The following is a 72089-nucleotide window of genomic DNA, read 5'->3' as shown; positions in this document are numbered from 1 at the left end:
AAAAGTGAGATGCTCCGACTGATACTGCTGCTAAGGGGTGCTTAGGTATTACATACATTCGCTTAAAGAATATTTCGATTTAAATTTTTTACAGAGATATTTCCTTTTACTGATCTTTTATTTGACATTTTACAGAAATCAAATAGTATTGCATTTTGTATAAGACAAATTGATGACTTTATTAATACGATAATTAAAAAAACGAGAGCAGTTTAAAAATATTTGGGATAAAACTGAACATATGGAGTTTGAACATGAAAGAAAAATAATGAAGATTGATAATTTAGGAGACAGAGAAAACAGAGGAAATAAAGAGACCTTTTGATAATATTCTACAACAAATGAATTCTAGCTTTCAAAATTTTAACGATTTAAAATTTGTAGAATTATATATAATCTTAATATTTCTAATTATAATCCATCAAAATTTCCCACAGAGGAATTTATGTCATTACGATTAAATAATGAAAATTTTTTGATATGCCAGCTTTGCATTCTCAGTTAAGTATCATTTATGAAACAACTGACATGAATGATAAAGAAATACCCAGAAATCTGGGATTTCTTTATAACTACTGGTTTAAACAAGTCGCTGTGTGAAGTGGTCAAGTTGTGTGAATTAGTACTACTAACTATCCCAGCCACAAGTGCATAAGTTGAACGAAGTTTTGCAGTATTAAGATGCATTAAATGTTTCAAATTAAAAGTTTAAAAGAAATTCAACAAGCGAAGACAGACTTTGAAAGTTAGCCCTATTATCCACTGAAAAAGACTGCATTCAACAGTTATCAGAAGTTGATATGAGAATAGACCTCGAGTATAAATAAGTGTCATTTTAGTGAAAGTTGTGTGTTGTGGAAAATGCCTCGGAGTATATTTTTTTTAAATATTTTTCTTCTTTAGAAAACCAAGCCCGGCGCGAGGACTCAAGGCCCGAGCTAGCAATACAGATAAATGATAGGTCACAAGTCACTAGAAATAGCGGGAATAGAGTGCCTCACGCATTCACGCATCACAGGTTTAGTGTGTGAGTCCTTGTAAGCAGGACGTCTCACATAATTATGTAATTTGCTGATAGAGAGCCCCTGCGCATCAGAGTGTTATCAGGTGGAAAGTTGCTCCACCCTCGACCCTTAAGAAAATATTTTTATATTCTTATTGAATCGCTTCCCCTTTCGAAAAAGTCACCGCACGCCACTGTACCACATCATATTAACTTAAACATACCGCTTCACATAATATACAGAAACGAGTTTTTTAAACACAACTCAATAATTTCTTACAGATAATTTCTTCAATACTAAGAAATGCATTAATGGTTACATTTTAATTTTCTTATCCTAAAGTTTTTGTTTTTTAAATTGAAAACTACAAATATTTTGCAGTATAAGAAATATATGTTAAGTTAATCCATATTTATATTTGTGAACCAGAAATTTTCTTGCAATCAAATAAATATTTTAAACCACAAGAAATAATTCTTCAGAAATACCCTCTGGAGTAACTGTGGTTATTAAATAAAATCTTTAATATTAACGGCGAAATAAAGAGATTTTCTTCCACAAAAGAATTTCGCAGTAACCATTATTCACTATTTCTGATTTATTCTCAGCGTTTGACATGATGGCGTGGCTTTAATTCATTTTCATAGATGGATTTTGGATTTGTTGGTATTCTGTAAAATCTAAGGGATAGTTTGAAGGTACGTACATGTACATAGGTATTAAATAAAACTAAATTGATTAATTTAAGATATAATAATAATATTGTTGCATATCCGAATATATAGTTCTAAAAGAAACATAATAGTATCTTTATATGCATTTTAGATATCTATACTGATGAACAACTCTGAAAGAAAGGATCTTATTCTAACTGGAAAATAAGCCACAATTTAACTTAAAAAAATATTTTATTGAAGTTTCGACTTCCACCTCGGAGAGAATAATATATCTAATATAAAGCTTCAGAACAATATTGAAAGGAGCTATTAACCAACTAGGGGCTTCCATAAATGGTAGAAGTGTATACAGGTAAGTTCCATTATAAAAATTTGTATACTTATGTATAAATTATAATGTTTCTTGAATGTATCGTCTTCCATATACAATCCTACAATTCAACGTTATATCAAACATGGCGTGTGCTTTATTTGTCATAAAGAAATAGTATTTAGTCTAACAGAAACATCTTAACGATTAAGAATTTTATTGCCGAAAACTGAATAAATTAATAGGTATAAAATAACTTTAGATGTAAACTAATAATACTTTCCTGTAATAAAATTTCTTAATGATTAGGTTTGCTGTCTCTTTTAGATTATAAATAAATAAAATTAAAATATATGTCTGCTTCAATGTTTTACATTGGTTGTAATTTTCTTCTTATTTTAGCTAAACAATGTCTATTGTGTAATATTATACAGATAAATTATTAATATTTCATACACAAAAAGAAAAAAATTAATATAGATGGTAGGATAAATAAAGCCATGTTTGAACTAACCATGATTGATTATTATTTGTTGAAATGCCAAGAAATGTTTTTGGATTGCAGACTGTTTTACTGATACCTACCGTTCTTATACCAAAAAATTAATAGTTTTTATGTGGGCCCGTGTATTTGTTTTTTTTTGTATTTCCTTTTGTCAAAATAAGTATGTACTTATATTCTTATATCCTTATAAAATTTTTTTTATTAAAATAAATTTACTCTTTCTCTATAACGGTTTTGTTTTAGGTAATTGCTGATATACAAAGTGCTATTAACAAAAAGGAGGAAAAATTAAGAAAGTTGGATTTGCCTCTCCATCCTTTTATTATTGTATAGAAGCCAGTGGTTTAAGAGTGGAGAAATTATTTGCATGTATTAATATCTAACGTTTTATATCCTCTTTTTATTATCTAATAAAGAATAATTTTACCTTAACAGAATGATTTATTTCGCCGTATGTAATAACACTTTATTTTTAAGAAATGTAACTTAATTATAAATATACAAATATATCTGCGAAATATGTTTCGCATTAAATTAATTAATTAATAATGCTAAGATAACAATATTCCTTACTAAGAAATATTATTGCTTAGAAAGAAGAGTTTTGTAATGCCAAGACAATATATTCTTATGACAAATATAATTTCTTTCTGACAAATGGGTTTGCAGTTTGCAAGAAAGTGATAGTTCAATCATGTTTAAGATATATTTCTTTGGGTATATTAAAATTTATTTAAAATATTTTAGAAAATTATATCTTACATACAAAGATATATTTCTTAGGCAATACGCCAAGTCGATCTTTCTTAAATATTAATAAAGTTTCTTTATGTCAAGAATTTTTTTCTCTCAGTGTACATCACTCAAAAAGGTTGAGAACCTCTGTTGTAAACAGTATCAGCTATGGCTAGAATGATATGAAGATGGATGCTTCTGTGTATTTATGTATGCAATGATTATGTGTGTTATGTGATTATATGTTGGAAATTGTTCGTAATAATGAGTTTGTGGGGTAAATCTAATTTTACAGCTTGTTTGTAGTGTGTGATGGAGATATACGCTTCACGGTTCCCAGTCCTCTATTATTGGTGTTTTTGTAATTCACTCCTTTAAGTAATGGCAACCAAAGTCTGCTGCATTAAACTGATGTATTCGCTACACATTTTTCTTCATTTAGTAGAAAGGAGCTTTTCTTTGATTTTTCTCTTTTTCATGTCTGTTGCCTTCATGATTATTGATGCATCTTTACACTGTGGTGTGTGTTAATTGTCCCAGAGATGCTTGCATATCTGTGATTTATTGAAATCCCTTTTGTTGATATATATGTTTCATGATCATTAATCCTGACACTTCTGCAGTTTTTCCCACGTAGAAATTTTTGCATTCACAGAGTATTTAGTAGGTACAATTCTTTTACATCTCCGGTATGTTATTCGGTTTGGTTTTGGATAGGATAGATCTGAGTGTGTTGGTTGTTTTAAATGTTGTTGTTATGTTGCACTTATTCCCCATCCTTTTTAATTTTTCTGAAAGGCCCTTTAGATAATACAGTAGAACCCCGGTCAACCGAAATCGGGTTAACCGGAACCCAGGTCAACCGGAACGTAAATTACTGACTTCTGTATTAAGTAATGTACAATGCTGTAGTAACTTAAGTTATTCAGTTTATATCGTACATACTCTAGTAGCCTACTATGTATTTACCAATCCATTATTGTATTTTAAATATTTTGTATAGCTGTAATAAAATACTGTATATATACAGTATATATTGTACATTGTTTGTAAATTCATTTTCCCTATACTTCGTGTTATTAGGCTATTTTTAGCATATGACGGCTAAACCGAAAAATTAGTTATCCGAAACGGCTCTGCCCCCTTTACTTCGGTTAACCGGCGTTCTACTGTATGGTATTTTTGTCAAACTATCCCTTTTTTAGGTGTAGCTGGAATGTCAGTGTTGTTTTGTTGTTTCTTTTCCCGGAAAGGAAACAACAAAATCGAATTCCTTGTTTATAAATGACATTGGATAGTCATTTTTTTTTAATTTGTTAACAGGCTCGATAACTAAACGGTTTATAAATTTTAAACGCTCGATAACTAACTATACATGAGTTTGAAAAGTATTGACAAGTAATCTGATGAGGATTTAGTGAGATTGAAAAATCATACAGTCTTATAGGAAATGGACTTGATCATGCTTATGAGACCTATAACTTAAAAATTCAAATTTTCCCAGAAATGAGATGTATCCACCGTTAGACGCGTCTAAAGTCCTCCTACAAACGCTAGATTATTTTCAAAAGTTTCAAACTTCAATGTTAAATAGGCAGATTGTTTATATTTCTTTTCAGATTTGTGACTGCATAGCTTCACTGAGGGGGCATGAGGATGCTGAAATAGCTATATGGAGATGGTGGTCTAACTCTGAATCGAATATAAACAAAACCTTCCTTTATCTTTTTCATTTTTACTCAGTTCTGAGTATTTAGAAACTGTCTTTCGGTCCTTTTCCTAGACGAAGAGAAGGTAAGTGCGTGGCCTGAGTGTCCTCTATTTGCTTTCTCGTATTTTCGTCGTCTCTGTGATTATATATTGTAAAATCCGGAGATACGGGATGCAGCCAGAAAGCAGTTTATTAACGAAAAGTCTTGGATTTAAAATATTGTTTATTATGTTTGTTTTCAACTATTCTAATTGTTTAAAAAGTAGTAAACTTTGTATCTAGGGCTTTTCGGTGTTTTCCTCGTAGTACGAGAGATGTCGCTAAATTGCGTCTCAAAAGGTGGAAACATTGCATCGTGATGGTTTACCTTAAATAGGCAGATTGTTTATATTTCTTTTCAGATTTGTGACTGCATAGCTTCACTGAGGAGGCATGAGGATGCTGAAATAGCTATATGGAGATGGTGGTCCCACTCTGAATCGAATATAAACAAAACCTGCCTTTATATTTTCAATGTTTCAATTTTTTTGCTGTATAGAACCGTGTGCATGTCCGATCCGGGCCACTTAGGTACCATTTGAGAGATGAACTCAAGCGCTATTGATTTGGTGTGTTCTGGGTTTTCCTGTATCTTCTGAACCTAAAATACATTCACCCAAAAAAATGTCCTGTAGTACTTACCCAGTCCTATGGCTGGCTTATTGGTGGTCCAAAGCGACAAACTGCACCGGTTATGATTCGACCATGACCCCCTCTTAAAAGATAGAAAAAAGATTTGGATCGTTGTAACTTTTCCACACACATATATGTTCATACAAACATTTTCCCCGCTATAGAAATTGAGTCAAATTTCTGAGCTCGGTAACTTTTGCATGGTGTAACCGATGTTCAAAATTAGACATGTGTTGGAAAGGTAATGATTAATATGTACTATCAGATGCAGTAGCGGTCGGACTTCAGTTTTCGAAATTTTTATGACGAGAACGAAAAACATACCCCAAATGGGGAGGGCTCGGCCCAAAATGGATAGTTGACATGTGGAATGTCGGGTCTTTTCCTAAACCTATTTAGACCATTTTTCAATTGAGTCAGTTTGACGTAATCAAAAATGTCGCATATACAGGTTGTTCAGAAACCCATAAACTCTCCTGACAAACAGAGACCGGAGATTCCTCAGATAATTTTAAGGCAATTTAATTGTCGTAATTCCCTCCAACTCTCCTAGTTTAAAAATGCTTCCTAAGGGAGCTAAGCTCTTTGAAGATGGCGTTTTGTAATTAGATTTTTTTTAAATATCTCCAGAACGCTTTTATTTAGAACAGTAAAAACCGGTACGCCTATTTATCTATTAGAGAGAAATCGATTTCATCAATTATTGCCAATTTCTTTCAACGTTTTTGTCTTTAACTTTGAAGCATTTTTGGCACTGGATTAATAATTTCTGGGGTATTCTAGTACTAAAAGCTACTCTTGCTTTAATTCGGTAGGATACACCGTTTTCTAGAAAAACCAATTTAAAATATTTTTAATATTTTGAATTTGAAAAAAAAATAAAAAAAAAACTATTTCGAAAAACGAAAACTGGTACATTTATTTCTCTTCCAGAGGTGAATCGACATCAATGGCAAATTTCTAGTACCGGTCATAGACTCCCTTTTTTGGGTAGGTCAACGGTTATTTTATCGCATACCTGTTTTGTCTTTCATTTTTATAAGGTATTGTTGTACTAAAAGTTACTCTTGGTTTATGTCGGTAAAATACACCGTTTTTAAATTATTTTTTATTTTTTTTTTCAGATTCCAAAACGAAAAATTTTCAAGTCGGTTGTTTTGGATAACGGTGCATCTTTCCGACTCAAAGACAGAGTACGTTTTAATACTAGAGTATTGTTTGTCCGCTATAACTTTTCCCATGCGTCACGATTCATTTTCAAATAAATTAAGTCAAAACATAAAGTGAAACCTACGCCTATGTGTGTGGTATATAGTATACAACAGTATACAAATTGTATATACACATCGACGTTCGTTTTACTTTGTTTTGACTTAATTTGTTTGAAAATGAATCGTGACGCATGGGAAAAGTTATAGCGGAAAAAGAATACCTCACAGTTTAATAATCCAATATGAAAAATGCTTAAAAGTTAAAGACCAAAAAAGTTATGCGATAAAATAACCGTTGTCCTACCCAAAACGAAAATTGATGTAATCAGATGAAATGGGCGTACTAGTTTTCGTTTTTCTAAATAGAAGCGTTCTGGATATGTTAAAAAAAACTAATTACAAGAAACCATCTTTAACGAACTCTTGCTCCCTTAGGAAGCATTTTCGGACAAGGTGAGTTGGTGTTAATTGTCTTAAAATTATCTGAGGAATGTCCGAGTTTCGTTTGTCTGAACAGTTTCTGGATACCCTGTGTACAGTGTCGCATATAGGGGGGTGCGTGAAATTTTAAATAAAATACTAAATAAATTAAGTTAAAGTTATTAATAAATTAGAAAATTTTATCATTACACATGATTACTTTTCCTATTAACTTTCGGATGACCAAGGGGGGTAAATTTTGACCCCAATATATGCTTTTATTTAATAAATTCAGAAATATTTTCAATTTTAAACTCATTATTTTTTTATTTGACTTTAATATCATTCTAGATACCCTCATATTTTGTAATGAAAAATTTTTCTATATTTTACGAAAAAACAAAATATTTTCTGAATTTGGAGTCAAAGACGAATTCCCTTGATCTTCCATGTTCCTATTTTATATTAAGTAAATACAGTCTATTATGTGGAATTGTTTGTAAGAAACATTCTAATATTAAAAAAAAATGTTTGTTAAACCTGTGGCGACGGAAATTAGTATATATTTTAAAATTTCTTTAGTTCTATGGTCAGAATAATGATTCATGTTTTTGTTCAGTTGTAAATAAAATATGTTTTACTAATGTTTATTTATCATTTATTGATAGAATACTAACATTAAAATTACGAATACATTATTTTATTTCTTAAAACAACTTAATTTTTTTGTCAATTGTCATTTTTGACCCCCGTTGGTCATCCGTGTAACAAAAAAAATGGTCATCGGAAGGTTAAGGGTTTGAGTTGACATTCTTCAATTTTATTTTTTATTAACTAAGCATATCTTTGGTTTCAGTTTAAATTATTGAGACTTTTGCAATACGCCGGTCTTAGGATTGCTTTTACGTAATTTATTTCTAGCCCATCTTTCCTCTTTTTATATTATAAATCTTTATTTTTTCTAGGTACGTAAACTTCATACTAAAATGGAAAACCTATGAGTACAAGGTAAGCCTGATTTTCTTTTAACGTTCTTGTTAAAACATTATAACATATTAGTCAGGACCTTTGCACCTACTTGATAGTCTATAACAGAGCTTTCGATTGTGAAACAAGATAAACTGATGAAAATTCTCAGAAAAAAAATTTGGGAACTAGATAAATAATCAACATTATTCTAAGACAATATGGATAATATAGTATATAGTCACGGACAAAAATATTGCATATTTTGAAATTTTTAAATATGTGAAGTGAAATTTTTTGTGCTGCCATCCATAGAATCCCAGTGTTATAGGAATCTGATTGCTTTTTCTAATGCGATGTTTTAAAGTGTCATACAAATGCTCGATCGGATTTAAATCTGAGCTATATAGTGGGCAATATAATTTTTAAATTAAATCTCGTCAAGGTAAGTATTCTCTTTTCTGATCGTGCGCTATCGTGCTATCGTGCAGCAGCACGAATCTGTCATATTCAATATGACTGGCAAATGGCAAGACTTGATCTTCTTCTTCTTCTTGTAGTACCTATCCGTTTCGGATGTTGGCGACCATCATGGCAATCTGTACTTTGCACACTGCTGCTCTGAAAAGATTTGTAGTGGTTGTGCTGAACCACATACGTAGATTTTTCAGCTAAGAAATCCTTCACCTTCCTGGTCCACGCTTTCCCTCTACTTTTCCCTGTAAGACCAGTTGCAGCATTCCATATCTTTTACTGTTCCCCATGATGTGACCGAGGTATTCGATTTTGGCTGTTTTTATTTTGATTAACAGCTCTTTTTCTTTTTGCATTCTCAGCAAAACACCCTCATTAGTAATGTGGTCGGTATAAGATATCTTTAGGATTCGACGATAAAGCCACATCTCAAAAGCCTCAATTTCCTTGCAGGTGGCGTCTGTGAGAGTCCACGACTCAACTCCGTACAACAGTATAGGAAAGATATAACATCGTAGTAATCTGACTTTTATGGATATCGACAAATCATGACATTTGAACAACTTTGCCATTTTTTGAAATGCAGATCTTGCTTTCTCTATCCTACATTTGATTTCTATAGAATGGTCCCAATTTTCATTGACGTTCGTACCAAGGTAGGTATATGTTTTTACTCTTTCGATTTGTTGACAATTCACACTGATTCGTCGAAATTTCTGTTTGTTCTTAGAGATAATCATACATTTTGTTTTCTTAGTGTTTAGTGAAAGTCCGTATCTCTGACTGACTTCTGCGATTCTGTTCATTAACTCCTGTAGGGCTTCAGAACTGTCAGCAATACCACAGTGTCGTCTGCGTATCTTATGTTATTGATACATTCTCCGTTAATTCGAATTCCGGCTTCAACATCATCCACTGCTTCTTGAAAGATTTCCTCAGAGTAGATGTTAAACAGAAGTGGGGATAGTATACATCCCCGATGGCCCCACGTTTGATTTTGATATCGTCGGATTCTCCTGCCTCTGTCCGGGTAGAGGATGTTTGATTCCAGTACAGATTGCTGATAATCCTTAAATCACAGGTGTTAATTCCAATATTGGTTAATATCTCCATCAGCTTGTCGTGCTTTACTGTATCGAACGCTTTATGGTAATCAATGAAACATGCATAGATATCGCAATTTACGTCTCAACATCGTTGAAATAGCACTTGTATACTAAACAAGAATAAAAAACCGCTAAACGCCGTAAAAATGAGTGGCGCATAAAATGTTCCAGCTACAAAAGATTTGATATGAATATTACGTGGCGCGAAAATGGATTTTCATTTGATGCAAAACAAAATTCTAGTTTTATTTTAAAAGATTTTTCCATAATATTTTCTAAATTTGAAATAAACGCGCCACAAAAGAGTAACTTTGATACAGTTTGCATTTTAAAACTCTTTTGTGGCGCGTTTATTTCAAATTTAGCAAATATTATGGAAAAATCTTTTAAAATAAAACTAGAATTTTGTTTTGCATCAAATGAAAATCCATTTTCGCGCCACGTAATATTCATATCAAATCTTTTGTAGCTGGAATATTTTATGCGCCACTCATTTTTACGGCGTTTAGCGGTTTTTTATTCTTGTATCAGGAGTTTTTCAAAGTTATTTATAAATTAAATGTATGAAGTTGAATGCAATGTTCCCCTATTACTAGTGTTGAATTACGAAGTCGTGTCCCGCTGTCCCGGGCAAGGCTTCCGGGCCATCCGAATTTTCAACGTTTTGGTAAAATTTTATTTTGAAATTTTGAATACGTTATTCTTTTAAGAATTCACATTAAATTGAATTGGTGGGACGCAAGAAAGTCGACAATGTCTGGAATGTAATATGTACTAAATTTTTTTCTTCTACGACGCTACAGCCCAAATTGAGCCTTGGCCTCCTTTATTTTTTGCCTCCACCCTTGTTGTTTGTATGTGGCTGCTCTTCTCCATACACGGACTCCTAAAAGTGCTTGTGCGTCGCTGTTTACTGTGTCTTTCCAGCCCTTTCTTGGCTTTCCAACCGGTCTTTTTTCCAGCATTCTAGCGTTCAGTGCTCTTTGTAATACTAGTACAACATAAAAAATTTCCTTTTTTAAGAACGATTTCCGGATTGGGAGTCGAAACGTCAAAAACTAAGAAAAATGTAGTTATAATTACAATCAATTGTTGCTTAATCCCAACAAAAATATCATTGTCAACATAAAAATGTTAAATTATCAATAAAATTATGATATTAAAGTTCTATATTTTAAAAACATAACCCGATTTTCATTGAAAAGTCCCGGATTTTAAGTATTTTTTTCAGCTTTGTCCCGAGTTCGACTGAATTGGAGTTGGTCACACTACCTATTACACGTCAAGCTTTATAAATGGTCACCTTTGTTGCATTATATCCCAAATAATCTAGTATCTATCGAATGTACACTAGATTTTTTTCTATTCGAAATATATTGAAACAAAAATATTGAGATGGCCGGTAAATGAAATCGGATTGCCCGTTGCCAGATCAAATTTAGCGTCGTAACCACTACAACTACATAAACCATTTCGGGAATAATCGTTAATTGGATTATACTTTTATAGCTTAATAACTTCTAAACGGCTTAACCGATTTTGATCAGTAAACATGAGTTTGAAACGTATTGACCAGTAGTATCTGATGGATCTAAGGTCAAGTATGATAACTGAAGCCATTACAGGAATTATTGATCTTAAGAAACCGTTTTTCCCACAGGAAATAGATTTTATCATACTTATGAAGCCTATAACCTAAAAATTCGAACTTTCCCGGATATAAGGTATACACCGTTAGATTCGTCTTGAGTCCTTCTACAAACGCTAAGTTATTGGCGCAATTCGTAGGTTGAAATGTTGAGTAATTGTCGAAAAACCAAAATTTTCAAAGTTTAGTTTTTCAGTTTTTCGGCGATACTGAGCCGTGCGTATGTCTGATCCTGACAGCTTAGACACCATTTAAAAGCTTAACTCAACTCTATGGATTTGGTGTATTTGCGGTTTTCCTGTCTCTTCTTGAACCTAAGATATATACCCCAAAAAAATATGCTGTTTTGTACCTACCAAATCCTATAGCTGACTTATGAGTAGTCAAAAGTCACAAACTACACCGGTTCTAAATCGGCCCTGACCCCCTCTTCAAACACAGAGAAAAAATATCAAATGGGTTTAACTTTTAAACACACATACATACATATCCACAAACATTTTCTCTTTTTTAAATAAAAATTGAGTCACATTTCTAAGCTCTATAACTTTTGAATGGTATAACCGATTTTCAAAATTAGACATGCGTTGGAAAGGTAATGATCAGTTCTATTAGAAGCCGCAAAGGTTGGACTTAATTTTTAAAATTTTTGGAAATTTAAAAACGAAAACCAAAAACAGACCCTAAATAGGAAGGGCCGTAAAATCTACACCCTTGGACCAAAATCGATGATTGACATATAAATCGGTGAGTCTTTTTCTGAACTTTAAGATGGGAGTTGGCCCAATTTTCAATTCAGTCAGATTTAGAAACTCGAAAATTTCGTGTATAATATAGTGTCGCGTGTAGGGGGGTGTGGGTGTGCGCCACTGGCGAGAACTGCCGTTCTCTGGTAATGTTCAAAATTAGACATGAGTTGGAAAGGTAATGATCAGTATTGTTAGAAGCCGCAAAGGTCGGACTTAAATTTTCGAAGTTTTTGGGAGTTTTGGGGACCAAAACGAAAAACAGACCCTCAATAGGAAGGGCCGTAAAATCGACACCCTTGGAATAAAATGGATGGTTGACATATGAATGGGTGAGTCTTTTTCTTAACTTGAAGATGGTAGTTGGCACAATTTTCAATTAAGTCAGATTTAGAAAATTGAAAATTTCGTGCATATAATAGTGTCGCGTGTAGGGGGGTGAATTTCTGAGCCACTGGCGGGAACTGCCGGTCTCTGGTAATTTATTCGATATAAAACTAACAGCTTCGATAACCACTAAATCGAAAACTATTAATTTTATGAAAAAAATGTATAGTGAACATTTTTTGCTTATAATTAATATTTTTACCAGCATTTGCGGTCAAAATATAATAAAAAATTTCCACCCTCGAGATGAGGTGACAACCACCCCATGGTAAAAGCGTATTTCTGCATCATATAGATTTTGATCCTTGGACTATCCACTACTTATTGTCAAATTTTCAAACAAATCTATCCATTCTGTAAAAATTGCTAAGTGAAAAATTACAGTTCCTGGACTAATTATACATTTAGAGCTCTATAACTTCTGAACGGCTTACCTGATGTTGATCACCAAACATGAATTTGAAACGTATTGACAAGTAGTATCTGATGCATCCAAGATGCTGTGTGATAACTGAACGTATTACTGGAATTATTGAGCTTGAAAACCCGTTTTTCCCATAAGAAATAGATTTGATCATACTTATGAAGTCTATAACTTAAAAATTAGAATTTTCCCAGATATGAGGTATACACCGTTAGACGCGTCCTGAGTCCTTCTACAAACGCTCAGTTATTGGCGCGCAATTCGTAGGTTGAAATTTTGAGTAATTGTCGAAAAACCAAAATTTTCAAAGTTTAATTTTTCAGTTTTTTGGCTATGGTGAGCAGTGTGTATGTCTCAGCTTGATCGCTTATGCGCCATTTAAAAGCTTAACTCAACCCTATTGATTTGGTGTATTTGCGGTTTTCCTGTCTTTCGTTAAACCTAAGATATATACGCCCAAAAAATATGCTATTTTGTATCTACCTAGCCCTCTAGCTGGCTTAAGGGTAGTCAGAAGTCAAAAATTAGACCGGTTATGAATCGGCCCTCACACATTCTTGAAACACAGAAAAAATTATTCAGATCGGTGTAACTTTTCCACACACATACATACATACATACATACATACATACATACATACATACATACATATCCACAAACATTTTCCATTTTTTAAATAAAAATTGAGTCATATTTCTGAGCTCGATAACTTTTGAATGGTATAACCGATTTTCAAAATTTAACATGCGTTGGAAAGGTAATTATCTGTGCTATCAGAAGCCGCAAAGGTCGGGCTTAAATTTTTGAAATTTTTGGGAGTTTTGGGGACGAGAACGAAAAACAGGCATTAAATGGGAAGGGCCGTAAAATCCACACCCTTGGACCAAAATTGATAGTTGACATATGAATGGACGAGTCTTTTCCTAAACTTTAAGATGGGGTTTGGCCCAAGTTTAAATTCAGTCAGGTTTAGAAAATCGAAAATTTCGTGTATATATAGTGTCGCATGTAGGGGTGTTGTGCGCCACTGGTGAGAACTGCCGTTCTCTGTGGATAGAGCCTCCCTTGTACCCACTGCATTTCGAAAACCAAACTGTGTTCGGCTGATTTTTTCTTCGGACATTCTATATATCCTTTGATGTTTAATTTTTAGAAATAGTTTTAAAATACGGCTCATTAAGCTGATGGTTCGGAAATCACTGCAGGATACGGACTTTGTTTTCTTTGGTAAAGCAACAAACGTCGACTTCAACCATGTTTTTGGTATTACTCCGCTTAAATATATGTCGTTAAATATTTTGGTTAGGCGTTGAGTACCGTCGGTGTTAAATAGTTTTATGAGTTCAGCATATGCATTTTCAGGTCCAGGAACTTTGCCATCTTTTAGTTGTGATATTGCTCTTTCCACTTCATCTGATGTGATTGGTAAGTGGTCATCACATATGTAGGATGGAGGTTGTTCGGATCTAGTATCATCAAAGAGTTCCTCTATGTATTTTGTCCATATGCAGATTTCTTGATTTCTGTCTGTGATGATATTCCCCTGTTGGTCTCGCAATTTGCTAGCTGTGTTGGATTTCTGAAGACCAGCTGCTTGTTTCACACTGTGATTTTAACCAATTTTCTTTGGCCTTTCTTATTTCAGTTCTTATTTGTCTCTGAATCGTGTTGTACATTATTTTGTTGTTTTTTGATTTTCTTCTTTCTTCCATAAGTTGTAGTATATTGTCGTTCATCCAACTTTTTCTCATCTCTTTCTTTTCTATTAAATGTTCTTCTCTGATGCTGTTAAAGGTTTCACATAAATTTTGGAGTGATTCTTCGGCATTATATGTTTGCTCCATATTAATTAGCTTCTCTGAAAGAATCTGTGCGACTGTCTCTTTTGTTTTCTTATCTTTTAGTATTCTCATATCGCACTTTTTGTTGCTGTTCTTTTTTGCAACCTTCTTGTATCTAAACCTGAATTTACCAACAACAGGAACATGATCTGATGATACGTCAGCACAGGGGTAACCCTTAACCGATAGGCATCCATTACGGAATCTCTTGTTCACCATTATGTAGTCAATTTGATTCCGTATTACGTTTCCTGGTTGATGTTGCGGGGAGACCCAGGTGTACAAGCGTCTTGGTGGTAGTTTGAAGAGTGTGTTTAGTATTGAAAATTCTTCTTCTTCTACAAACATTCTTAATCTGTCTCTCCTTTCATTTCTCCGTCCTAGACCAAAATCACCTATGAATTCACCGCTTCTCCCTTTACCAATTTTCGCATTGAAGTCACCCATAATAATAGTTATATTTTCTTTTTAAGTCGTTTAAGTGACTTTATCAACAACTCATAGAATTGTTCTAGATATTCTTCTGGTTTATCGCTGGTGGGGGCATACACTTGTAATATATTTAATTTGACGGGGCTAGTATTCAGTTGGATTATTATTAATCTTTCAGAAATAGGTATAACATTTGTAACATATTGACGTAATTAGGCAGACACGATTATTCCAACCACATGTATATGTTGACCATCGTCATTTCCTGAGTGGTATATCATATGGTTGTCAACAATACAAGCACCACTATTTGGCCACTTCATTTCGCCTATGCCCATTATACCGATTCCGAGTCTGGTCATTTCTTGAATGGTATTATGAATTTTTCCAGCCTTATACATTGTCTTCACATTCCAGGTACATATTTTAATAATCAACTCTGCTGTTCTTAGAGACACTTTTCCAGTTCTGTCACAGGGGTTTCGCTGGTTATGACCTGGGAGGCCGTGTGGTCTAAAGGTGGATCACCGCCCCTGCCGAATCTTGGCTTCCGTATTCCATGATTAGTAACTATTTTCACTTTAGTTGGATTTGCCATGATAGCTTTACTAGAGATGTCATCAGGGACCTTTAATGCAGTGGTTACTCGTTGCCTTCTGCATTCTGATGCCGTTGACCACTTTCTTGGTTCTTCCGCCTTTGAGACCAGTTTCCCAGTCTCAGGACAACAGAGTGCCCTTCCATTTACCAGCTCGTCCGCCCGAAGTCGTTGGCCAGTAAATGGTGGTTTGCTTATCCCGGCAAACACTCGGTCGTCAGAGCCTCGTTAGTTATGTAGCAGGATGTGCAAGATGACCATGATCTAGATCAGCATACGAGCAAGTGAGGTTGACATTTGAACAGGAGAGGCTATATCTTACGCATCACTACCCCTTAACATCCCTTGGTGATCTTCTAAACTGTTATAAATGTACATGTCAGCTGTCATTCACCCAATAACTTCACAAGTTTGGTATGTCCTTTCTAAGAAATACCACTCCATAGCACTCTGCCGCCACCACCAAAATGAACGCTTTTTACTAGAATACAGTAGTTGTGTATGTATATTGTTAAGTATATTGTTTTTCCGTGCGTGTCCGGGAACGATTAACTTAAATTAAAATAAGTGTAAAAACAACAACTTGTCAATAATATATTTATTTGTGTCGGTAAAATAGCGTGGATATTGCTCGAAAGAGGGTTTGTTATTCTTTGCGAGTGTGGTGGTGTGTCCGCTCCGGGTGGTTGCTCTGACTATACTGAAAAAACACATGTCTGTGGTTTTACGTTAAAGACTAACTTATCGATATAAAGAGGCTTTCGAATGCATTCAAAAAGTGATTCATTGTCATAAGGTCTGATAAGGTTTACTATTTAATGGGGAATTTTTAAACTGAGACTGAACAGGCCATTACCATCTGGTTTCGTATAGAAAGAATTGTGAATTTTAAATGACCCATATTACTTTCGTTTAAAAAGAATGTTAATATTTAAGGTGATGCAGTAGCGATCAAGAGGTAGCAAAAACGCGTTCCAAGATTGCGGCTGTAATTTTGAATATTTTCTCGATATATTTGGCACACGTATCCGTAATATAATAAAGAATGGCGGTACAGAGCCCAATTTGAAAAATATATTAATATGTGGAAATTACTCTGTAATTAATTACAATATTAAAAAAACGAGCCTGTACCGCCATTAAGAAGAACAAAAAAATACATTTTCTTCAAATAAACTTTTTTATCCGATGCCTAGATTTTGTGTCATTTTGGAACTACAGTCGAACCCGCTTATTAGAATACCGGTTAAAGGAATATCCCGGTTTAAGGAATAGAAATTTGAGCTCATAAAACGTTTTTACTGGGCACATATGATCGGTTATTAGAATATCCCTGTTATAGGAATACTTTTGCTTGGCACGAAGACTATTCCAATAAGCGGGTTCGACTGTACTAAAATTTTTTATTTCATTAGTAGTTCCAAAATGACACAAAATCTAGGCATCGGATAAAAAAGTTTATTTTAAGAAAGTGTATTTTTTTGTTCTTTTTAATGGCGGTACAGGCTCGTTTTTTTAATAATATATTTAATTACAGAGTAATTTTCACATATTAATATATTTTTCAAATTGGGCTCTGTACCGCCATTCTTTATTATATTATGAATACGTGTGCCAAATATCTCGAAAAAATATTCAAAATTACAGCCGCAATCTTGGAACGCGTTTTCGCTACCTGTTGAACGCTACTGTTTCCTCTTAAAATTATGATTTAAAAAATAATAAATGAAGCTTGTCGCTATATTTTTAATGTCAAGATATGTATCTTAAAACATATTTGTTTTAACTGTTAATATTAGGCAAATTTTACAAATTCCGCAAGCTTTGTAATTTATCAACGATATTTAGCTCTAATTTTCACACTGAGCTTGATATCATTAAAAGTTACCGAGACATTTGGGTGCACTATTTCTTTATTATGTGTATAATAAGCAAATAACGAGACCGCATTGGATTTTGGTGCAGTAACTCCCTCGGTTATGAATCTCATTAGTACGGGACTCAATTTGCTCTTTATTATATTCTTCAAGACTGCTTTTTGCGGTTGAGTTCATCCGAGAAGCAATACGATGCTTTTTCTCATAAAGGAACAAAATTCGGTACATATTTTATAATCATTTGTTGAAATTTGAGAAATAAACACAAATCAACCCATTATTTTACCTTTCTAAAGAGAGTAACAAAAATAAATATGAAATGTATCTACACTCACCGGCACAAAATACGAGCACCCCTTGAATTTTTGATAAATTGTTTTGTATATAAATTTTGATGAATTTTGATAAATTTTGATAAATTTTGATAAATTTTGATAAATGTTGATAAATTTTGATAAATTTTGATAAATTTTGATAAATTTTGTAAATTATAACTTCAAGTACACTTTGTATACTATTTTTCATCTTATCTCTTGTTGTTGGAGGCGTTTTATAACCTTCATTCTTAAAGTAACCCTAAAAAATCGATCCAGTCTATTAAATTCTGGTATTAGACGGAGAGGCAGCGCTGAAAAATCTCTTTGAATTTACTAAAGCTAAATTTTTCACAGTTGAATACTGTGATTGTGTAGAGAAACATACTGCGGTCAGTCAAGCGAAATGGAGAACAGGGGTTACTGAGAGGGTATCAAAGTTGCTTTCCTACGAAGGTAATTAAATACATTTACTAAGGCTGAAAATCAGTACACACATTCTAAATTGAATATAAAGAAAAGTTATTATATTCGGTCAGCTGTATGACCGGACAGAGCCGGTCGGTCGGCCCCAATGAATGTACACGGTTATTCACTATATTTTGACCCCCTAGTAAACTGCTTTATTTACAGAATTAGAAAAAAATGTAAAATACAAAAGTTATTCGATTTTTTAATTATGATTTTTTGACATAGTATATATCGTACTAGTGACGTCATCCATCTGGGCGTAATGAGGTAATCGACTATTTATTTAAATGAGAACAGGGGTCGGCTAGCTCATTTGAAAGGTTATCCAATTCTCTATACAGTACTGTAAACATTATGATCATTATTTATACAGGGTGTCCAATTTTTCTTTTAGAATTAATAATTAAACAATTAATTTAATTAAAAAAATTTTTTTGGACACCCTGTATAATTAATAATGTTAATGTTTATATTTAGTTAAAAGAAATAAGGAAAAAAAATATCATGTTGGTGACACATCCCCCTCCAGGCCGAAACCAAATTTTTTGAGTAGCAGGGACATCTATAATAATAACCTTTATGTTTCCTGCAGCCGATTTTGATGATATACATAGTTATAAACAAATGAAGATCAAGAAACCCTAAATTTTCGCTTTTTTCGTCTATAACCAAAAAGTTAAGTACTTTAAACAAATTTGAGAGTGAGAAACTAATATATCGTATAAAAAACTTCAATATGGCGTTCGCTAAATATGTCTATCCTTATTGGTTGCTTAGAAAATTGCAAAATAAATCATAAATTTTGAGTTTTTATAAATATTCATAACTTATGTAAAAATTAACTTAGTCCGTTCTTATTACACGAATTGCTGAGACTTGTGGTGCTTAAATTATATTTTAAATTTCAAAGCAATTGGTCAAATAGTTTAAAAGTTATTTAATTTGTTTATCCCAAATTAATTTTTTTTGCAACGCTATCAGTCAGAAAATGGTGAAGTTACACTAATACTTTGGATAGTTTATGAAAGAAGAAGATTTATACTATTAATTTAATTAAAAAAAATGACAAAAAATAATTCTAAATACCGCAAAATTATTTTGCAAAAACATGTGAATTAAAAAAAGGGGGGGGGGGGCTAACTTCGTCCCTAATTGTCCTAGGACAATTATTTTTCTTTCTAAATGTGTATAAAAATTCAGTCTTTCCACACCTGAAAAAACAATTTTTCTGCGGGTAACAGTTAAAAAGTTATTCTAATTGTTTATAAGTAAGCAAAAAATCGACGTGTTTTTGCAAAATAATTTTACACTGTTTAAAATTACTTTTTGTCATTTTTTTTTAATTAAGTCAATAGCATAAATTTTCTTCTTCCATAAACTGTCAGAAGTCTTACTATAACCTCATAATTTTCTGACTTATAGTGTTGCAAAAAAAAATGAATTTGGGGTAAATAAATTAAATAACTTTTAAACTATTTGACCAATTGCTTTGAAATTTAAAATATAATTTAAGCACCACAAGTCTCAACAATTCGTTTAATAAAAAGGTTCTAAGTTAATTTTTACATAAGTTATGAATATTTATAAAAACTCAAAATTTATGATTTATTTTGCCATTTTCTAAGCAACCAATAAGGATAGACATAATCAGCGAACGCCATATTGAAATTTTTTAGACGATTTATTTATGAGTTTTTTACTCTTAGGTCTGGATCCCGCGTATGAAAAAAAAGTTGATTAATAGCAAGCTGAAAATTTGTTAATAGCTTAAGGGTGTCTAGTCGGATAAACTTTGATACATGGGAACACTGGAACAGGGGTAGTTTTAATTGTGGAACAGGTTAAAAATTTGGAACGGTCACACCACCAGAACGCCACATTTATTTTGTCCGACAGAACAGACTTAAACTCTCCGAACAGAGATTAAACTCTCATGCAAAAATCAGACTGCTATTTATCACCTGTCATAATTCCTGTCATTTGAAATATTCTACATGTTCCACTCATTAAAACGCCCATTTGGTGATAAATAGCAGTCTGATTTTTGCATGAGAATTTAATATCTGTTCGGAGAGTTTAAGTCTGTTCTGTCGGACAAAATAAATGTGCCGTTTTCGTGGTGTGACCGTTCCAAATTTTTAACCTGTTCCACAATTAAAACTGGCCCTGTTCCAGTGTTCCCATATATCAAAGTTTATCCGACTAGACACCCTTAAGCTATTAACAAATTTTCAGCTTGCTATTAATCAACTTTTTTTTCATACGCGGGATCCAGACCTATCTTAAATTTGTTTAAAATGCTTAACTTTTTGGTTATAGACGAAAAAAGCGAAAATTTACCGTTTTTTGATCTTCAGTTGTTTATAACTATGTAAATCATCAAAATCGGCTGCAGGAAACATAAAGGTTATTAATATAGATGTCCATACTACTCAAAAAATTTGGTTTTGGCCTGGAGGGGGATGTGTCACGAGAAAAATCTTATTTCTCTGGACTAATTACTGAATAGGGAATTGCATAACCTTTTAAATGAGCTAGCACTCGACCCCTATTCCTATTTAAAAAAATAGTCGATTACGTGATCACGCCCAAATAAATGACGTCACTAGTACGATATATATGTCAAAAAATCATAATTTAAAAATCGAATAACTTTTGTATTTTACATTTTTTTCTATTTCTGTAAATAAAGCAGTTTACAAGGGGGTCAACATATAATGAATAACCCTGTACCTTCACTGGGGCCGACCGACCGGCTCTGTCCAGTCATACAGCTGACCGACTATAATAACTTTTATTTATATTTAATTTAGAATGTGTGCACTGATTTTCAGCCTTAGTAAATGGATTTAATTACCTTCGTAGGAAAGCAAATTTGATGCCCTCTCAGTAACCCCTGCTCTACAGTTCGCTTGACCGACCGCAGTATGTTTCTCTACACAATCACAGTAATCAACTGTGAAAAATCTAGCTTTAGTAAATTCAAAGGGATTTTACAGCGCTGCCTCTTGGACTATAATATGGGTGGCCACGCTACTGGTGCCTGGAAAAATGAAAATATCTCAAAAACTAATAAATTTAGACATAGGGAATGTTGTATACAAATTATAGTACGGTAATGGTACTTTTGGATAGTGATAAAAATTACAGGGTTTTCCATTTAAAATGACTGAGAAAATAATGTACTTACCTGCTTTTTGACTCACCCTGTATTCAATATAAATAAAATTAGCAATAACAATAATTTATGAAAATTTTGACAATAAATAAAAATTATGGCATCAATAAACCATTGCCGTTGTGCTTATTTTTATTTATACAGGGAGTTGAACTTATTACGATTTTCATAGAAAATTGGTTATAACTTTGTAAATACCCTGTATTGTTATACTAAACCTTTATATTTTTGCAATGGAGAAGTTAAGAAGATTTCGAATATAAAATACAATATAGGGTGTTCGATTTAAAAAAACATAAGTTGGTTCTGCCACTATGTTATCTAACACCCTGTAATATTCTAACTAATTTTGTAATATGAAACTTAAAGTTGGCTACAATTTTTGTTATAAACTTTTATCGCCTATCTATTACTATAACGGATCTACGGAGCTTTACTCCCCTAATCAATCACCCTGTATTTATATGCTGTAATCGGATTAAGCCACAATATTGATTGTAATGAAAATTATCTTTTTAACCAACTAATGTTTAACGTTCAGATTTCCACTCCGGAAATCGTTTTCAAAAGGAATATTTTAAAAATTATCCGAGAAAATATATGAACTATAATATCCGGAGTGGAAATCGAAATGTCAAACATTAGTTTAAACATATAATTTTCATTACAATTAACTGTGGCTTAATCCCATGTAAACACAATATATAAATATAATACAGGCGTATTTTCGGTTCTCCATTTTTCTTAAAAGTTTCATTTCATCTAAATACATAGAAAATACACCTTAAACAAACAATTGGACTTCGTATGGCTTAGGTTTACACTTAGCGAGACCAGAAATAGAATCGGAAGTCAATGATGGAACTCGGAAGTCAATGATATTATTGAACTAATTTTGAGTCATTTTCGCCAAACTTACTGTCATCACTTTTTATCGTAGTCCATAGAAATATGATTTTTCTCGTGACACATCCCCCTCCAGGCCGAAACCAAATTTTTTGAGTAGTATGGACATCTATATTAATACTCTATATGTTTCCTGCAGACGATTTTGATGATATAGGTACATAGTTATAAACAAATGAAGATCAAAAACGGTAAATTTTCGCTTTTGTTCGTCTATTACCAAAATGTTAAGCATTTTAAATAAATCTGAGAGTAAGAAACTCATAAATCGTATAAAAAACTTCAATATATGGCGTTCGCTAAATATGACTATCCTTATTATTGGTTGCTTAGAAAATTGAAAATAAATGATAAATGTAAAATTTTTATAAATATTCATAACTTATGTAAAAATCAACTTGAACCTTCTTATTACACAGAATGCTAAGACTTCTGGTGCTTAAACCATACCCTAAATTTTAGAGCAATCGGTCAAATAGTTTAAAAGTTATTTATCTTGTTTATACCAAATTCATTTTTTTTTGCAATATTAAAAGTCAGAAAATTATGAGGTTACAGTAATACTTCAGAAAGTTTATAAAAGAAGAACATTTATACTATTAACTTAATTAAAAATAAATGACAAAAAGTAATTTTAAATAGTGTAAAATTATTTTGCAGACACATGTCGATTTTTTGCTTACGTATAAACAATTAGAATAACTTTTTAACCGTTACCAGTAGAAAAAATATTTTTCCACCTACCTCTACCGAAAGTATACTTTTCCGGACCTGATTGTAGGGAGCAAAGTTGTACTTTTCCTCCCTAGGGAGGAAAATATTTTTCCGCCCTAGGGAGGAAAAGTAAAAGTGACGTCATGGTATTTCATTCATGAAATATAACTTATTGACGCCCTCTCCAATAGCTTACATTTTTACGTAAGTATCTATACATTTTAACGTTTATTTATAAAACACTGTATTTTGCAGAATGGTAAAAAACAGTAAATTGTTATTTTGATTTAACAATGTTTACATTAATAATTTGACTTATATTTGACAGCTGACAGTTATATTCTACCTACTTGTTAGTTTTAGTTTTAATAAATTTTGTTGGTTAGTTACATAAATAAATTAAGTAAAAATGAAAAAATGACTTGTTATTTGAGGAAGGTGGAAAAATCATATGTATAACATGGGAGTAAAGTGCCTTTTCCTCCCTTGAATGATTACTGCCCTCCGCTACGCGTCGGGCAGTAAACTTCATTCTCGGGAGGAAAAGTAGCACTTTCCTCCCTTGTTATACAAATAGCTATTTCATATTTAGAAAGACTGAATTTTTATACATATTTAGAAAGAAAAACAATTGTCCTAGGACAATTAGGGACGAAGTTAGCTTCCCCCCTTTTTAATTGACATGTTCTTGCAAAATAATTTTGCAATATGTAGAATTATTTTTGTCATTTTTTTAATTAAATTATTATTGTAAATCTTCTTCTTTCATAAACTATCCAAAGTATGGATTACTGTAACTGTACTCTAAGTACTGTAAGTACTGTAACTTATACATCATTCTTATTATATATTATATTCTTATATTCTGACTTATAGTGTTGCAAAAAAAATTAATTTGGGATAAACAAATTAAATAACTTTTAAACTATTTGACCAATTACTGTGAAGTTAAGGGTATAATTTAAGCACCAGAAGTCTCAGCATTCCGTGTAATAAGAAGGTTCTAAGTTGATTTTTACATAAGTTATGAATATTTATAAAAACTAAAAATTTATGATTTATTTTGCAATTTTCTAAGCAACAAATAAGGATAGACATATTCAGCGAACGCCATATTGAAGTTTTTTATACGATTTATGAGTTTCTTACTCTCAAATTTGTTTGAATATTTAAGTTTTTGATAATAGACGAAAAAAGCGAAAATTTACCGTTTTTTTATCTTTATTTGTTTATAACTAAGTATATCATCAAAATCGGCTGCAGGTAACATATAGGCTATTATTATAGATGTCCATACTACTCAAAAAATTTGGTTTCAGCCTGGAGGCGGTTGTGTCACCAACAGGATATTTTTTCCCTATTTCTCTGAACTATCGGTAATGATATCAAAACCGGAACTAAGTATTCGTGCTCGACTGTTCAATACGCGTCGGTTGATAATATGTAATATTTCTGAGACTATAATGTTTCACTTCTACTTATAGAATTATGTGTTGAAAAATGTAGCAGGCTTTGGTAGCCAATACAAAAAGAAAAATCAACAACAAGAACATACCAATAATAGGGTAGTAAATAAACACTAATACAGTATACCACAACAAACACTAACACTTACACTAACATCCACACCAAGAATTAATACACAATCAAACAGACAAATTAAAAAAGATTAGATTAAAATATAGTATTATATGTTACCGGCCAAACCCGATTTCAGGACAAACTAGTTTGGCCTAGGCCAAACTAGTTTGTCCTAGGCCAAACTAGTTTGTCCTAAACGCGTTAGGATAAACTAGTATAGCCTAGGCCAAACTAGTTTGTCCTATCGCGCGTAGGCCAAACTAGTTTGTCCTATCGCGCTTAGGCCAAACTAGTTTATCCTGATATAAGGACGCACACTTCAGGCCAAACTAGTTTATCCTGAAGTGTATGTTTTTATATCAGGATAAACTAGTTTAGCCTAGTCCAAACCAATTTAATTTAGTCGAAATTAATTGAAAACAGATTGGTTGCTGATGTAAACGTAAGTTTAGAAGACACTATTAACAGTTGTAAGACATTTAGGATATAGGGTAATTATTTAGGGTAAATGATAAACCGAGATGGCACTTGTATGAAAGATATAGAAATAAAAGGCATAGTGCTGAATATTACCCTACAAGAGTGGAAGATTGGCCAGTGACAACAATAATACGAAATAAAATATGAACAGTTGAATTGGAGTTTATGAGAAAGTGTCTACAAATTACCAGGTTGGACAGAATAAGAACAGAGGAAATATAAAACAGAATAAAAGTAGAATGCTAAATTACAAAAAAGTTGTGGTAGTAAAAGTAGAGCCCTGAAATGGTACGGGCATGTACAAAGAATGCCAGAGCACAGGTGGCCGAAAAGATTACTATACTGGGACTTGCGGAGACGAAGATGGAGAGGAAGACCTGCTGTGAGATGGAAAACTCGCATAGGAAATGCTATGATAGATAGAGCAGAGATGACGACTGGGAGAATAGAGTGCTACTGAAGACGAAATAAATAAAATAAAATACTTTGTTCTTGGAAAAATAACCATTTTTATTAAAATTATAATTATTCGTAACAAAGTTATATTTCCGGTCGGACGGACAGACAGCCTAGGTCAAATTTCTCACCTTTAGTACCATCCTTGGTTTATAAGCTTTCATTTGACACCTCATTTGTCATTATACCTGGTGTAATGACGGAGGAGTTGAGTTCACGGACAGACATACAGACGGACGGACAGACGGACGTGGACAATTCAACGTTTTTACATTTTTTCACACTTGGTGAAAACAATTTTAATTCGTACTCGATTTTATTCGTAAGTGGATCATTTCTTTTAATTTTTGGAGAAAACCTCATCCTTTTATTTATTATTTTTTATATTATCTAATTATAAAAGAATGTATAGATTTGCAGCATGTATCAATATCTTCATTCGATGTATTAAAAAAAATCATATTATATTAAAAAAATCATATATCGATGTATAATTTTGTTTGCCATCCCTTTTGGGACGTGATTTGGGAATTCCCCGCATGTAAAAGTCGGTACATGTTCACTAAATTACTTTCGACTCGGCTAAATTCGTTTAGACTAGGCCCTACTAGCTTATCCTGAAGTGTGAGTCTTTATTATATCAGGATAAACTAGTTTGGCCTGAAGTGTGTGTATTTATATCAGGGTAAACTAGTTTCGCCTAGGAGAAACTAGTTTGGCGTACGCGCAATAGGACAAACTAGTTTGGCCTAGACCATACTAGTTTATCCTAACGCGCTCAGGACAAACTAGTTTGGCCTAGGCCAAACTAGTTTGTCTTGAAATCGGGTTTGGCCGGTTACATATATAGACCAGTAAGGATCTGCGAAGAAACGTCTATTTTTGGATGTGAGAGGTGGCATTCGGATTTTTGCAGATAAAGTTAGGTGACACCTTCAGTAATAATAATTGACTTATGCTCCTTCTCAAATATGCCCGGAACATTAATAAAAAAATTAAAATATTTAAAAATTTCGAAAAACATCGATTTTTTTCTGCTTTCTTTGCTTATAACTTTAAAACGATTCGTTTTGGAACAAAGTCGTAGAGAAATAAAATAAAGATAATTGAATTTACTATGATATACGACTAGTAAAAAATGTCTTAAGGTATTACCTTTTCTGCAATATAGCAATAAATACAAAATAAGGGGGCAAAATAAGTCTGTTGTTATTCAATATTTTTTAACCACTTTGGTGGCACTTAGACCTTAGTAATTAATTCGCTTAGGAAATTCTTTGTAACATACTTAAATCGTGTACCAAATTTCATTAAAATCGACCTAATAAATTTTGCATAATAAATTTGCAATCTAAATGTTTTTAAAAAAGTTCAAATTTTTTAAAATCTTTCTGAACAAAAAGTAGACCATTTAGAAGTTGGCTAATTTTTTTACATATAAAGAGGTGCTCTACCTATCTAATACACTTTAGAGAATTAAAATCGGATTATTTAAGGGGCCCCAGCAATGTTTTAAATTTATAAACAATTTTTTGGCTTATAAACAAATAGCTTTGTTCAAAAATAAAAAAATTAATTTTTAGCAAAGCAAATAATTAAAACCGGTATAATTTGACTTAAACTTTCAAATGCTGTCAGCAGAATTGCTATTTTATTTTTTAATCAAATATTATTCGCGTTCAAAAATTGCAACTTCTCGATTTCTTGAAAGTTCCACCGCGTTTATATCGAAAAGTATGCATCCTATGAAAAAACTTGTAAGAGTATTTTTGCTTAGAATTATCAAAGAAGTACAAAAAAAAGTTTTATTTTGCGAAAAATCGATTTTATATAATTCCTCAAGTTCTTTGTTTATAACAATCTTATCGATATCCAGATCAACTGTTAGCCAAAAATTCGTGTTCTACGGGTCAAAATACATAAAAAAAACTTGGGTAAGTCCATCTAAAACTAAATAAAGGAGCCCGTAGCACCCCCTCCTGTCCACAGCACTAATTTTTAAAAAATTGTTTATAAATCTAAAACATTGCTGAGGCTGCTTAAATAATCCGATTTCCATTCTTAAAGTGCATTAGATAGGTGGAGTACTTCTTTATATGTAAAAAAATTTACAAATATTTGTATGTTCTAGTTTTTGTTGTGCAAGATTTTAAAAATTTTTAATTTTTTAAAAAAGTTTAGATTGCAAAATTATTATGCAAAATCTAGTGAGTCAATTTTAATGAAATTTGGTGTACGGTTTTAGTATATTACAAAAAACAAAAATTTTCTAAGCGAATTAGGAAGGTTCCAAGTGTAACCTAAGCGATGGAAAATCATTGAATATAGACAGGCTTGTTTTGCCCCCTTATTTTATATTTATTGCTATTTTGAAGCAAGGGTGATAAATTAAGACATTTTTACCCAATCGCATCTGATAGAAAATTTAATTATCTTTGTTTTATTCCTGTGGGACTTTGTTCTAAAATGAATAGTTTTTAAGTTATAAGTAAAAAAAATAGAAAAAAAGAACGAAATTTTTTGAAATTTTTAAATATTTTATTTTTTTTTATTAATGTTCCGGGCATATTTGAGAAGGAGCATAAGTCAATTATTATTAACGAAGTTATTACCTAACTTTATCCGCAAAAATCTGAATGCCACCTCTCACATCCACCTAAAAACAGATCCTTACTTGTCTAATATATGTGTATAGTAAGTTAATAGTTTAAAATTGATAAAAATTTAAAACACATCAAACCACAAAATACTGTTACATTGAATGACTTTTAGTTGCACAACCATCACAATGTTGTAAAATTTTATAAATCTAAAAATTGACTAAAGTGTTCCCTATAGGAAACTCATAAAACATAGAAACTGCACAAGGTACTATCTGTCAAATGCCAATTGCTTTTTTAAAAAATATTCTGACTGGATAATTTTCCTATAATTTTTAATTTTAATAAAACGATTTTTCCTTGTAAATACACAATTGACAGTTTAGATGTAGTTATTTTACAACGTGATATAAATATGTTTGTGTTGTTTGTCTTTTTTCGTCTGTGCAGTCAAGTACCAACTTTGTTTTTTGTCATATATTTATTGTAATCTTTTTGGCATTGCACAAAAATTAACTGACTTTGGATCTCACACACATACACTTTAATAAGTGAGATACAATTTAGAACAGATTTCTATGCACGCAAGTTTAATTAAACTATCTAATATATACGACATACGGCTAAGAATACACAAGAACGTATAGCAAGGGGCATTGGATCGGACATGTTGCCTGATATAATCCCGAAAAATGGACACCGAGATTAACAAATTGGAGACCAAGAGAGAACAGGAGAGGAGTAGGCAGACCGCAGAAGAGGTGGGCAGATGATATCAAACAAGCCGCGGGCAAGCAATGGATGAGAAATGCCAAGAGTAAAAATCGATGGAAGCAAATGCAAGATGCCTATATCCAACAGTGGACGAACAGAGGCTGAAGAAGGAGAAGAAGAAGAAAAAGATATACTACTGGTTAATAATGTCCAAATTTCATTAAAATCGACTTAATAGATTTTGCATAATAATTTTGCAATAAAAATTTTCACAATAAAAACTAGTCCATTCAAAAGTTTTCAATTTTTTACGTATAAAAAGCGCTCCACCTAACTAATGTAGTTTTCAGAATTGAAATGGGATTTTTTAGGATCATCAATGTTTTAAAGTTATAAACAATTGTTTGGTTTATAAACAATTTGAATATTTCTGTAACTATTATATTAAATTAAATTTAAAAATCGGCACTTGAAAGAACTTGCCAAAGAAATGCTTTTTTTGAAAGAAAAAAAGTTGAATTGCGAGGAGTAGTTCCGTAGATACAACCGGTCAAAATGACCGGTATTTGCGACGAAGATATAAACAATAGGATGGCAAGACATTTATAACATATATATAGTCATAAAAACAATCGGTATTGTGCGATTATTTGGTATAAAAATACCAAAAAAAACTAGGTTAAAGAAAATTGAATTTCAAAGTTGAAAATCGGTACAATCGGTACCTATACTAAACAACTCTATTGATCATGAAAACAAAAAATAAATTTAGACTTGTTTAGTCCTGTTAAAATATTCTATATTGATATAAATTAATTTTAGTTCATACTAATTTAGTATTGTTATTGTATTTTAAATTAATATCTAACCGAACAACAAATTACATGACCAAATTAATAGCTACTATATACATAAATTATTTTGATTTATTTATTCATATTAATGTTTATAAATCAAATGTATCTACTGTCGTGTCAACATGTTTTTAATTTTATGAAATGTTGTAGAGGCAATAATGAAAAATCATAATAAATATTTTTAGTTTTCTTAAATAAATTAAATTATAAATTTTATTTAAACATAGATTTGGTAAGATATCAGTTCGGAAGTAAAAACTAAAAATTATGCTTAATATATACCTAGTATACAGGGTGATTCATTAAGAATGTCCAGTCTCTGAGTTATAGATTCTAGACCTCAAAATATTAATATTTAACCCAAATCACTTATATAAAATGTGCCTCGTTACTGACTTACAGGGTGTTCTATTTAAAAATTTAATAATCATTTTTACCCAGTACTTTAAAACTATTTGACATATCCTTGTCATACTTTGTAGAAAGTGTAGTTGCCGTACACCCTACTAAATTATGATAAACAAACGTTTCTGGCTACTACCAGAGACTTACGACAGGGGACAGTGCATGGTTTAACCTTCCCAAATTCTACGCCACTGGCGAAATTGCTATTTTAGCACAATATTTCGATTTTCCAATACTTTCTTTGTAAATAATATACTCTTCATCCGTAACGTTAAGGTCATTAGTTTTCGAGATATTTAAAGTTAAAAATGAAGGAGCACAATACATTAATCAAAATAGCTATGCCGTTTCATTTTCAACTTCAAATATCTCGAAAACTAATGACTTTAACGTTACGAATGAAGAGTATATTACTTACATAGAAAGTATTGGAAAATCAAAATATTGTGCTGAAATAGCAATTTCGCCAGTGGCGTAGAATTTGGAAAGGGTCAACCATTCACTTTCCCCTGTCGTACGCCTCTGGTAGTAGCCAGAAAAGTTTTTTTATCATAGTTTGGTAGGATCTAGAGTACCTATATTTTCTACCAAGTATGACAAGGATATGTCAAAAAGTTTTAAAGCCGTGGGTAAAAATATTTATTAAATTTTTAAATAAAACACCCTGTAACCCAGGACTTTTGAGGTCTAGAATCTACATCTCAAAGATTGGACATTCTTAATGAATCACCCTGTATAGCAAGACGCTAGAGTTAAACTTATGATAACCCTTAACTTCAGATGCGTAACACTAACACGCGGTACGTGATACCGCCAGGAAATTTTAAGGCACGTATACATATGCGTTCCGCTCGGTGTGCGAGCCGCTTGCGCGCAGCATGTTCGTCAGATTAGTACGTGTTTTTAAGTGGCGCACAAACGGCACGCACACGGCGCACCACGATCTAACTTCTGTCGGTTTTTCAACAAACGTTTTGATGATTCGCAATACGTATTTGGACGGGTTCGCGAGTGGTTTGTTGGTTTTGGCGCGCCTGGGTTGAATATTTGTTAGTAATGAAGTGGTCGCAACTCTCGGAAGGAAATATCAAACTTACTGATGTTTACCGTGGAAAACCATTACTGTGGGATCCTCAACAACGGACCTTTTAAAAAAACAACTTAAAGCCGATATCTAAAGGGACATAGAAGCTGAATAAAAAATATACATGCAGACCAATGTAAAAAAAGGTCATTTCATTGTTGTTTTCTTACCGGCGCGGCGTGAGAAATACAAAATAAGATTTACTATTTTATTTGGGCATAAGCCACAATTCGAGTTTAAAATCAAGTTTACTTGACGTTTCGACTTTCACTTCGGAAATCGATATCAATATCCAAAAAACATTCATAAGTTAAAAATTTTACTTTGTTTTTTTTTAATTAACACATTCACTCGCAAATAACTCGAAAAGTATTGACTTAGGGAAAAACTCTATACAACAAAAGTTGCTGAGAATTAGTAATTTTATCTAATTCCGGACTTATTTTGACTGTACATTTTTCACCCTCGAGAATTTTTATAAAATAATGAGGATGTAGAATTGTAAACTTTTTCTTATATAATAATAGACAATTTCAACTACCTATTCCCAAATTTTCATCCTTCCTTTATTTTTTTGGGTCAGATTATCCTTTGATCGGGCTATTTCTCCATACAAAATTCAAGATTTATCGTATTTCAGGGTTAATTTGAATATTATATTTTTTGTCATTTTAATAAGCCGCAGGTGGTTTGAAATGGGATAACGGCGAATAAAGAGCTACTCTGTTTGTTTTTACTTACATTTTGAAGATTATTTATGCATTTCAAATTTGTTTTTATGGCTCCATAAGGACAAAATAAAAAGATTTGTTTAAGAAACAATACTTATTTTTTAAACATGAACACAAACTGGATAAAATACACTAAATTATAAGCTTTGTCAAACATGCACTTTCCCGGTGAACGGATATATGTACTGTGCTTTCGGGGATTTGAAGTATTACTTCGATCATAATATCAATATTTACGTATAATATTATATTGTAGCTTCGTTAATGTAGAGATCTGTACATGTATCATTCAATGACCTTAGGCCTACGATTGCAATTTCGCCATCATCTCTATCTTTCTAGTTTACTACGCAAACTTATTTATAGTCATCCTATTATCCCATTTATATTTTATCTACTTATGTTCGACAGCTCTGAGGTTTGGTGTAGGGATGGGAAAAACCTACCGGTTTTAACCTAAAACCGTTTTTTTTTACTTCGCAATAACCGGTTTTACCGGTTGTTTTTGTCCCGGTTATAACCGGTTTTCTCTTTTTAAAGTAAAAACCGGTTATTCGGTTTTTACGGTGATTAGGATTAGGTTAGGTATTATTTTGGATTCCAATCAAAATTATTATTCTCAAGTAATTATTCCAAACAAAACCATAATTTAAATTTTATTTTATAAATACAGAAGCAAAATGAAAGTGCAAACTCACACCAGCCAGAAACAGTTTTATTATAATATTTCGTTGAAAAGGTATTTGTAATCATAATATTTACATAAGAAGTGATCTGGTTGAAGTTGACGCAAACATCATCTATTTTTCACACTTGACTCTTGATATTGAAAGTGGGTGAAGGACTTTTTCTGATTACCAAAAATAATGTTCTGACTATGAATATCGAATTACCGATTACGAATACGAATCTCCAAGGATTTCCCTACGTTTTCAAAACGATACAACCATACAGGAAGTATTAAACGAGTTACCTATTATACAAATATACAAACGTGTTAAAAGAAATACATGATAAATTTTTTTTGATGGTAGTAAAAATAAAAGATAAATTGCATTATCCAATTTATTTTTAAGTAAAATATTTATGTTGATATTATTTTTTTTTAAATCCCATTTAAGAGAGTCTGGGAAATTTTTTATTTTTGAAATTTTATTTTATAAGTTGAAATTGTTGGGTTAAATTGTATATTATTGCAATATGTATATGTATATTAATCTTACACTATATTATATTTAATAATAATCAATAAATATATAATAATAATAAAATAATAAATAAATATAATAATTAATAGAATAAAATGGTTTTATTAAAAATTGTGTTTTATTTATATTGATATTGATGTTCTTTCGATAGTACTAATTTTGATCATATTGATATCGAGTATCGAGTCGAGTGGAGTATCGCAAACTAAAGTGCATTGTAAATGTAACATTATATCCTATTGGATTAAAAAAACCGAAAACCGGTTTTTGGAAAAACCGTTTTTTTTTTGGCCGGTTATAACCGCCAGGTTAAACCGTAAGCAAAAAAATCGGTATAACCGAAAACCGGTGTTTTGTCAAAAACCGCCATACCTAGTTTGGTGTGACTAAACTTCTAAAATTCTATAAAACTACGAAGATTTCAAAAATTACATTTTTTGAGACATCATATCATTTGAATTAAATTTTTGAGATTTTTTTTGAATGAAACATCATTTAGTAAGATACTTGAAAGGTAAGTTTTGCAAAATTGAGAGTTTTTTAAGAAAAATTGTATTAGTTACACATTTTTAAATCATTTTGAAACAAAATTCATGTAAGGCTCATTTTCCGCCCCCACCGTTCTTATGCCCATAAATTTTATTTCTTTTTATTATAACCATAAGATAGCTTAATTATTCTTCTTTTAGGTTCAATTTGTAAAATTTCGTTTGATCCATTAGTTAAAGAATTACATTAAAATAACTCAACCGTGTACTTCGCCGTACGCTAGTTTACAGTGCGCCAATGTTTGTGAGAAGTGTGACTTTAGCATTATAAATAAAAAGTTATAGAAGATACAAATTTAATTTTAGAAAATTCTTTATATAAGTTTTTTTTTGTAAACTTTTCGGAATTTTTCAATGGCCAAGTCAGTTTTGTTCTAAAATTCATATTTTCGGAGTTATTTAAAAAAACATCAAACTTCGTAGTTCATTTGTTTAATAAAAAATGAAACACCCACTTTTCGAGTAGAACTTTTTTATATGTTGTTTATTAAACATTGCTTAATGAAATTACAAAAAGTTCTATCTTGTTTGATTTTTCCGAAGTGAAAATCTATATGCACTCCCCTACATATGATATTTATATCATAATAAGGGATTACTGTGAGATGTATGTTTTGCAATTTTAATAACTATTGAAAATCTTGAGTTTGATTGAGATACAACATTGAGATTAAACATGAGTATTCGTAGAAAAAGGTTGTAAGTCGCCTAACAACCATTTTACACTCTCTGTGTTAATTATTTTTCCCGTTTAACTATTAAAAGGTTGTATGTTTTGAGTTATTTGCAGTATAGCTAGGAGAAAATGAGTTTTTAAGGGATATTTAAACAAAATATTAACTAACAGTTTTCACAATTTTAATTGGAAATTATAAATTTTACAATAACAATAATATTCTATCACTATGAAAAAATCATGCTATAAAATATCTCAAATTTTTCGCATTTTTATTGCGTATCTGTAAATATTTAATTCTAGACCATTTTACTTGATTACTTTAGTTTTTCACTATTAATATCTACTTAAAAATTAACATGTGTGTCCTTAAATAGGTTAAAATTTAGAATTTGGTTCTGATTTAATTCAGTTACGGATTTAGGCTTGCCTGATGCTTTGGCATATCATATCATGGTTATCCATTGGTCTGGAGCATATACGAATTAATGTTTTTTCCTTTTTTCCATAAGGGCATGCATTGAATCACCCTCGTTTTGTTAATGTGCTATTTCGAAAAATATATGTGTAATGTTATTATTACACTGTTTCACTATATAAAGAGTATATAGAGTATATTTTAGAAGTATGTAGCAAAAACTATTCTACATTTATTTTGTCCACCGAAACTGTCAAAATGGAAAAAAATCTTTAAATCCTTTTTTTATTTTCATTTCGATAAATTGACTTATGAGATACACTATATGTTTAAATACTTAATAAATTAAACATACGTGCAACAAAGTTGTAACTCATTTAATAACCTTGTTAATCGTCAAGTATAAAGAAAATAAATATTTAACAGAGGGAGTATCCAGTGTTACTGCCTTTTTCACGCTAAAGTGGCACACGTAAGTTAAAATACAACTTTTTTCAATGTAGTATTAGCCCAACTATTGGAAATTAAACTATGTCGTTTATATTAACGTGTGCACAATTTTTTGCTGAATTCGCCTGTATTGAAATCTGAAAATAGATGTAACTTGAGTTACAACCTTGTTCGATAGGGGTGTCGTTATATAGGGTGTCGTATTATAAAACTGTCGGATAAAAAACGGTCGAATATCTCGCGAAATATACATCGAATCAAAAAACTAAAAAATACGTTTTCAATGTTTTTAAAAATATATCAAATGACACCAAATACGAAACTTCCCTCCAAACGAGCAATTCTTGGCATTTTACAAATTTATCAATCCTGATGCAAGTTGATCCTTGAATTGGACCTGTGTAGTGTGTATTGAGATTATCTTGTACTAAATTGGTAGTTGGTTTGGCTGAAGATGTTATGGATTTGAACTGATCGCTCGATTTAGATGTAGACTGTAGATGGTTGTAACCCCTTATCTGATGTTAAAGAATCCATACTTAATATTTATTCGTAACTAAAAATTTATATATCTCTATTTGTTGTGACTTTTTCCAAACGTACGGCTGTAGAAACAATTTTGTTCCTAACTCATGCGGAAAGTGTCTTTCCCACACTTGACTGTTTGCCCGAACTTTGCTTCAACGTCTTTCGGCTCAGCAACAATCACGTGCGGGAAAGTATCACTTTCCGCACTAGTTAGAAAATAGCTATTACCACCTACCTCTACCGAAAATATACTTTTCCTGACCTGATTTTAGGGAGCAAATTGGTACTTTTCCTCCCTAGGGAGTAAAAGTACTTTTCTACAATATTCTATTATCTGTACAATATTCTATTATCTATTACGTAAGTATCTATATATATACTTTAACGTTTATTTATAGAACACCTTGTATTTTGTAGAATGGTGAAAAATAGGAAATTTACATTAATAATTTGACTTATCCTTGACAGTTGACAGATATAATGTTCCTAATTGTTAGTTTTAGTTCTCTAATAAATTTTGCCAGTTAGTTACATAAATAAATTATTTAAAAATGAAAAATGACTTGTTATTAGAGGAAGGTGGAAAATCATATGTATAACATGGGAGTAAAGTGCCTTTTCCTCCCTTGAATGATTACTGTAAGCTTCATTCTCGGGAGGAAATGTAGCACTTTCTTCCCTTGTTAAACAAGTAGCTATTTTCATAACTAGTGCGGAAAGTGATACTTATGACGCGAACTCGGGCAAGCAATCGAGTGTAGAAAGACACTTTCCTCATGAGTTGTGAACAATATTTTTTCTCCGGCCGTACGTTTGGAAAAAAGCCACAACAAATAGTTGTATCAATTTTTGTTTACAAGTAAACACAACATACAACAATACGTAATACAAAAATTTATACAAATTTAATCATTTAGAAAAACAAGAATGTCCTTACTTATTGGTTGGTAATATTAAACGTAAACCAGCAATTCGTGGCATTTTGCAAATATATCACTGATGGAAGCTGATCCTTGAATAGGGCTTTTCATTCACAGTCATTTGTTTCGAGCTTCTGTCATAATCCTTGTATATTAATATAATACACAGATTATACAACATATGACCAAAGCTCGAAAGAAATGACTATCGATGAAAAGCCCTATTGTTCAATACGTTATCTAACAAGGTTGTCAAAATCAAATTTTTAATAAAATAAAATTGGTTTCCATGAGGACGATTCAAAACTATTGTTATTGTCTACCGATTTAGCTTTTGAATATTATGTCAAAATAATTATATTTCAACGAATTATCGCGTCTTTTTCAATAAAACATGAACACAAAACACAATAAGAACCCATCTTTTACTTTTCTATCTTTACTCAGATTTGAGTACTAGAAAGTTCCTCTTCTGTCCTTTTCCTAGACGAATGAAAACGGAATGTGATTGCAAGGAATCCTTTTTGTTTTCTATATTCGTCGTCTGCGGTCTTATAAATTGTAAAAGTCGCAGATTAAGGATGTACCAAGAAGAACTTTCAACACGAAAAGTCTCAGATTTAAATAACTGTTTACCATTTTAATATTATTATAATGGTGAATTCTGCATCTGAGACTCTTCAATTTGTCAAGAGGTGTCGCTGGATCGCGTCTCAATGGGAATTTGAATGATCTTTTAAATTCCCCTTAAATTGACGGTTGAGCTGTTTTTCGATTCAGAGGAGTGCACACTAGCGCTGTTGATAAAGCCTGAAATGGTGGAAACAGCTGTCCAGCGATTGTGCATCCCTCTGAATCAAAAACATGCAAAACCATCTTTTACAATAAGATAAATTTGAAAAAAAATAATAAATAATATCCAAATATTATTACACAAGAAAGGCGATAATCGAAAGTTGAAAAACTACAGACCCATTAGTCTACTGTCACACCTGTTTAAAATACTCACCAAAGTCATAACTACCCTACTAACAAGGAAATTAGATGAATACCAACCATATGAACAGGTTTTAAAGGAAAAGGCTATTCAACTCCCGATCACATGTTAACCACAATAATATTAATAGAAAAAAATGTAACGAATAAAAGTTTCCAGTTTTAATAGCATTTTTAGACTACGAAAAAGCTTTCGACACAATAGAACACACGGCCGTAATAAACGCAATGCAAAATTTTAGAATAAACAGCAGATATATTTGCTAAAATTTTTAAAACATTACATGAATTCATCGGACGAAGAGATCCCGGAAGCTGTCTTGATAGCCGCCGCGGAAGCAAATTCAAATTTGTTGTATGCCAAATCCAAAGAGAGATATCAAAAACAATTTGTCCATTTTGTGAACTGGTGCGAATGCATGAAAGTAAGGAGCTTTAAAGAGAAAGTATTTTTGGCATAATTTAGAGCTAAGCAAAGTGCTTAAATCAAACATACTTTGGTCACGCTATGGTATGATTAAAAGCTTAATGAAAATAAAGCACAATATTGATATAAGTAAGTTTTATAAACTAATAACTTTTTTGAAAAAACAAAATACTGGTTTTCTAAAATTTCGAAAAAAAAAATTTTTATTAAAGAAGATATAGCCAAATTTATGTTAGATGTACCAAACGAGATATATCTTATGATAAAAGTAGTTACCATTTTTGGTTTACCTGGGGCTTGTCTTAGAGCCGAACTTAGGAAAATCACTCTCGATGATATTGAAGACAAAGGGAACCTAATAATCGTCAAAATTACGAACTCGAAAAACAACTCTGCGAGATCATTTGTTGTTTCAGAAGAAATAAACAATGGAATGTTTTTGAAACTGTACAGAGAATATGTCAATTTACTATCTTTACCGCAACTCATCGGCGCGCGTTTATTTAAAAAATACCAGAAAGGAAAATGTACAGGTCAATGTGTAGGAATTAATACATTTGGAAATTCCCCACCGAAATTGCAGCCTTTTTGCATCTACACAATCCTGAACGTTACACAGGACACAGACACAGCTACAGACGCTCATCAGCAAACTTCCTAGACGATTCTGGAGAAACGATTATAATTATAAATATAAAACGTCTAGGAGGTTGGGAAAAAATTTACGTAGGCTAAGGTTACCTAGAAGACTCTGAAAAGAGAAAAAGATATGTGTGAAACAAAATTTTAATTATCGATTCTTTACAACTATCTACATCTACGTCGAGCGATCACAGCGAGCACAGGTCGAGAAAGAAAGCACATGCCCAATTCAAGATTAGCTTGCATCCGTTATAAATTTGCAGAATGCTGCGAATTGCTCATTTATCTTTTATATTACGAAGCAATAAATAGGCATGCTTGTTTTTCCACTAAATTTATTGTTGTATTTACTAGTAAATAAAAACTGATATAACTCTATTTGTTGTGAGTTTTTCCAAACATACGGCCGTAGAAAAAATATTGTTCCCGACTCACGCGTAAAGTATCTTTCTTGCACTCGACTGCTTGCCCGAACTCGCAGTCGCATGTGGGAAAGTATCACTTTCCGCACTAGTTAGGAAAATAACTATTTCGCACATGTCAAAAATACTTTTCCTTCTCGATTTATTAATTTATGGTAGTTTTATTAAAGTAAAATTTTATATTATATTCTTTAAAAAAATAATAGGTCTCCAACTTAAAATAAAACTAGCTATAGGTTTATTGAGTCAAATTTATATTTATTTAAAATAGTAAGTATGTAAGGTAGATTGCTCCGACTGCGTCTCATCTTTCACATATCCCGAGTAATCCTCTCACAATTGTCAAGACGAGAAGGAGAGCTTTAACTTGAACTGACACAATCCAATCCCGAGTGTTGTTGGAAGCATTTCACATATTCTTGAAAAAAAAAAGAATAAGCCGTACATCCTGCAGTAAATCAGCATTATGAATATATATCTTAAAACATATTTTATGACGGCGCGCGGCGTCTTGATAAAACACATTCTTTTGTGGGGTTTTTATTTAAAAATTTACGAATTTCTCAAGTCTCAAAAATAAATTTATAAACAGCAAAAAAGTCCTAAACCAGATAATTTCAATATATTGAAATTGACAAATTTGACAAAAATGGACGTTGCTTAATTAACAGTTTATACATCAACTTTATATATTTAACTACAACTTTTTACCAAGGTACAAAGCGATTTATAGGGGGACAAGAAGTATCAGCAAAGTATTTCGAAGAATTATTTAACGATAAAGGCCAAACAGAATTGGAAATTCAACAACAAACACAAGAAATAAAACAACAACAACTAACAAAAAAATCGACAGGAATGGAGATAATAGCAGAAATAAAAGACCTAAAGGAAAATAAAAGTACCCGAGAACGAAGAGTGTTAACATATATATTAAAGGTAGGAAGAAATATCATCATCATTATCCAGCCCTCTGCGTCCACCGCTGGACATAGGCCTCACTCATTTTTGTCCATTTTGCTCTATTTTGAGCACTTTGCATCCAATTTCTCGACATTTTCTTCAGATCCTCACCCAACGAGTAAGTGGTCTTTCTCTACTTCCTTTGTCTAATCCCGGCCTCCACTCAAGTAATCTCTTTGTCCACCTCCCATCACTGATTCGGGCGACGTGTCCGGCCCAGTTCCATTTCAGGGTGGCAATTCGGGAAATTACATCCGTAACTCCTGTTCTTTGTCTTAAGTCTTCATTTCTAACTCGGTTATGAAGCGATATACTCAGCATTGACTTTCGATTTTTCTCTGACCTATTTTCAGTATCTTAGAAGTTGTAGCTGTCAATGTCAAAGTTTCGGCACCATATAAGTCATCACAGGCAACACACATTGGTCAAATGTTTTACGTTTTAAGGAAACCTGTATATCGCTTTTAAAGATGTCTTTGAATTTTACATAAGCTGCCCATGCCAGGTTTATTCTTTTTTGTATTTCGCATGTTTGGTTGTCACTTGTGATCTTTATTTCGTGTCCAAGGTATATGTATTTTTCCACTAGCTTTACTTCGTTGTCTCCAATATTAATATTTCCGCTAGGTACTAGATATATCATGAATTTTATTTTGGAGATGTTTATTTTAAGACCTACACTGGCACATACTAACAGAAGTTCATGTAGCATTGTACATATCTCCTTGAGGTTGTCAGAGAATAAAAGTATGTCGTCTGCGAATTTCAAATTTCTTAATTTCTACCGTCAATATTCAGGCCTTGCTCTTCCCAGTTAAGTTTTTTACAAGCATATTCTAGTACTGTGGTAAACAGTTTAGGCGATAAGGTATCGCCCTGTCGGACTCCTCTGTCGATTGGGATATGATCCCTGTTTTTATGTAGTTTCACCGACATAGTTGCGTTCTTGTATATATTGTCAATTAACCTTTTGTATCGGTAGTCAATGCGACATGCCTTAAGCATATCCCACAAATAGTCTATAGGGTTAAGCTCAAAGGAGCAAGCAGTCCACTCCAAACAAGGGATACCTTCTGCTTCAGTGATGTATCTAGTCACTCTAATGGTATGTGAAATTAAGTTTTCTCCTGTTGCATCTCTCCAAAGTCTAACTAGAGGTTATCAACATACCTGTGAGCAGTTAAAGTTGATTAGATGAAAATTAAAGGAGTTTTTTTCGGACCACAATTCCTCTCCAGAAGATTATACTTTCCCTTGTATATATGTGAACAGATCGGACAGTTTTCGTTCTTGCTTGTCTTCTTCATCCCCTAAGTACACGATTTCGTAGGTCATCTCAAGCAAATAACCTATAACGGACCGAGCGGTACTATCTTTTCGTCTTATCGATTTGTTTATTTTCAATAAAAATCTTTATTCTTCGCAACAATAACAAGTTTTTTCAAAAGAAATAAATATTGCTTTGAAATACATGGTGATTCCTAGACTTAGGCAAATATGCAAATTGCATATTTTGCATATAATGCATAAAAAATGCAAAAATGTCAAATTTTGCATATTTTTATAAAAGTAAGCATAAAGTGCATATAATTTGAAAATTTGGTGTATTAACTATATATTTTTATATTCAAACTTACAGATAGCATGAAAATGCCAATATTTAATTTTGTTTTATAATCACTTGATATGTAGTAACTAATATAGTATAGTAACTAATAAAAGACAGCGGCTTATAGTTTTGTCCTGGAATTAAGGGTTTGTGTTTGCCAGTTTATGTCTCTAGGTAAAAATTTTTATTTTGACGGTCAGTTTCATTTGGTTTCACTTTTGTTGTAAAATTGGAGGCGTAAACAACGTGTATTTCTAATTGTGAATAATTATTGTGCTTTTAAAATGCCGAAAATAAGCAATGTTTCAACTTGGATAAAACCTTACAAAGAGCCAGCTATCTATGGATATGGATAAAGTTTATTGCTAATGTTGTGGCAAAACCGTGAGCACATACGTATTATTTTTTATTTTATTTTAAAAATTTACACGGTGGTACAAACAAAGATTTTAAAATTGTAGATTATGTTGAAGAAAAGTACTGACACAAGGCTAGTTCGCAATAAATCGATGTATTTTCTCTTTTTTCAAGCATTTTCTAAACTCCTTGCGATAAAAAATAGGATACCTATTTAAAATTCAAATCATTCAATAGTCTGCTGAAAGGTCGCTAACATTTTTTTTTCTAACAATAGCATAGTTTGCTTTAATTTTGCTAAAAACAAAAACATATCATATATTGGACTTAATTAATTAAGTGCTTTTAACTTATGCTCACAGTATTTTTTCTTTAAATATAAACAGAAAAGACCAATAGCCTCTTGTAAATATTTGGGGGTTCTTCTTTCTTGCACAGTCATTTCTTGACATTTTCAAGATTACTACACCGATTTTTATTTGATTTAATTTAAATTTAATTGTTATGCGAAACGGTTCATTTTTAGTTTATTTCTACAATCTTAGATTTTAAAAATGGGTTAAACTATAGAATATTTATATTCCTTTTTAGATTTCATCTGAAAAAAAAATTTCAAATAGATCAGCATGTCAGAACCGTGAAACATTTAGCTAAAAAAGTAAACACCACATCCGGTGAAAAATATCAACCTTCAGTGTCCAAGTGCTTTCAGTTAAGTTCCAAAAACAAACCGAACAAGAAACTTTTAACGAAGACTTGTGTCGTACATTAGTATCTTCTAATATACCGCTTTCAAAATTTTATCTAACGAAAACTTTAGTTCTTAAAAAAATAAGGAAACAAAACATTCCCAGTGAAAGAACTCTAAAGAGAAATAATGTCAATTTGTTATACTTCTCAGTTATCCACAACATAAAAGCTGAAATAGGTAATAATTACTTTTACATATGTGTGGACGAGACCACTGACTCGTCAGGAAGATACATTGTGCACTTATTGATTGGTGTACTTAGCGATGAAACCTTTCCAAAATCAGTTAGAGAGTACAGTTTTAATAAAAGGATTTGAGTCACTGTGTCAAAGCGTTAACGGTACTATTGGAGAGGAAATTTTTCAAAAATTTAAAGTAACCATGGGAAAAAAATAGTTGTTACCAGGTTTTTTCTGAAGTGGTTCAAGTACTAGCTGGGACATTTTCCGAACCGCTTAATTTAGAACCATCTATTATAGTAAATTTGAAAAATGCCCCAGTTACATATCAGTTGATGTCGAAAGAAGTTTTCTATTTACAAATATATGTATTCAGATAGAAGCCATAAATTTTTATTAGAAAATTTTGAAGATCATTTGATAATCTATTGTTACCACAATTCAAAATAATATTTATATGTTAAAATAAGTGTATATATTATGTATTTATAATATTATAAGTATTTTTGTAAATAAAGAAAATATTGTAAATATTGTTTATTACATGCATATTTTCCAGATAAATATGCATATTTTGCATAAAATACTGCATATTTTTGCATAAAATACTGCATATTTATGCGCATATTTTATACTTTTTTATCTGCATATTTGCCTAAGTCTAGTGATTCCATATAATGAAGTTTTGGTGTGTGTATAAGGTAGATTGCTCCGACTGCGTCTCATCTTTCACACATCCCGAGTAATTCTCTAACAATTATTGTCAAGGCGATAACGAGAGCTTTAACTTGAACAGACTCAATTCAATCCCGAGTGTTGTTGGAAGCAGTTCACATATTCTTGAAAAAAAAAAAGAGAATAAGCCGTACATCCTACAGTAAATCAGCATTATGAATATATCTTAAAACATAAATTTTAGGACGGCTACTTTATAAAGCACATTCTTGTGGGGTTTTTATTTCAAATTTGAGGAATTTCTAAAGTCGCAAAAATAAATTTATTAACTGCAAAAATGTCTCAACCAGATAATTTCAATATATTAGAATTGAAATATTTTACAAAAATGGACGTTGTTTAATTAACAGGTTATAAATTCTTCGTCTTCTTCTTCTTTTTTTTTGTATAGATATGCCTTTGTCTGTTTTTTCAACGTGCCTTAGTAAGTTGTCGTTCCATCGTTTTTGTGGTTTTCCCCGATCATCTTCTTATTGAGGAACCGTCTCTCGCCGTCCTTACTACTCTATTTGTTGTCATTTGTCTTATGTGGTCTTTCCATTCTACTCTTCTGTTTCTTACACAGTTACTACTGTTAGTTCTCCACCTTGCATCTCCGTCGTATATCTTTAATGTAGCTATGTTCAATAGTGTCTTACCATCGATGTTTTGAAGGGTTTTGATATCCTCTGTTTCAAGCAATGTTTTTATCCTCTCTGTGTCAGGTTGTGTTTCTGCCGTGTATGTTATTATTGGTCTGATTGATGGTTTTGTAAATTCTGACTTACATTTATTTTTCTGTTATTTTTATTTCTCCATATTTCTTCATATTTCATAGTTTATATCTTAACTTTAATATTTGGAAATAACATGTTTACCTAGGTATCAAGCAATTTATAGGATGACAACAGTACATCGATATATTCTGCATGAATTACTATTGTGTAATGATACTTAATGTCAATTAGTAGGTAATAGATATATATTGGGAAATAAATTTTTTATCTCATACAAAGTTTACCAATACAGTAATAATTTTAAGCAAGTTTATAATTTACAAGTAAAATATTTTAATAAATAAAAATAAATTTCGACCACGACTCAGTATAGTTCAGACCACGCAAAGAGGCTATGCAAGTAGACTGAATTGAATCATAACGAAACGAAGAAGAACTGCATATATTAAAATATTTGCAGCAGAGTGTGGTTAGACTATCCTCTAAAGGGGAATGACGAAATTTTACATTTACTCCCAATCCCAATATTTTCCCAATTGCGCCTAAAGCAATACCTATAACTTCAAAAATTCATTTATTCTAATAGTGAATTTTGCCTAAAATTATTGAAAAGAGCATAAACTAAAATATTTTAAAGAAAAGAAAATAATCGTTTTCGTTTTGATTTAATTCGAGTCTCTTGCCATCCTCTGACACCGTGTTTCGGGGTCTACCCCTTTTCAAAGAGGCTATGCAAGTAGACTGAATTGAATCATAACGAAACGAAGAAGAACTGCATATATTAAAATATTTGCAGCAGAGTGTGGTTAGACCAATTCAGTCTACTTGCATAGCCTCTTTGAAAAGGGGTAGACCCCGAGACACGGTGTCAGAGGATGGCAAGAGACTCGAATTGAATCAAAACGAAAACGATTATTTTCTTTTCTTTTTCATACCTTACTCGGTTTAGAGTACAAAATGACGACGTTTCGTTAAAGTAATCTGAGACGCATTGTTGGAGTGTTCTCCTAGCGGAGCCGCTTGGTACTATTGTATCTCGGTCAACAGAATACTGACTCGTGGTCGAAATTTATTTTTACTCATTTCGTCATTCCCCGTTAGAGGACAGTCTAACCACACTCTGCTGCAAATATTTTAATATATGCAGTTCTTCTTTGTTTCGTTATGATTCAAGTCAGTCTACTTGCATAGCCTCTTTGAAAAGGGGTAGACCCCGAAACACGGTGTCAGAGGATGGCAAGAGACTCGAATTGAATCAAAACGAAAACGATTTTCTTTCCTTTTTCATACCTTACTCGGTATAGAGTACAAAATGATCACGTTTCGTTAAAGTAATCTGAAACGCATTGTTGGAGTGTTCTCCTAGCGGCGCCGCTTGGTACTATTGTATCTCGGTCAACAGAATACTGACTCGTGGTCGAAATTTATTTTTACTCATTTCGTCATTCCCCGTTAGAGGATAGTCTAACCACACTCTGCTGCAAATATTTTAATATATGCAGTTCTTCTTCGTTTCGTTATGATTCAATTCAGTCTACTTGCATAGCCTCTTTGAAAAGGGGTAGACCCCGAAACACGGTGTCAGAGGATGGCAAGGGACTCGAATTGAATCAAAACGAAAACGATTATTTTCTTTTCTTTAAAATATTTTAGTTTATGCTCTTTTAAATAATTTTAGGCAAAATTCACTATTAGAATAAATTAATTTTTGAAGTTATAGGTATTGCTTTAAGCGCAATTGGGAAAATATTGGGATTGGGAGTAAATGTAAAATGCGCGCAAATTCATTAACATTTTTTTTAGTCCTACGCGCAGATGATTGACAGCGGATACGTTATACATTTGCTCTTATTGGGCATCCCAATAACCTGTTAAAAATTATTCAATATGGCGGCTGTAAGTAAACACATGTGTTTTAGTTTTTATTGTTGTGAGAACAGAGACAAACGTAAGTGTATATTAGTTGTAGTGACTTTTTAAATAGTTTTTAAAAGCAACAGGTACTTATCTGTAAATATTTAAGTATTGTAATAAAAATTATATACCTATTTAAAAAATGTAAAATTTAGTAGTGCTTCGATTTACACAATTTGATTTCCAACAAAATTTTTACCAATCTTTATCTAATATATTGTTTTCCTATTCCATATTTTGTTGTATTTTAATATTTTTGTTCCAGAAAAATAAAACTAATTTGATTAATTCAGACAATAAGTAACTATTATCAGCTGTCAAAAAGTTTAAAACATTCAGTTGGCGTGTCTAATTGGGTGCATTTTAACGTGCTTGATTCCACAACCTAATATACACGGGTTCGATTTCCAATGCAAATTTTAACTTTTTTAAATATCACAAGGAAAAAATTCCTGTACTGGCTGTATACCATAAATCACAAAAATTAAAAACCTTATCTTTTAAAAAATATATTCAAAATCCATAAAAAGGGCTGTATCACAACAAAACGTTTTCGGAATCAATATTCCATCATCAGTTTTATCACAGGTATACATGCTTTGGGCCACCAAAATGTACGGTTACAAACTCTTAAATTGATATTAAACAGTTGGGGTTATATTATATTATCTGATTTTAAAAGATGTTAAAAATATTTCCAGACTAACCTCTGGCATCACATGACATCAACCATATTGGTTGGGAAATTGTAGGTAGAACCTTACATGGTAGAATTTAGGTGACAACTCAGTTGTTTGACAACCCCACCTCTGTGGGGGGTTGTGTTTAGTGCCATTCGATAGATTTCTCAAAAATATTGAATAAGTGTATTTTACAGTTCTTCGATCTGATGTTCATTTCGCAAAATATTGCCTAATCCCTCTCCGTGGGAAGTCGTGTTTTGTATCATTCGATATATTTTGAAAAAATATTTAGGACAAATTTTTTAGTTTTTCGATCTGTCATTCATTTCGCGAAATATTTGCTTTTTTCTTGTGAAAATTTGGGAATCAGCCATTTCCTTACGCCCGGCTCAAATCGTCAGATTTTTGAAATATACACCCTTTTGCATGTACTTAGCGTACCTTATTTTAATCTGACAATTTTCAGTTTTGTTAAGGATAGATTTTTTTTCGGCCCCCCATTAACGAATTCCCCTGTGTTAAGAGCCAATATATGGTAGAGGTACATCTGCAGGGTACCAGGTTTCTCCCCATATGATAATCTGACGCGCTCGAGTAACTGCAAAAATCCCCGTTTGGGCTCCCCTACCATAGGAATAGGATTCGTTTTCCGAATGTGACGTTTTGAAGTATCATGTAAATGGTATAATCGGATTTAAATTTGATATGGGCTATATGGTGGCCAATGTAATTTTTAGATTGAATCTTATTAAGGTAAGTATTCACTATTCTACCGAGATAAAGACCTGCGTAATGGTGCATTAAGACAAATATTTGTTAACCAATATGGCTAGCAAATGGCAAAACGTGATCTTTTAAAATGTTTTATATGTTCATATCAGCTGTTATGCACTCAATCACCTCCACAAGTTCGGTATCTCCTTTCCAAGAAATACCACTCCATAGCACTGTATGAGGTTATTCTGGCATAGCGTTCATCATATATGAAAGCAAGATTTACAAAACTTCGTCTACAGAAGAGTTGGCGAACCATATTATGTCAGTTGTAACCTGATACAGAGCGTTAGTTTTGGTGATGGCGGCATAATGCTACGGAGCGGTATTGTTTCCAAAGGACCTACCGAACACGTGGGGGTGACATTGAAAACATTTACGGAGAGCATGTCTTGACGTTTGGAAGCCATATTGGATATTACATATTGGTGTCAATGCATTTCTTCATGTCGCTAGCATAGTGAAGACTTACCTTGATGAGATTCAAGTTAAAAATGATACTGGGCAGCAAAAAGCGCAGATCAGATTAAAATCCGACTATAGCATTTATATGATACTATTGTTGCAATTCTTGATGGGTTCAGGGATTAAGAGAATTGTTACTCTGTTTTAACAAGTTTATTAAAATTCCTAATAAACTAAAGTACAAAAATAAGTCCTCCAAAATTCAAACGTGACAAAAACAATTATTATGACAAAACTTCTAAATTGACAAATATATCTGTCAGATTCCTTATTAGCCTGACTTACTCCATCTACTTACACATGCTAGGTGATTTATAACACCGCCCCCTTCTTTCAAGCTGTTCGCCCCGAACAGTACCTAAATGGACCAGGTCGGTGGATTCTGCCCTTCATAAGGACACAGTCTCTCTAGGTGGACGACCTTCGGCTTACTTCGTGGCGTCAGTTGCACCCTATACACAAGGTCGTTTATCTTCTTAATGACCAGGTACGGTCCCTCCCAGGGCCGCTGCAACTTGGGACTTAGACCTTTCCTTCTCGTTGGTTGGTAGAGCCAAACTGCATCACCTTCCTTGAAACTAACAGGTGTGGATTTCTGATCGAACCTAACCTTCATCCGGTCACTGGTGAGTTGTAGCTTGTTTCTGGCGAAATCGTGGACCTTAACAAGTCGATCCTTTAGACCGCTGACATACTCGGGAAGTGTCTCTTGACCCGCCTCTCCGTCTGGTACATTACTATGTAGGAGATCGATGGGAAGCCTCATCTCTCGACCAGTTAACAGCATTGCTGGAGTGTAACCAGTTGCATCATGTTGGGAACTTCGGTATGCTAGCAGAAACAGAGGCACCAGTTTGTCCCAGTCTCTCTGGTTTTCGTCTACAAACAGGGACAGGTAGTTGTTGATGGTCCGGTTATGTCTTTCTACCATGCCGTCGGATTGAGGATGGAGCGGTGTTGTTCTGGTCTTCTTAATTCCTAACAAAGCCATCATGGTCTTCCAAACTGCCGATTCGAAGTTGCGCCCCTGGTCAGAATGAAGCAGAAGTGGAACACCATGTCGGGAAACGACATTCTCAAGCAGGGCTTCACCAACTGTGACTGCTTCTTGGTTGGGTAGTGCAACTACTTCAGGCCATTTGGAAAAATAATCCATAGCAACCATCAAATATTTGTTTCCCGATGCTGTCTCTGGAAATGGTCCCAAAATGTCTACAGCAACTCGTTCCCATGGAGTTCCAGTAATATATTGTTGGAGTTTTCCCCTAAGTCTTGTTTTGGGTCCCTTCTTGGATGCACACAGGTCACATCGTTTGCACCATTCTTCCACATCTTGCCGACAATGAACCCAATAATACCTCTCACGGACTCTGGCCAGAGTCCTATTGATTCCAAAATGCCCGCCGGAGCGACTATCGTGAAGTTCTGCAAGCACGTCCTTAACACATGACCTTGGGAGAACAACTTGGGGCACTGTTCTTGTTCCATCTGGACTCTCCCATTTACGAGTGATGATGTCTTCTCGTAGACACAGGGAGTCCCACTGAAGCCAATAGCCCTTAACTGCTTGCCCATATTTTGCAATCTCCTGCCACTGTGGTCTAGCTCCGTGGTCCAGCCACTCCCGAACTATTTTTAGATCTGTATCTTCCTTCTGTTCAGCCTGAAGGTTTTCTAGAGCTTCTTCGTCATTTCTATCCTCTATGGTTCTCAACTGTAGAATCTGGCCATCTCGTTCTTCTTGGCGGTCGCAGAATCGACAGTTCCTCCCGTTGCATGGTCTTCTCGAGAGACCGTCGGCATTCCCATGACTTCTTCCCGCTCTGTGACGAATTTCAAAATCATAAGTCTGTAGTTTCTCCAGCCACCGAGCTATCTGACCTTCAGGTGTCTTGAAATTGAGAAGCCATTGCAAGGCAGAATGATCGGTTCTTATCAAGAATTTTCTGCCATAGAGGAACGAATGGTAGTGTTCTACTGCTTTGACGACTGCCAATAACTCCTTTCTGGTGACACAGTAGTTTCTTTCTGCTTTTCCCAAAGTTTTGCTGAAGTATCCTATGACGCGTTCCTCGCCCTCTTGTACTTGGGAAAGCACCGCCCCGATACCATTTTGAGAAGCATCTGTATCAAGCACGAAAAGACCCTGTTCTTTCGGATATGCCAGGATTGGAGCCGTAGTCAATTTATGCTTGAGTGTGGTGAAGGCAAGCTGGCACTCTGGTGTCCAGTCAAATGACAGCTTTCTCTCAGTCAGATTATGGAGAGGTTTGGCAATCTTACCAAAATCTTTCACGAAGCGACGATAGTAACTGCAAAGACCAAGGAAGCTTCGGATATCGTGTTTGTTTCTTGGTGTGGGCCATTCCTGTACTGCTTTTATTTTCGCCTGATCTGCTGCAATTCCTGAGGATGAAATTACATGTCCAAGGAAACTAACTTTTTCTTGGAAGAGCTCACACTTTTTGGCATTTACTTGTAGGTGAGCGTTCCTTAGTCTGGTGAAAACTTCTTTCAAATTGGCAAGATGTTCGTCGAAATCTTTTCCGATGACCATAATGTCGTCGAGGTATACCAGACAGATTTTCCATGTAAGTCCTCTAAGTACTAGCTCCATTAAACGTTCAAACGTGGCAGGTGCATTACACAATCCGAATGGCATCACTTTGAATTGGTAGAGCCCATTTCCAGCAGAAAATGCGGTCTTCTCTCTGTCTTCAGGGTGTACTGCAACTTGCCAATAACCGCTTTTGAGGTCCACAGTGGAAAACCATTTCGACTCAGCCAAGGCACTAAGTGTATCATCAATACGGGGTAGTGGATAGCTGTCCTTCTTGGTAACGCTATTCAGCCTCCTGTAGTCGACACAGAACCGCGTTGAGCCATCTTTCTTGGTGACCAACACCACTGGAGAAGACCAGGGGCTACTCGACTCTTCGATGACATTCTCCTTTCGCATATCTTCAAGGATGGCAAAAGCTTCTTTTTGTTTTGCAAATGGAAGGCGTCTTGGTGCCTGTCTTATGGGGTTGGAGTTGTCAGTGTTAATCCGATGTTGGACTAAGTCAGTGCGGCCAGTTATTTCTCCTTTAAAGAATATGTCACTTTCGTTGTTGATGAACTCTTCTGCTTTTTGGTATTCATCTTCAGATAGATGTCCCCATGACTTCTTAAGATTTTCCAAAATTTCAGTGGAGAGTTGGTGTGTACTGCTAGCTGTTGGCACGTTTTCTTCTATTCTGGTCACTCTTACAACTGGCTCGCATATTCCAAGCACTTGGCCCTTTTTGAAAGTAATTTTATTGCCATTCGGGTTGGCCACCCTTACTGGAACGGTCTGCTTATCCCCATCTACCAAACATCTGGCCACAATGACGCCCTCATGAATCTGCTCGTCTGGTTCTAATAACATGGCTCCCAAGCCACCAGATGCATCAATTTGTGCAACCACGATCTTTTCACTGTTAGGAGGGATCTTCGTGTCTTCTGCTACTAACATCTTTAGCCCATTGTGCTGCTTTCTGGAGGATGACAGTAGAATTTCTTCATTGCCGACGACTAAGGTCCTGTGTCTGACATCTACAATAAACCCATGTTCGGACATAATGTCGACACCTAGGATGAACTCGTCTACGATGTCGGCTACTAGGACCACTACTTCTATCTCGATGTGTCCCAGCTCGATTTTTACGCAACTGTCCCCATAAACAGTAATGTTTTCGCCTGTCGCTGTCTCTAGTATGGGAGGTTTCGATATTATTCGTGTAGATGACTGGTCCAGTAAACGTTTACTCATAACTGACCTAGTTGCCCCAGTATCGATGGTAAAACTGCATCTGTCGCCATTGAGAAGTCCATCGGCAACTAAGCTGTCACTACTTCGTCTTATTGTGGATATTGAGAATCTGGGAGCTTGGGACAGGTCAGCCAACGTGCGCCCCTTGACGTTGACTTCTTTTAGTTTTCCGAATTGCGTTGATATTGTGGAGCTTGCCTACTGTCCTCTGATCTTGTACGTTGTCTGCAATCACGTTGAAGGTGGCCTATCAATCCACAAAAATAACACTTTGGGCGCCCCTGACGTTTTTGCTTCAAAGATTCAGCTATTGGGCCAAGATATTTCTCGAATTGGGCGGCCAACACCTGGGACAACGTATTTAGATCGCCTTCTTCCACTTCAGCAACACCTCTTATTTGATGGACTTTGCGTTGATGGCGGGACACATTCTTCACGGCTTCGTACTCCAATGCTGCGACAATAGCGTCCTTCAATATTTGGTAGCGTCCTCTTCCTAATCGTAATGTTTGCTGGAGGTCTACATCTCGCAGGCCATCAAGGAAACATTGGATGGTAAACTGGTGTAGAAACTCTTCAGGGGCTTCGGGCCAAGCGAGTCGTGCCATCTTTTCTACTTCTGCTCCGTATTCTTGCACAGATTCGTTGGAGCCTTGGATACGCACTTTTAGTTGGCTCTGGTATACTTGCTTCAAATATTGACTGCCGTATCTTAGTTCTAGAGCCGATACGACAGTCTCATATTTCTTTTGTGCGTCCTCTGGAATGTTTTGGAGGATTTCTGCAGCCTTACCTCGAAGTGCTAATATGAGAGCAGTTGCCTTCTGTTCATTTGTCCATCCATTATTCTGTGCAGCAGCTTCGAATTGTCTTCTATACACTGGCCAGGATATCTCGCCGTCAAATGTAGGAGGCTTAATTATTCCGTTGACAGGGGAACAAATCACTTCTGGTTTACCTTCAACTCTCAGTTTCTGGGACTTTTCAACCTCTAGGCGGATATTCTCAAGAGTTCTCGTTACCTCATCGTGCCTTTTTTCTACTAGGCCTCTTGTTACTTAAATCTCTTTAATCATGTCTTCTTTTGTCTCTTCGATTTCTTTTTTCATATCTTCTTTTGTCTCTGCGATTTCTTTTTTCATATCTTCTTTTGTCTCTTCGATTTCTTTTTTCATATCTTCTGTACTCACTTTTGAAGTCTCTATTTTTGAGATAAGTGTCACGAGCAACTCTCTGTCTTCTAGACGACGTAAATTTTCTGTTTCTTTTTCTTCTTGCCGACGTTTGTCTTCATTTTCTTTTTCTTCCTGCCGACGTTTTTCCATGGCGGCAATCATGTCTTTAATTTCTTCCATCGTCTCGCTTCTTGTTTTCACCATATAAATTCTCTTAATCCCACTTTACTTCTGACACCAATTGTTGCAATTCTTGATGGGTTCAGGGATTAAGAGAATTGTTACTCTGTTTTAACAAGTTTATTAAAATTCCTAATAAACTAAAGTACAAAAATAAGTCCTCCAAAATTCAAACGTGACAAAAACAATTATTATGACAAAACTTCTAAATTGACAAATATATCTGTCAGATTCCTTATTAGCCTGACTTACTCCATCTACTTACACATGCTAGGTGATTTATAACACCGCCCCCTTCTTTCAAGCTGTTCGCCCCGAACAGTACCTAAATGGACCAGGTCGGTGGATTCTGCCCTTCATAAGGACACAGTCTCTCTAGGTGGACGATTTAAACAAAAACATCGCATTCGGGAAAGAAATCATATTCCTATGATACAGGGGGCTAAGAAGAACAGCACAAAAAATTTCATTCCATATGCATAATTGCATATGCAATATTTTTGTCCGTGAGTCTATAATACTTGACGCGTAAAGTTTACTGATAATCATAATAATTAACAGAATCTTCTTTTGATTCTAGATTACGGTAAAAAACAAGTAAAAGTACTAACGGTGGTGCTTCCAAGCCGTCTTCTCTGTCTCACACGAACAGTTCTTTGATTCGATGCCATTTATGAGGTTTACTTAAAAATCCTATTTTTTCTTGCTTAAGATCAACTTTGTATGAGAGTAGACGAAATATTGTTTATAATACACGAGACTCGAGCATATTTTGACCTATACTAAAATCACAATAAAGATGCACTAAAAATAACCAAACCTAGAGACATTGAATGTTACTGGGAGCACTCCCGAAGCATGATTTACCATGTATAAACTTTGTAAACCATGATTTGGGATGTAAAATGCATAACCGTTTTAAATTATGATTTGGGAGTGCTTCTAGTAACACGGAAGTACACCTTGTAACATTTAGTGTGTTTTGATTTGTTTATTTCTAGTGCATTTTTATTTTTAATTTAGTATAAGTATTTTCTAAAAATAATATTCATACTTTTTATACTTACTGGCTAATTTTATATCAGCTCAAATAATGCAATTGTCAGGGTTTTAAAATTTAGTTTTATTTAAAAAAACGACATCAAAACATTTGGTTTGCTAATTCTTAACAGTGAGAAATTATCATCTAAGCTAGGAAAAAAAGTATTCTAATATATCCAACTTTACAGAGAGAATTTGGAATGGACTAAAGCTCTGCTTTAATGTACGTTTAAAAATCTCTTTTATCTCAAATCTGGTGTTTGCAAATTGACTAATAGAATTATATGTAACATATGTGTAAAATAAAATTATGGGTTAGCTTTTTCAAATTATGTGTTTGGAATATAAAGTAGATTGTTTTATTATTTTTTAGGTACAAACTGATATATTTATGTGATATAGGATTTTTGACGTGAAATGAATATAGTTACACATATTATAAAATTTATCTAGTTCTGTATTCGTGAGTAAAATATGGAATTAATATGATGTTCATATTTTTTCAACAAGTAAAAGTTACAGCTGTGTAACATGTTTTTATAAATTTTTAGAATTTATATTTAAACAAAATAATATCTAGATATATAAATATTGCAAAAATAGTAAAAATTGGGAACAGAATTACAGTAAATGGTAAATATTGGAGATGATATTAACATCTGCTTCTTCTGTTTGCTAGAGATCTCCAAACTCTAATTTTTTGGGTTCATCCCGTTATTAATTCTGACGACATGACCCGGCCAGTTCGACTGTCTCTGAAAGTCAGTCCAAGTAACTCATTCTACTTCGAGCCACTCCTCGAACTGCTCCTCGTAATATTTAAGGTGTCTTGGTTTTGTTTATTTCTAGTGCATCTTTATTGTGATTTTAGTATATGTCATCCGCGAATCATATAAGTGTAAGAGCATTTTACGTCGACATTGATTCTTTTGGAGTCCACTGTTGTTGTTTGAAAGCATGTTCCAAAAGTGTCCCAAAGAGTTTATGTGACAACGTTTCTCCTTGTCTATTTCCTTTTGAAATTTTTATATATTTTATATCTATATTATACTGTGTAGTCTTATATTACTATTGTATGTGTTAATGATCAATTTAGAGTACAGATAATAGATAAAACTTTCCTACAATTCCGTTAATTTTTAAATTTTTATCGCATTGAATACTTTGCCAAGATGATGTAAACTTGTCGAAAATAACAAAATAATAGAACAAGTGGTGGAAACGGAATATTTAAGAACAAAACTATCAAGTTACGGAAAATTAGAAGAAGAAGTACAAAAATAAGTGAACGTGGCGAATAGAGGATAGAATAGAATATAATAGAAATATGCTTTATTGTCATGAAAAATTGTAAAATTTTATCGACAAAGCTTACAAAAAGTCAAGAAAACAGAACAATAACAATTCAATTTACTAAAATTACATAAATCGTCAGTATAAATTAAAAAATAATAATAATGAAGTTAAACAGTTAATCAATTGCAAAATTTAATAAATTGCAAATTGCAACCTACCTAGTAAGTAGATTGCAGTCTACCTAGTACCTAAGTTTAAAAGTTAAGCTGCTGCATATGACACCCAAATACAGATGAAAAATAACAATAAAAATACTACTTGTGCAAAGGGTACTGTAATTTCTTAGTTATTGATTAAGCAAAATCTTCTACTGCATAATATGGTCTTTCGGATAGGTAGGCTTTTGTCAGTTTACGGAATTTGGGGAAAGATGCTGCAGATTTAAGTTGTAGAGGGAGATGGTTGTAAAGTTTTTTGCGGAATATAATATAGATTTCTTTACTAACTCAGATGACGGGGTCGGTAAATAGACGTCAAAGGTAGAATTTCTCGTGAAGTAGTCATGATTAGGTCTTGGTGGAAAGACATGTAGATGTTTACGAATTAAGCAAACAGTTTCTAAAATATATAAAGATGGAAGGGTTAAAATTCTGTGACCTTTGAAGTAACTTCTACAATGTGTTCTTCTTCTCAGGCCAAACAGATATGTTATTGCTCTTTTTTGTAATTTGAAAATAACATCGAATTGGGCAGCTGTACCAGAACCCCAAAAAGGAAGACCATAACGAAGATGTGACTCGAACAATGAAAAATATGTTATTTTGGAAGATGCTAAGTTGAGTTCATTCGAAACAGATTTTATAGCATAGCAAGCTGAAGATAGTTTATTCCTTAACAAATTAATATGGAGCGACCATTTAAGGTTGCTGTCTAAAAAAATACCAAGAAGTTTTACAGAATCTACAGTACTGATCTGGCTGTTATTAAGAGGTAAGGGTTGGAGAGCTCCTTTATAAGATAATTCTACTGTTTTATCTACGTTAAACGAGAGTAAATTAGAGTCAGACCAGGTTTTTATTGTAAGTAGATCAGAAGTTATAGTAGCATGAAGAGCTGCAATATTTGAGTTGCTCCAAGTGATACTGGTCTCATCAGCAAAAATAAAGATTTTTGCATCGATTTTTAAACTAGTGATGTCATTAATAAAGATAAGGAAAAGTAAAGGATCCAATACTGATCCTTGAGGTACCCCACATACAATGTTTTTGAGACCAGAGTCTGTATCATTTGCTTTAACCAGTTGTTTTCTATCATCCAAGTAAGATTGAAACCAATTCAAAGAAATACCTCGAATTCCGTAGAAATTTAGTTTTTTTATCAAAATGTTGCGATTTGGAGCAGCAAGATGCCTTAACAACACAATCTGGAGGAACAAATACCTTACAACGGAAACGAAAACCAGGATATATAAATCAACAATAAAACCGATAATGACGTACACATCGAAAACAAGAGCTGATATGGCGAAAACACAAAGACTGCTGGAAACAGCAGAAATGAAAGTTTAACGAAAAATAACGAACCAAATGCTGAAAGACAGAGTAAGGAGTGAGAAACTACGATCGAGATTGGTACAGAGGAAATAAGCATGTGTACCAAAAGAAGAAAAATAGAATGGCATTAACACATAGAAAGAATGACAGAAAATGGAATAGTACGAATAGCAAGAGACAAATCGCCAAATAAAAAAAGATCATTGGAGGAAAACATGGTCAGAAAACTTCATAGATCACATGCCATAAGTCACCAAAAAAAATATCCGTAAGGGGCGCTTACATCGAGATTTGGTATTAAATCATAACCTCATATTATTCAGATATACATTTCAATACATTTTGTGTGGATTTTCAGCCATAGTTTCACAGAGGTTAAAATTTGTGAAATTAGTTAGTTACCTATTTTGCTTTGTCAATAAATAACTATTTTTTTATTTTCTGTCTCATAAATAACTAGTGTCATAACACGAATCAAATCTTATTTAAGACTTATACTTTCTGAATCGAAAATAAGCAAAAACCGTCTTTTATTTTATATTTTCCAGGTTTTAAACAAATTATAGTTGATAAATACTAAGAAGTCCCAAAATATTATAATATGTGAAACTAATAAAAAATAAATGCTGCCCCAACAGGAATTCAATTGATCAATAAATATGTAAATCTACAGATAGCAAAATAATTTTCACAAAGTGTTACTTATTCTATTTTTAAAATTAAAAATCATAAAACAGTTATAAATTATTTCATTCATATATGGGAATAATTTAGAAGAAATTATATCTTTTAGTAATTTATTTATTTTTTATTTTATTAACAACATCAGATATGCAGACGACACGGCGATCATTACTGAAAGTATCAAAGATCTTCAATTACTTATAGATCGAGTCACTAGTAGAGAATGCTTCAATAACGGACTTAGCATAAATACAACAAAGACAAAGTTACTTGTGGTTAGCAAACAAGACGTCGGCCCTATGCAACTGACTGTCAGTAATGAACCGATGTCAAAAGTTAACATTTTAAATACCTAGGATGTTGGATAAACGAGAGACTAAATCCGGATGAAGAGATTAAAACTCGTATAGTTATTGCAAGAGAAGCATTTATGAAGCTTAGATCTATTCTAAACAACTCTCAGATGAATTTACAACTAAGAATCAAGTTCCGAAAATGATATATGTAGCCTGTATTACTACAGGGATGTAAAACCTGGATCATGAAGGGTAGCATGATAAACAAATTAGAAGCCTTCGAGATGTGGTTATACCGTAGATGCTCAGAATATCTTGGGTTCAACGCATTTCAAACAGAGAAGTCTTAAACAGAGTAGGTCAAGGCGAAGGTGACTTAATCAAGATGATAAAAAAAGCTTGAATATCTCGGGCATATAATGTGTGGTAGCAGATACAAGATGCTGCAGTTAATACTCAATGAAAAGATCGACGGAAAAAGTGGAGTTTGTAAGAAGAAATATTCATGATTCCGAAACCTTCGTCAATGGACTAGCTTATCAGCAGATCAACTATTATATGTCGTACGTCGTACAAGATCGATAAAGATATCGGCAAATTGTCATGGAAGCTACCTACGCCTAAAATTTGGGCACGGTACTTAAAGAAGAAGAGGTATTTTATGTTTTTTTGCCAATCCTATCATATTTTTAACAATAATTCTACAATTGGCAATGGCCCTTGCTTTTATGATTTCTTCTTCTGTTAACTCAGCTATTTTTTTAATGGAAGTATATTTAAATGTAAATCTTTTTCCTCTAAAATACCTGATATATCAAAACCCATGTCCGCTAAAACATCTCCCTCTTCAATACGTCCTAAAGTTCCGCATTCTACTGTAATTTTTCTATCTGAAATTCTGCCTCCATAAACATCAGATACATATCGTCCCTTAGCTAATAACACTGCATAAGTCATTTTTTCCAACTTTACAGGAGACGAAAAAAACTACTTTTTGAAACACTGCCCAAGTTAAAAAAAATACCGTTAGTAAACACCGCTTAAGTTATTTTATTATCATTTCTTTCTATATTAATACGCGTAAATGAGTAAACATTACTTTATTATATAGCTTACCTCTTAATCTTCTATAAAAACTTCTTGGATACTAGACTTTTCAGCAGTAAAACTCATGTACAAACATATAAGCACAGAGCGACTTGTGCGGTGTTGACCATGATACAGGTGAAGACGACTTGCGCGGTGTCGCTACTTTTATAATTACGGCATCTGATTGACTGAAATCTAAATCACGTGACAAATGGTTAGATGCGCAATGAGCAGACCTATCCAACGGTATGTATATTAGTCCGTTCTTTAACGGTAAAATATTGCAAAACCTCTAAATTTTAAAGAACCGCTTGGATTGACATAAAATTTGGCATACACATAGCTAATAAGTCAAAGAAAAAAAGTGATATTGTGCCGATATGTGCTTTTGCCCCGGGAGTGCTTTTCTCCCCCTTTTGGGGGTGAAAAAGTATTAGGCTATAACATGTTCAAAAAATCACTTAAATCGGCTAGCAAGTTTAGGAAATATGATACATCAAAAATGACCAAATTTTTAAGTGGGCCGATTTCTATGCACGTAAGTTTATAATAAACCTTATTTAAAAAAAACGTTGAATTGTCTGTCTTTAAACACAACTCCTTCGTAATTGGTCCAGGTCGAATGACAACTGAGGTGTCGAATGAAAGCCTGTAACCCAAGGATAGTATTAAAGTCGTTTAAAGTCGTTTAAAGTCGTCGAAATAGTACAAGCGATATATTATTCGACGCGATATATTATTGTTCTCGACTTAAAAAGTAGAAAACAAATTACTTCTGGTTTCATGCCTGTCTGTCTGTGCATCGGTCTGTCCGCGAATATAACTCATCCGTTATTAAAATAGATATATTGACAAAGGAGGTGTCGAATGAGAGCTTATAATCGATAGATAGTATCAGAGTAGAGAAATTTTACCTTAGATTTCCGGTTCTAGAGTTGCAATTGGAAGTACTGGTTTGATGTCGCTGAAATAGTACAAGTGATATTTTATTTGACTCACCTTAGCCAGACAAAAACAAACATTAGTCCGTTCTTTAACGGTAAAATATTGCAAAACCTCTAAATTTTATAGAACCCCTTGGATTGACATGAAATTTGGCATACACATAGCTAACAAGTCAAAGAAAAAAAGTGATATTGTGCAGATGTGTGCTTTTGCCTTGGGGTGGTTTTCACCCCCTCATGGGGGTGAAAAAATATTCGTCCAAAGAAAGTCAGGAAATGGATAAACTGGCTAATTTTAAGTTTCTATAGAGTTTTTTCACTAAGTCAATACTTTTCGAGTTATTTGGCAGTGAATATGTTCATTTTTTCAACAAAACAACCACGCTTTTAGACGGTTTTTCGCAAATAACTCAAATAGTAAGTATTTTGTCAAAAAAAACATTCTTAGCAAAAATATAGCCTGTAAAAAATTTAAAAAATGGTGTGTATATCACGTCTCTACACCTAGTAGAAGCAGAGTTAAAGCTAATGAAAATAGGTTCATATTCGTCAAATTCCAAATGGAATATTTTAACGTGAAATAACCAAAAATGAAGCACATTTCGGGGAAAACTTATCACAACTTATTTAAAATATTTAAAAACATTCATTTTTGTTTTATAAAAAAAATTCTAGCATCAAAATTAAACAAGTTACGCTCAAAATAAAGTTAGTCCCTTTTGGTTTCGGTAAAAAAATCGAGAAAATCACCTCCTAATGAGTATCTTAAATGGGGGATGGCCCGTTTCGGCGCCGGCGATTCGGCGCCGGCGATTCGGCGTTGGCGTTTCGGCGCCCGCCGATTCGGCGCCCGCTGATTCGGCGCCGGCTGATTCAGCGACAGATACTTTGGCAAAGTGAGAGAGAAAAAAAAATAGTTGTTAATGTATGATAGTCTGAAATTTTCTTTAACAAAAAATGTAGAGTCAGGGCTCAAATGTGTAGAGGACGGGATGTTTTCCTTGAACGGCTGATTGCTGGAAACGAATCTCCAAGCAAGTTAAAGAAATATATTCAGGCAGACCAACGAATTGAAAGTCTAGTGTTAGACTACGAAAATAGAAACCTAAATGATTTTTTGAGGGGTATCGCCTATAATTTTGAAATGCGGCAAAATTAAGTAGTTTTTAAAACGTGTACATATTGTATATAGATATATTTTTTTGAATAAAGAGTCTCAATAAACTTGAAAATTTGTTGTTTTTTTAAACCTTAAATCCATAAAGAAATCCATAAAGTTTGAAAAATAACATTTAATATATTTTTTTAGTGTGGTATAGATATAAATCAAGAGCCTCTTAAATTTCTAAAAAAGTAACGTAAGTATAATCTGGCGCCAAAACAGCCGACGCCGAATCGGCCGGCGCCGAATCGGCCGGCGCCGAACCGGCCGGCGCCGAACCGGCCGAAGCCGAATCGGCGGCGCCGAACCGGCCGCGCCGAACCGGCGGCGCCGAATAGTACTAGACCCTCTTAAATGAACTTAATCGTTACGACTTCACAAGTTTCTTGACTCGTGTATATATTGTTTATATGACCTGTAAGTTTCATAGGTTCAAAGTCATTATTGAAAGGGCTGTAGTTAAAAGGGTTGAGCGAGTCACTGATCACGAATGTATGCAAATTTAGAAACACCAAATCTCAATAAATTTTTGTCTAACAGAAAAACAAAAAAATACATGACATTCAGAAAAGCAAATCTCACTTTTTTGTTTTTCGAGATTTTTGGTATCTCTAACAATTTTTAAGTTATTTTGAAAAAAAGCATATTTTTCAAAATTAAAATTTTTAAAAATTTTACTTTAAAACCAAATTTTTTCCAAAATAAGCCCTTTGAATCGATGAAACTTAAAGATCATATAAACACAACATAAGTAAAATAATTTGTGGAGCGGTAACGATTAATTTCATTTAAGTTGCTAATTAGGGGGTGGTCTTCCCGATATTTTTGCCAAAACAAAAGCGACCAACTTTATTTTGAGCGTAACTTGCCTTAGTTTAATGCTAGAAACTTATTATAAAAACAGAAATAAAGATTTTTTTAAACGCTTTAAAAAAGTTATAATGGGTTTCCCCAGAAAGTGCTTAATTTTTTGGATATTTCACTTCGAAGTATTCTATTTGAAATTTGGTGAATATGAATCTATTTTTCATTGGCTATAACTCTGGTTTTACGAGGTCCAGAGACCTAACGCGTACACCATTTTTTTTACTTTTTTACGGGCTATATTTTTGCTAAGAACCTTTTTTTTCAACAAAATACTTACTTTTTGAGTTATTTGCGAAAAACCGTCTAAAAATGTGGTTATTTTGTTGAAAAATGAACATATTCACTCGCAAATAACTCGAAAAATGTTGACTTGGAGAAAAAGCTCTATAGAACAAAAGTTACTTAAAATTAGTCAGTTTATCCATTTTGGGACTTATTTTAGACTTATATTTTTTCACCCACAATAGGGGGTGAAAGTCACCCCTAGGGCAAAAGCACACATCGGTACAATATCACTTTTTTTCTTTGACGTGTAAGATATGCGTATGCCAAATTTCATGTCAATCCAAGCGGTTCTTTAAAATTTAGAGCAAAAACCGTGAAAGAATGGACTATATGTCAAAACCGTTAATTTTCGACTTAAGCGGTGTTGTAAGCTAAGGGACGATATATAATTTTACCTTTTTCAGAGCATGTTATCAGTATTTTAAAGGTATTGGTTCCATAATATTTTATGTAGAATATGTTGCCTGTCGTTTAATAGGGTCATTGCTTCGGTCTATTGGATTTTCGGTACGATCCAGAATAATTTTGTACTGGTCTTCTGAAAACACAAAAATGCAAGACAACTAGGAAACGGGTACCATAGAATGTAAATAAATGGCAGAATAAAATAAGGTTATGTTTTAATGCCAAACCCTGACGCCAGCGCCACCTACATGCTTGTGATCTATTGAGGCTAAAATCTGAAAGCCAGGACCAATGTTTGGATATATTAGATGGATTTTTCGTAAACCCTTTTATTCAGGGTAGCTGTTACTTAATGCCAAGAATTTTCCTAAAGCTGACCACTCACGATGCTGAGGCATCGTTCAATTTTGTCGAATTCGACTAATTGACAAAAATTTTGATCGTGTGTGATCGTGCATCCAACAAAATCGTTACAATTTTACCACAGAGAAACTGGCCTGTCTGCTGCAGTCCTGCAGAATTAATATCATCGACGATTTTGTTGAACAACACCGCAATAACGTGAGTGCCCGGCGTAACATCTGCCTGTTCCCTAGGTTGATTAAGATTCTGGGTTTGTTTTCAGTCTATTTGTTTCAATCTAAGTATTCTTGTGAATACCTTGTACATATTGGTTTAACAGATTTATAGTACCTACGGTAAGTCTAAAGATCCGTTGCATCACACTATTTGTATACAAATGATAACGGTACTATGTCATCTTGTATGTGTGTAACTTTAGTGTACATAAAAGTTAAACAGTTGCGTTTATAATAAAAGTGTACACTTTAATAATAATTCTAGGAAAAGGGCTAATATCATTAGCGTAAAACATAAAATTTTGGGGGTGGTAATATTCTTAAAAGATTAATTAGAAACAGTATATATGACAATCCTAAACTTCTGCCAAACACACGAGTTATTAAACGGGACCACATTATATAAACAGATATTTTCAACGGATATATGAGTTAGCTACATATAATATTTAAAAGTAGAAATGCATCTGTATCTCTAAAACTGTAAAAATTGATAGGCATAAAATGGTTTTATAGAATACAACAAAAAAACACGGTAATAAACCATGGACGACTGAGAAAAATTCCATTACGATGGAAGCAGGACAAACGAGAAATTAACATGAAACTAAATATCGAGATAAACGTCGACATTTATTTGAAATTTATAGTTTTGTGAAAATTGATGTATGGAAACACTGTATTAACAGAAGCTACAGATTATCCAACAGGTATATAGAAAAGTAAACGTCAATTACGAAAGCGATGGTTTTCAGCGAAGAACTATGTAAATCTTAGCAAAAAAGAAGAAGCTATAACACTTGAGACACAAGAGTTCATCAAGACTAGAAAAGAGCAGTTAATACGTTAAATCCAGAAATAATGTGAATTCAAGAATAAAAAAACCCAAAGAAGCACATTGGCATATTTGCACGAACAACATGGCACGAAGTTTTTACCTATTTCTCAAGAATGAGCCTGCCTGTACAAATTTAATAATCTTTTTTATTTCTTTGAATTTTCCATACATTTGAAGTCTTCGTAGCTCTAGAACACATTAACACACAATATGCTAGAATACCAGACAAAAAAATGACCAAGGTACAAAATTTCAAAGTTCAATGAAATTTAAATAACGAGATCTTAGACATCTTAGAAGGAAGGGCTACCTTAAAAAAAATAAATACATCCACAACGAAAGTAATATTTCTGTATAAACAACTTACCCAGAGAAATAATTATAGAATACAACAAATCGGTGTAGGACTGCTTCAGTGATCACACAATGGCATTTGACAGAGTTAAATTGAAATATATTCTGGACTTATTCACAGAAAGTCAAATACCTTCAAAAATCCATAAAGTAATATACCACTTAAACACCGAAAATACTGTAATAATGTAAGAATAAAATTAAGTAGAAACAAAAGATCTGTTATGCAGATAATGCAACAATAGGAGATGGAACAGAATATGACCTGCAAAGTTAACTTCATCGGGTTTACCAGATCGCGCAATGGCAAGACATGATCATACCTACGGACCAAAAATAAATTGTGTTATTCTTTTCAAAAACAATAATTTGTTATTAAAAAAATTTAATTAAACAGTAATTATTCAAAAAGTTATCAAATTCTTAAAAAATGATTAATATAGCAAGTTTGATTAAAAATGTTTATTCTCAAACATATTTTTATAACATTTTTATAACATACCTACGGACCAAAAATAAATTTTGTTATTCTTTTCAAAAACTACAATTTGTTATTAAACAACTTAAATTAAACAGTAATTTTTCAAAAAGTTATCAAATTCTTAAAAAAGGATTAATATAGCAAGTTTGATTAAAAATGTTTATTCTCAAACATTTTTTTATAACATTAATCTTATGCCAAAAATATTCCCTTGGAGAGAATTACACAGCAAACTTCCTTTCAAGTTAGGTGCGTATTGTTGAGAAAATTTTCACCGCCAAATTAGACCCAGGGGACTTTTATTTACTTGCTTTAAGGAAATGGATAATTAACCTGAGATAATTGGCGTATTTTTTACGGTACATTATATATAGGGTGAGGCAGATAAACGGTCTATTAGAAATATCACGATAACTAAAAAGGCAACAGATTCATGAAAATTGGAATGAAGAGATTTTGAAGTGTGAACTATTTAATGAAAATATTTTCATCTATTTGCTAATTCTGGTTTTATACCGAAAGTTGCTTATAACTTAGTTATTTTTAATGGAACACCCTGTATATTTTTATATTTTTTATTTTCTTTGATGTCGTCTTTCTTAAAATATGATGTTTTGTAATGTTATACAGGGTAATTTAAAAGATAATTACGTTTTTTTAATAATTTCGTAGCAACTTTCACACCCTCTAAAATTGTAGTAGTTTGACATCAAAAACTCTATTTATGATCAAATTATTTTTTTTATAGTCTACTATTGTTAAAAATGGTTAGTGAAGTTAAATGTTGAATTTTAGTATACAGGGTTGGTCTAAACTCAGAATGGAACACCTAGTATTTTAGTATTGTAATGAAATTACATTTTATGGTACTTTTTATTTCTTAAGCATTCCCTAACTGCTTTAATTTGTGCTTAATTGTTAATCGCACCAACAATCCTAACTATGTAGGTATTTTGATAGCTCAACCATTATTGGTAATTTTAAGCGTCAGTCTAGATTAATATGTATTTATATCCGAAAAATTATTTGTGATTGAATGTTTTCACGGCCAATCTAATAAAATTTCACGCATTTTTTGTTGCAATTATTAATGTTTGGCTTGAATCCAAAAATCCAATAACTCACAAATTAAAGCAGTTAGGTATAGAGAATGCCAAAGAAATAAAAAGTACGATAAAATGTCATTTCATTACAATACTAAAATACAGGGTGTTCCATTTAAGAAAACTCAGAAAATACTCATTCCCAGTTTCGACCAACAGTGTATACTAAAATGAAAAATGTAGCTGTACTAACAATTCTAAACAATAGTAGGCTATATTAAAAATCACTTTAACATATATAGATTTTTGATGCCAACTACTACAGTTCTACAGGGTCTGACTGTTGCTACGACATTAAAAAAAACCTGATTATCTTTTAAACTACCCTGCATAACATTACAAAACCTCATATTTTAAGAAAGAAGACATCGAGGAAAATCCAAAAATGTAACAATATACAGGGTGTCCTATTAAAATATTTGCAATAAATAGATCACTCTTTAAAACCCCTTTGTTCCAAATTTCATGATTTAGTTGCCTATAGTTATCGACATATTTCTAATAGGCCGTTTATCTGCCTTACTCTGTATGTACAGGTAAAAAATTTACAATGTTCAAAATTTTGAAATCAGCTGCTTGCTTGGGAGATAAATTTTTTACTGTTGGGAGGTCTTATTATGATCTTTTTTGACATTGTAGTGGCAGCGCAGTAACATTTGATATAATTCTGTGTCAATTCATTGTAATTTAACCCGCCATTACACGCGCTATGAGGGAATCCCTCACCATATTTGTTTATAACCAATGAAATCGTGTAAACTAATACGATAACCTTAAGCACCCAGGAATGCCTTTAGCATGGTTCATGAGAGGGTATGAAAAAGTTATAGAATATTTCTGGCGGTCAGTGTGCTGTGTGATAGTTGAAAGAAGAGACATCCCTCGTCAAGTGAGGGAATTCCTCACTGCGCGTGCAATCACGGTGAAATCATGTTTCTGTTATCTCAAAGAAACTTTTAGGTTTTTATTTAATATTTAGGTAGGTTTAATTAAAGTATTATTGTTTGGATTAGGTTAGGAACAGTGGCACACCGAGCGGGGGGTTTAGGGGTTAAAGTCCCACCCAGAGCATATAGAGATATATATAAAAGAAAGTAGGAAAATGTAACTTGTCTTTCACAAATAATACAAAAAACTTTCGGTGCCCAAGCTAACCCCCCTCCCCCCAGAGGAAAATTCTAGGTGCGCCACTGGTTAAGAATCCATTTTTAAATTTACCTATTCTAATTGGGAAATAAGCCACAATTTAACTTGAAAAATTGATTTTATTGACGTTTCGAATTCCACCTCGGACATCGTTATCAAAATACAAAATATTAATAGTTAATTACATAAATACCATAAAGAAATAGCTTCAGAACAGTTATTAATTTTAATTTGTATTTTTAGTAAAATGAATTCGCGTAAAGAACGTTAATTTTTTCAGTGGCTTGCTGAAATTGAAAATTAAGAAAACTTGCTTTTGATCTATATATATTATTTTTACTTTTGTTTTGTTAAATTAATAAAAAAAAATTGGTATACGAGACTTTCTATAATATGTGAGTACAACCCATTTTATATTTATACATGTTGACATTCATTCTTCCTCGAAATAAGTCGAACTTATGTAGGTGAGGGCGACGCTCATACGCGTGCAACCACGTCCGAATAGAAGACGCGTGTAACGGCGGGTTAAGTAGCAAAACCTCACTGGCATAGACCATAGCTATTTGTGTAGCAAGTGACTATTTTTCCTCCCGAGAATGAAGTAATCATTCAAGGGAGAAAACTTGAATACTAACTTTATTTCCATGTTATACATATGATTTTTCCACCTCTCTCAAATAACAAGTATTTTTTTATTTTTAAATAAAATTTATTTATACAACTAACAAAATTTATTAGAGAACTAAAACTAACAAGTAGGTACAGTAAAACTGTATATTCATAATTGCATCCTAAATATGCAAAATATAAAGTGTTCTATAAAAATATGTTAAAATGTATAGATACTTACGTAATGGAATACAGTATAGGGCGTCAATAAGTTATTTCAACGATGACATGTCATGACGTCACTTTTACTTTTACACCCTAGGGAGTAAAAGTACTTTGTCACCCTAGCGATAAAAAGTACGACTTTGCTCCCTACAATAAAGCCATGAAATATATACTTTAGATAAAGGTAGGTAGAAATAAGTATTTTCGAAATAATGTATTTACTTTTATTACCTTTTGTAATGTTTTACCTAAAAATTCTTCTTTTCTCGATTCAAAATGTTCTAGGATCTCTGGGAAGCTAAAAATTTGCATGAGGGCATATTTTTATATCCTTTATCGAAAACACAAGTAGCGGGTCTGATCGGTGCGGGGGAATTTTTGACCATCTTATCCCGCTATGCCTTTACACTACTATTGACCTCCCCTAAAGGAGAGAATTATAAAATTTGGGGCAGCTCGGAAACAAGATTCAATTCAGTAATTATGCTCCCACCACCACTTTTTACTATTTTCTTATTTAACTCGGAAAATATCAACAGCATGAAAAAATTGTTAAAAAGAAATTGTAGGAAATCATATTTGGAACAATTTTAGTTGAAAATGGCGTAGATATCGAACAAAAACAATTGCTACAAAATCAATCAGGTCTTACGCTCGCGCCATTACCACAAACGTACTACCTTAAATATTAACGTCAGCAAAAAATGAAACAGATCAAAATTGTATATAATTTAATTCTCTCTATTTTTTTATAGAAAAACTTTTGTCGTAAAACTAATAATAAACGGGATAATTCAATAAATATGCTCTAACTGTCACTATTTTCCGCCATAACTCGGAAAATATCGACGACACGAAAAAATTGTAACAATAGAAATGATAGAAAATCGCATTTTCAACAATTTTGGTTGTTGCACTTTTTGTCGAAAAGTTGAAAATGGCGGAGATATTGAGAAAAGGGTTCTCGTTTAAAATCAAGATGGCGGCTAACGCAACGGAAAAATTCAGTCGAGATTTTAAATTTACACTACTATTGAGCCCCCTAAGGATTAGAAAAATAAAATTTCTGGCAGCTCCTAATGCAAGGTTAGGCCTGTTATTCGTCTAACTCGACTGGACTATTTCTGAAAATGAACTAAGCCAAATCACTCCGCGGTAAACCAGGTACACATATGCGAGCCGAATTGTCGTTTATGTGATCTATTATGTAGGTGGGCGCTATATTCGTATAATTTTTACGGCAGGACGACCTGCTTAAAAGCTGTTCATTTGCCACTCGTCACGAACCACGGCCTGTCGGTTTTTGGGAATAACACAAAGGATATTCGAGGTTCAATGTGGGTGGCGTACGCAGCGATATTGTCTCGTCATATCGAGATTGTGTGAATGACTTGTTCCTAGAGGTAAGAAACGTGAGAAACACAATGTGATTAATTTGTATTTTATAGTTGGTAAACAAATAATTGCTGTGTTTATTTACGTTTAGAACGTGACTTTGAGATAAAGTTACAAATTACATAAATCATATCAAACTTTGCACACGTTGGTTCGTAGTTTGTTTGTAGCTTTACATCGATTGTGATGAGTTTGCGGTGAGTTCGCTGTAAATATTGTTTCAACGAACTGTAGGTGAACAGTTCGCAAACAGTTCGACTTGTATATGTGTGCCCGGCCTTATATGTATTGAAACTATGGTCATTCGCTATTTTTTGTACAAGTAGTGTACTCCCGAAACTATTACCACAGCTTTTATCCGTTATGTACAAATATTTCTATACTTCGTCTGAATTTCTAATTAACCTTATTTTGTTCATCTTTTAAATAACTAAAAATAACGCTAATATTGATTAAAAAACTTTATATTAAATAAATCTTTTCGCAATAATAAATCTTATGACAAACTATAACCAACCCTACTTACGAAGTTATGCGCTTAGTCTGTCTATTAGACAGAGATTTGTCACATAAATTTTCCGGACTCTATTAGGCTGAATGCGATAAGTTTCCTCTAAGTAGGCTGATAGTAGTTTTCTCAGAAACTTTTTCAATTTCGGAAAACTCGTAGTACTTATGTCTGATTAAACTTCATTAGTATTGCAGAGTGAATAAGTAAATAGTTTTTTAACTCTTTATAACAAACAACACTACTTTGATAGTTTGCATTTAAAAGCATTTTAGACGTCCGTAAATCTAATAAAATATTACAATTATATTGACAATTGATAAAAACCAACAAATGTTTACTACAAAATAAAAATCGGCTGATAGTCTGGGCAGATTATCGGAGAATAGGCCATTTTTGGGAAAAGTTATTTACTAGCAATTTTATTGTTGAATCGAATCTTATGATTCTATATATTAATAATCTAGGTATGCAAAGTCCGTAGATAATGTGCTACTTTTTTATAAACAAAATGGCGACCCCAAATCGTGTTTTTTTGCAATGATTGCTCTATAACTCCAAATATTTTAACTTTATAGCCAAATAAAATTTCACCGTAATTAAATTTTGCATAGAGAGATGTTTTTCCCGATTTACTTCAACGAAAATTTTCCTCGGAAAATGCGGTATTTTCCAACCAAATCGGTAATTTTCAACTAAAATTTTAGGTAAGTAATTATTTATCAATAATTAAGTAACTTGGTGACATAAAATTTCTTCTGGTATAGATTATATTTCCAGAAGCCGATGGAAACTGAATGAACAGTTTGGCAACAATTGTTAATTAAAATTTTACGGTCGCTATAATAAACATACTAATTATGATACATAAGAATAACTATGATTTTTGTATAAATATGCACTATCCGCCGTGAGCTCGTAGGTAGAGGGGGTTTTTAAAAGTTCGTGAGCGCCAGTAGTAATTTAAGGTGATACAGTAGCGATCAACAGGTAGCCAAAACGCGTTCCAAGATTGCAGCTGTAATTTTGAATATTTTTTTTGAGACATCTGGCACACGTATTCGTAATATAATAAAGAGTGGCGGTACAGAGCCCAATTTGAAAAATATATTAATATGTGTAAATTACTCTGTAATTAAATACAATATTAAAAAAACGAGCCTGTACCGCCATTACGAAGAACAAAAAAATACACTTTCTTCAAATAAACTTTTTTATCTGATGCCTAGATTTTGTGTCATTTTGGAACTACTAAAATGTTTTATTTCATTAGTAGTTCCAAAATGACACAAAATCTAGGCATCGGATAAAAAAGTTTATTTGAAGAAAGTGCATTTTTTTGTTCTTCTTAATGGCGGTACAGGCTCGTTTTTTTAATATTGTATTTAATTACAGAGTAATTTCCACATATTAATATGTTTTTCAAATTGGGCTCTGTACTGCCATTCTTTATTATATT

This window comes from Diabrotica virgifera, chromosome 1 (genome assembly GCF_917563875.1).
Source record: "Diabrotica virgifera virgifera chromosome 1, PGI_DIABVI_V3a".
Taxonomy (NCBI): Eukaryota; Metazoa; Arthropoda; class Insecta; order Coleoptera; family Chrysomelidae; genus Diabrotica; species Diabrotica virgifera.
The sequence above is the reverse complement of the archived record's forward strand: the minus strand, read 5'-3'. Positions refer to the sequence as shown.